Raw genomic sequence first — 72,089 nt, 5'->3', positions numbered from 1 at the left:
ACCATAAAGAATGACTATGTGGGTTATAAACTCACCCTACATCTGCTACTCCCAAACTGCAATCTAGCCAACTATGGATAAATCAAACACCTCTAAAATCCAAAATCCACTATCAATAAATCCTCCAACACATGTATAGAGCGCTCAAACTATCCATCAGTCTGAGATGAAAATCTATACTAAAGTGAAACTCCTAATCCAAAGTCTACTGTAATCACAGTCAAAACCAAGATGTGAAATCGCGGATCTCCATCCAAAACAACCCTCAGAGATACATCATCCAGTCCGGTAATTCCTCTAGAGTATAATCCTACTACTCAATCCAAAAGAATCTATCCTACAAATCAATAGCTAAGAAGCAAGTCATCACCTAATAATGATTACCCAAACCATTATATCCTCTCCATGTCCTGGGTAATCCCACAACAAAGTCCATCAAAACATGCTCCCAGCTCGGTTCTAATATCCAAATCAACGGAGACAATCCCATAACATAATAATCCTGAAAATAATCCTGATGGTCTCCGATGTTCAGCCTCGCTGATACACTAAACATCAAGCTACAAAATTCACGATGTCATTCTTCATACCGTTTCACCAATAAGAATGCTCCAAATCTCCATACATCAGGTGTCACCCGAATGTGTCGCAGATCCAGATCAATGTGTTTCCTGCAGTAACTCCTCTCGGACGAGAAGTGACTCAGAAACACACATAATCTCCCACGAAGAAAGAGAATCTAATTCTCATTACCTGAGAATTCTAACTACTAGCACAAGACTACTCTGCTCATGCTACATCGAAATTACACTAAATCTCGGTATGACACATCTGTGTAGAGTACAAATCCGTCTACACTAGAAGGTACAACTAAGACGGTGCAGTTAATAACTTTTCGTTTCAACTCTTGAAACTGATCTCGTAAGCGTCTATCCAGGAGAATTCCATACTCATCCTGAACAGTCCCGTCCACGGCATAAATGCTGGAGAAAACCCTCAACTAATCTCCAGTAATATCCATCCAGACCATGAAAGGAATAGCGAATCTCCGGTATAGACTACGCCCACTCCCAACTGATAACCACCTCTATCTCCTGTGGATCCACCGATATCCCGCTACCAGAGACAATATGTCCCAAAAATTATAAATACTCCAATGGCAACAAACATAAACATTGACTCTGACCCTGAAGGAAAACCTGTAGACCCAAAATACTATAGGAGTGCCATAGGGAGTTTACTTTATCTAACTGCAAGTCGACCTGACATACTGTTTGCAGTAGGTATGTGTGCAAGATACCAATCCTGTGCAAAAGAGTCACACCTAACATATGTTAAAAGAATACTGAGGTATATTAAAGGAACTATAAATGTAGGACTTTGGTATCTAAGAACTTGCACTTTTGACCTTTATGGCTATTCTGATTCAGACTATGCTGGGTGCAAGTTAGATAGGAAAAGTACAAGTGGTAGCTGCCAAATTCTAGATCAGTGCCTAGTAAGTTGGTCAAGCAGAAAATAACAATGTGTTGCTCTATCCACTACAGAAGCTGAATACATAGCTCTAGGAGAATGTGCATCTCAATTGTTATGGATGATGCATACACTAAAAGACTATCAACTAGACTATAAAAATACTAAAATCTTTATTGATAATATCAGCTCAATTAATCTGACCAAAAATCCTATACACCATTCTAGGACCAAACACATAGAGGTAAAACATCACTTTGTAAGGGATCATGTAGCTAAAGGTGAAATTGCACTCAACCACGTTGAGTCCAAATCAAACCTAGCTGACATTTTTACAAAACCCTTACCTGAACTTGAGTTCAGTGGACTTAGAAGGCAAATAGGAATGTGTTGGGTAGAATAGATATCTTAATATTATTACTCAGTTTTATGTGTTATATTTTATGAGCATAGGTTTTATTGTTTTTTTTCAAATTCTAGGAAAAATAGTTTTCAAAACTCCAATTTTGCTAGATTCTTAAAATTTTCTGGAATTAGCCTAGGCATTCCCCCTAGATATCATGTTCCCCTAGAATTAAGCCAGAGCATCTCACAAGCATCTAGGTTTACCTTGATTGTGATTGAAAAACATAGAACGACGTGAGATGCATAGGGTATAGCCTGGACTCAAGAATGCTTATATCTGTGCATCAATATGAGTCTGGGCGTTAAATATGCAATAAACATTAATCAAGTTAAGTTCTCCAGCTCTAGTCAAGTCTATCTGGACCAAAATAACTTAACTTGACTAACCTAGTAAAAGCTATTGTCCTATAGACAATCAGCAAGTAACTAAAGGTTAGACAGTTGGCAAAAGATACTCAATTTTTTAGTTAAGAATGTTTTGTTCTCTATGGCTCTGATACCTAATATATCAATCTAGTGAACATGACTTGTGCTTGGACTTAAGGACCAACTGAACTTAAATGAATAATCTTGTCCTAAAAACTTAAAATATTAATCCAATTAACCTTAACTTTCAAACCCTGTTGCACATTGCTAACCTTAATCATATACAATTCATTCAAACACATATTATTGCCCATTTTTGAGTTATGGCAAAGGGGGAGAGTAGCAAAAATGTAAACATAAAATTCAAGTTAAAAATTAAGGGGGAGCCAAAGTTAAGGGGGAGCATATAGGGCAATTAGGGCAAATTTGCTTTAGTTACCTTGTTCATCTATACTCAGCAGATTTTGTAAAATACCGAAAATAGGCGAATATTAATAAGGGAATTTTTTGGAATTTTAGGAAATTTTCCGGGAATTTTTCGAAGCTCGTACGGACGAGTTAACGGGGATAAAAATAGGGTCCGGGAAAAGCCTGTTTAGGCTATCCCATTTTAATGAGGAAAAGTTGAATTTTTATTTTTATTTTTCTTTTATTTTCTTTCTTTTTCTCCTTTTCCTCTCTTCCCATCGTCGTTTCTTTCCTCCCGTGGTCGTGCCCTAATCTACTCGCGCTCTTCCATCTCTTCTCACCCGGCGATTTCTCCCCTTTGTCTCTTCCTCCTAGCCTCTGCCTTAGCGCCGACGCCGTCGTTCTCTTCTCCTCTGCGCGCCGACACCAACACAGTGTGCTCTAATTCTTGGTCTCCGACTTCCCGCTCGGAGCAGCGCCGTGCCACCCGATTCATCTTCGTCGCCGGCGCAAATCCATCGCCACCTACTGCGGGAAGCCACCCTCGGATTGATGGGGGCTGACGCTAGAGTATTGGTGTTGCCCTAGCCTCTTCACTGTTGCACACCGCTGGCCAAGACCCGAGCAATGCCGATCAAGCCGACTCTCCTTCCCTCTGCTGACCATCGCTGGAGACTACCTCTTTTTCCCGATTAGCCGTGAGCCACAGTGTAGAGCCACTTCTCGCAACAAGCAGCCAAGATTGTTGTTGTGCCCCGGGTTTCCTCTTGTTGCCGGATCCAAACCAAGGCTGTAGTGACACGGCAAGTGGTGATTTTTGGGTATTTTGATTAGGGATCAGTGATCAGCGGCTGAGGGAAAATGATTGGCACCATTGTAGATATGGCAGATTTGGGTGTGTACGGTTCGTATCATATTTCATGCTTGTTTGATCATTTTAGCTTCGGACAGCACTGATTTCAGGTGATTCCCAGTTCCGATGATCTAGCTTCGACGGTGAAGCCTCGGGTCGTATTCCACCATCTGTCACTTGGTTGTGAATGGAGGTAAGGAGTAGGTAATTGGTTTTGGATGTAGATCATAATGAATTTGGATTATTTGATTAGTTGATATATGTGTTGAATTAGGACTAAATCGGATAAGATGTTATGATTAACCATATTTATTGCAAGTCCTAATTCGAATGAATTAATTAGAATTGATTGAGGAGTTAAATGATCCAATTAGGGTTTATAATTGGATTTGGATTTATGTTAGTTTCTCGAGGATTTGATTTAGCTAATTAATTGGTATTTAATTAGCTAAATCTGTATACTGTGTACTACAGGACTGTGACGCGAGATGAGCAACTCGACGTTGGATTTGGATCGGATACGACCCTTTCTATTGGAGGCGGGTACCTCTTGACTTATCTTTTATGATATTGTCTTTGGATATGCATAGTATTTTATAACTACAAGCAATGAACATGTTTGTCTTTGGTATGTCACTGTTTGATATCCATAGCATGTTAGGTTTATCGCCTGTGACGTATCCGTGCTTATATCATGTGATTTATTGCCATGAGTAGTGTATTACCATGAGTATCTTAGTGTCTAGAATAAGTGACATACCATGTTTTACTGAGGTTAGGATTAGGTTCTGGACTTTTGGTTTCAGTCATGTGTATCGAGATTATCTGATACTTAGGTTTTATGCCATGACTGGCTTGTGCACCTCTATTTGTATATCATATATGATACGTGTACCTAGACCTTGATTCTTGATATGTGCATATTGTTGGTACATATGTTATGGAAGGAGATATGTTTAGGATCTAGGTTGCTATACCATAGAGGATCTGTATGCCCTAGATCCGTGGATTGACCTACTGATACTGTGGTACCCATATTATGTATATATGGATTTTTCTATGCTGATCAGGATATTCCATACTTATTATGTTCAGGACATAGGTTTTTGATATTCTATCTGACCTGTGTATTCTAGATTTTGGTATGTGACCATCGCTTTTACAGTACCCATTTTGTATATATGGATATGGTTATGTTGATCAGTTTTTGTTATGCATAGTGACATGCATCATTATTACATGCTGTGCGATTGTCGGCTCCACTATGGTTGAGCCCATCGCCAGTTGTACTGCACACACCCCACTCATGGTTTAGTGGTATATCGTGCAGGTGCGGTTCTGCTGTTTGGCTCCGTTGGTCATATGACTCAGTGTGGCCGTCATTTAGTTCCGCTCTGTTTGGCTCGCTGGCATTTAGTGTTAGTAGCCGGCAGACGGTGGACTCTGTTGGCTCCGTTGGTCGGTGACTCAGCGTGGCCGGCAGAGATACCTCCCGTCATCGTGTACCGGGAGTTGAGAGCATTGAGCTCCCCATTTATGATTTGGGGTCACGGGACAGAGTACTCGACAAAGATCCCGTCCACTCGGTCACTCATCGAGGCGGTGGCAGAGTGCAGTTGCCATAGCCCTACCCACTCGGTCTCTCCATTTGTGTGTGAGAGGACTGACTGGTGGGGTGACCAGGACGCATCATTAGCATCATATGCATTGATGTATTTATATTATTGTGATTGTGTTTGCTGCATTTTGGTTGGATGCATACCTTTGACCTGCATATAGGATTATTGACACTTTCGGTTTGACGACCCTTTTGTCTGGATAGGAGTTCCTGGTGAGTACAGCTTCCTCAGTTACCTTTCAGTTTTGCATATTCCCTATATATGATTAGGAAGCTGTATTCCATGTTTTGTTGCTGTTAGATATATCTTACTACCCATGTCCATTGGTATTCGCTGAGTTGTTGAACTCACCCCCGTTGATACTATCTTTTTCAGGTACCAGGTTGGTTGGAGCATCCTGTCTGCTGGTCCCCACGTCACATCAGAAGACTTATCGGTTTCACGTATGTTTTGTTTGTTTTATGTATCAATTTGTTAGCTCTGTACTCTGGTTTTATCTTTGGAGTGTTGACGTTGTTATGTGGTATTTTGTATTTATGCTATTGGTTGTGTAAGTCTAGTCGGCTAGCAGTTTTGTGTTTTGGTTTTGGTACAACCGAGTGGGCTGCTTTATTTTTAACTGCGTGGTTGTGTCAGCCAGAGGCTGAATTTGATATTAACTGCATGGTGTTTGTTTTCTTTTATTGTTATTATTCCAGCCGCATGTGGCTGAGGTATATAGTGCTTGTAGAAAAGTTTCAGATTGTCCGCCGTACAGGGGAGATGCTGCCGAAATTTCTTCGGACAGAGACTCCTCCGGGGCGTGACAATTTAGTGGTATCAGAGCAGGTATACGATACTTGCTATGTGTTTTGGATTTTCGAGATTTATCTGATATCAATTTATTTGGTATCAGAGATCGGCTTACGAGTCTTATTTTCTCGGTGTTTCGGATTTTCTGTTTTGGTCTTCTCGATGTGACTTTTCGGGTTTTGGGACCTGACAGCAGCAGGACATCTCCAAGCTATAGGAGGTATGTTGGTATACTGTTGTCCTATCTTTTTGATTAGTTTATGCCCTGTTCACTATTACAGTTTATGACATGTATTGACACCCTTTACTGGTACCTTTCTAGTTGATATGGCATATGTTTTATGTATTAGGTAAACCAATGATGATGATCGACCTTAATAGAGATTAAGGATTACAGTCTCTGGTGATTTTCCATATCATATCACCAGTAGTTTTAGCTTCTGTTACTACTAGTTGATTAGAGGTTGGAGACACATACCAGTCTCTGTTGTTATTGGTTAGGTGCTAGGTAATGACTAGTAAGTACATATTTTTGTTGACTCAGCCAGTAGTGTACTGATATACTTTAGTTAGTTTCGTCAGTAAATGATTGATTTACTCTTGTTAGATTGGTCAGTAGAAGATAAATTGACGTTTGTTGACTTGGGTAGTCGTGATCGATTTACCTTAGATGAGGTTTTATTTATTTTTGATTTGTTAGTAGATGACCGATTAGTTTTGTTGATCCGATCAGTAGGAAATTGACCTACTTTACTTTTAGATGTTTGAATCTTGGGTTATTCGTGCTTAGTTGGATATCTTGAGCACATCGAGTACCAAGCTTATACTGACGTGGGAAAGGATTGAATTAGCCATATACTATTGACATGGAAAAGACTGAGTTGATCGTATATTATTGACGATTTGGTCAGTCGATAGAGGATCGATGTATCCTATTCCATGAGTACTCTAATTTTAGACTGTATGTACCTTGTGAGATAACTTAGAAGGTGACCCTACCGTTTCAGAATGTCAGGTTGATTGGGTCAAATATGTTGATTATCCCTAGCTTTGTTTCGTGTACATATGATTGTAATGAGTTGTAGGAGGTCTCTGATGGTTAGTTCATTTGCAGGAAGTGTGAGTATTCACATCTAGATATGGTTGTTGTATGTTCCTTGTGGATTATAGCTTCTTAGTTAGCTGTACGTGTCTGATTGACATATTGGAGGTATCTTATTGATTTAAATCTGTGTAGTGGTATGTGCACATGAGTGTGAATGTCATGTTGGAAATATCTTGTCGACTACATCGGTGTTGTGATATGTACATATGTGTTTGGTGTGGTATCTGAGGTATCTTGTTGATTATGTGTGATTTGTGAATGCACCTGAGTTTTAGTATGCCTTATTGGAAGTATATGTTGATTATACTCTTGGCATATGTGTATATTTGTCATGTGAGTGTTGTTTGAGGGGTATTGTTGATTTTACCTACGATGATATATGCACACGGGTTCGGTATACATTGTTGGAGGTATCACGGTGATTTGTACTTATGATGTGAGTATTTTTGGTGTGTACCAATTGGAGGATTATGTCGATCATACATATGTTGTATGTGCATGTGTGTCAGATGTATGGTTGGTAGCATCATGATGATTCTACCTATGTTAAATGTAGAATATTTAATGTCTACATTATGATATTGGTTGTTTTACCCTGTCAACTAATTCTCCCATTAGTGGGTGACCGACCCACTAGGAGGATGATAAAGTTGACTATGGATTTGATTTGCTTACTAGGTTGTTATATCCTAGGATAACCACAGCGAATTGTGGTAGAGAGATCTTGTACAGTCTCTAGCTGGATAGTTAGGTGCCTTGGGGTACTTACGTATTATTTTGTAGTGGAGCATTGCTCCCACATATCACGGATTGCTGGTAGCGGAGCATTGCTCCTATATTTATTGCAAATACATATTTCAGATTATTTGTGGTGGAGTGTTGCTCCCACATATTGAGGATTTCTTGTGGTAGAGCGTTGCTCCCACATATGTGGTGTTTCCTGTGATGGAGCGTTGCTCTCACCCTGGAGGATTTATTCTTTAGTGATTTATGTTATTGATGATCGGATTTTTCGATTTATTATTGGAGATCTTATTGTTAGGAATGTCTGTGATACGGACATTATGTGTCTTGGTTTTACCATTAGTGCTTGCGGTGCCCTAGATGTTATCATGGACTCGATGATTTGAGTATCCCTAGAATGTTTGGATCGGTTTCCATTGTCTTTGTTGACGATGTTGTGATCTATTTCGAATCCGCGGTGAGTCACGTACACCACCTTTGCTTAGATCTAGAGATGTTTCGACGAGAACATCTATATGTGATGATCAGTAGTGCTTATTTGGATTGTCTTATGTGATGATGATTAGGATACGCGGTCACCAGTAGGAGTATACCGTGGTTCCACAGGAGATCGAGGTTGTTACCGTTGGGAGTAGACGGAGTCGATATAAGAGGCTCGCAACTTCCTTTGTTTGGCTCGATATTTCCGGAGATACGTTGAGGGTTTCTCACGGATTGCTATGCTACTTACACGCCTGATCAGGAAAGGCGTGAAGTTCACTTGGACTGAGGTTTGCAAGACCAGCTTTTAGGAGCTGAAGCGGAGTTTAGTGTCGGCTCCGATTTTTTGTTTTACCTTTTGAAGAGGACGGATATGTCCTCTACACCGACGCATCTATTCAGGGTTTGAGCGCTGTTCTGATGCAGCACGATAGAGTAGTCTCCTATGCTTCTCGTCGGTTGAAGAAGCATGAGAAGAACTACCCTGTATATGATCTGGAGCTAGTCGCCATTATTTTTGCCATGAAGATTTGGCGACATTATTTATATGACGTTATATTTGAGATTTTCACTGACCATAAGAGTCTCAAATATCTGTTTACTTAGAAGAACTTAATCTCCGACAGAAGAGATGGATGGAGTTCCTGAAGGATTTTGATTGTACCATTAGCTATCAACCAGGAAAAGCTAATGTGGTTGTCGACGCACTTAGCCAGAAGTCTAGAGTGACTTTGGCTTGCCACCGAGTTGTGGCTACAGACAGAGCAAGGTATTCTTGTTACCATGGCTGCTTAGTTGTCGATCAAGACGAGGATCCGAGAGCCCTAGGCTGCTAATCAGTATTTGCAGTTTTTTTGCAGCTAGATAGTTTCCGGGCAGCAGACCGAGTTCACACGAGACGAGGAGGGTGTTATACACTTTCGAGACAGATTTTGTGTATTTCAGTCTCATCCGGTCTTATAGAAGTTACTTCCGGAGGCTCATCGCTCATGATTTGCTGTCCACCCTGGCGGTACCCGTATGTACCCAGAATTTGAGGTGTTTCTATTGGTGGAACGACATGAAGGGAGACATCGCGTATTTAGTAGTTAGATGTCTTGTCTGTCAGCAGGTGATGGTAGAGCACCAGATAGCTGTCGGATTATTTTAGCGGATTCCTATTCCTAAGTGGAAATGGCAATACCGAATACATTACCATGGACTTGTGGTGGGTTTGCCGAGAAATCATCAGAGTTGTGCAGTGGAAGCGTGGTGGCCCATTGAGTGTTATTTCGGATAGAGACTCTCGGTTCACGTCTCATTTCTGGCAGAGTCTGCGGCAGGCCTTGGGCATCCAGTTCTGTTTTAGTACAGCTTTCCATCCGCAGACAGACGGACAGTCAGAGCGTCAGTTGCGGAACAAGACTATCCGACTGGTTAAAGTCGGATGACAATATCATTTGGACGAGGAGGTTACTTGGGAGCTCGAGGATACTATCCGAGCTCGATACCCCATTTTTCATTTGAGATATGTGATTTTATTTACCGTTCAGTATTTATACTCGTTACCTGTTGTTAGTATTTGCTGATGGTAGATAACGAAATTTGGGGACCAAATTTTTATTAGTGGGGGAGAATGTAAAATACCGAAAATAGGCGAATATTAATAAGGGAATTTTTTGGAATTTTAGGAAATTTTCCGGGAATTTTTCGAAGCTCGTACGGACGAGTTAACGGGGATAAAAATAGGGTCCGGGAAAAGCCTGTTTAGGCTATCCCATTTTAATGAGGAAAAGTTGAATTTTTATTTTTATTTTTCTTTTATTTTCTTTCTTTTTCTCCTTTTCCTCTCTTCCCATCGTCGTTTCTTTCCTCCCGTGGTCGTGCCCTAATCTACTCGCGCTCTTCCATCTCTTCTCACCCGGCGATTTCTCCCCTTTGTCTCTTCCTCCTAGCCTCTGCCTTAGCGCCGACGCCGTCGTTCTCTTCTCCTCTGCGCGCCGACACCAACACAGAGTGCTCTAATTCTTGGTCTCCGGCTTCCCGCTCGGAGCAGCGCCGTGCCACCCGATTCATCTTCGTCGCCGGCGCAAATCCATCGCCACCTACTGCGGGAAGCCACCCTCGGATTGATGGGGGCTGACGCTAGAGTATTGGTGTTTCCCTAGCCTCTTCACTGTTGCACACCGCTGGCCAAGACCCGAGCAATGCCGATCAAGCCGACTCTCCTTCCCTCTGCTGACCATCGCTGGAGACTACCTCTTATTCCCGATTAGCTATGAGCCACAGTGTAGAGCCACTTCTCGCAACAAGCAGCCAAGATTGTTGTTGTGCCCCGGGTTTCCTCTTGTTGCCGGATCCAAACCAAGGCTGTAGTGACACGGCAAGTGGTGATTTTTGGGTATTTTGATTAGGGATCAGTGATCAGCGGCTGAGGGAAAATGATTGGCACCATTGTAGATACGGCAGATTTGGGTGTGTACGGTTCGTATCATATTTCATGCTTGTTTGATCATTTTAGCTTCGGAAAGCACTGATTTCAGGTGATTCCCAGTTCCGATGATCTAGCTTCGACGGTGAAGCCTCGGGTCGTATTCCACCATCTGTCACTTGGTTGTGAATGAAGGTAAGGAGTAGGTAATTGGTTTTGGATGTAGATCATAATGAATTTGGATTATTTGATTAGTTGATATATGTGTTGAATTAGGACTAAATCGGATAAGATGTTATGATTAACCATATTTATTGCAAGTCCTAATTCGAATGAATTAATTAGAATTGATTGAGGAGTTAAATGATCCAATTAGGGTTTATAATTGGATTTGGATTTATGTTAGTTTCTCGAGGATTTGATTTAGCTAATTAATTGGTATTTAATTAGCTAAATCTGTATATTATGTGACTATGACGCGAGATGAGCAACTCGACGTTGGATTTGGATCGGATACGACCCTTTCTATTGGAGGCGGGTACCTCTTGACTTATCTTTTATGATATTGTTTTTGGATATGCATAGTATTTTATAACTACAAGCAATGAACATGTTTGTCTTTGGTATGTCACTGTTTGATATCCATAGCATGTTAGGTTTATCGCTTGTGACGTATCCGTGCTTATATCATGTGATTTATTGCCATGAGTAGTGTATTACCATGAGTATCTTAGTGTCTAGAATAAGTGACATACCATGTTTTACTGAGGTTAGGATTAGGTTCTGGACTTTTGGTTTCAGTCATGTGTATCGAGATTATCTGATACTTAGGTTTTATGCCATGACTGGCTTGTGCACCTCTATTTGTATATCATATATGATACGTGTACCTAGACCTTGATTTTTGATATGTGCATATTGTTGGTACATATGTTATGGAAGGAGATATGTTTAGGATCTAGGTTGCTATACCATAGAGGATCTGTATGCCCTAGATCCGTGGATTGACCTACTGATACTGTGGTACCCATATTATGTATATATGGATTTTTCTATGCTGATCAGGATATTCCATACTTATTATGTTCAGGACATAGGTTTTTGATATTCTATCTGACCTGTGTATTCTAGATTTTGGTATGTGACCATCGCTTTTACAGTACCCATTTTGTGTATATGGATATGGTTATGTTGATCAGTTTTTGTTATGCATAGTGACATGCATCATGTTTGCATGCTGTGCGATTGTCGGCTCCACTATGGTTGAGCCCATCGCCAGTTACATGTACTGCACACACCCCCACTCATGGTTTAGTGGTATATCAGGCAGGTGTGTGGCGGTTCTGCTGTTTGGCTCCGTTGGTCATATGACTCAGCGTGGTAGCCGTCATTTAGTTCCGCTCTGTTTGGCTCCGCTGGCATTTAGTGTAGCAGCGTAGTAGCCGGCAGACGGTGGACTCTGTTTGGCTCCGTTGGTCAGGTGACTCAGCGTGGTAGCCGGCAGAGATACCTCCCCGTCATCGTGTACCGGGAGTTGAGAGCATTGAGCTCCCCCATTTATGATTTGGGGTCACAGGACAGGAGTACTCCGACAGCATCCCGTCCACTCGGTCACTCATCAGGAGCAGTGACGACAGAGTGCATAGCCCTACCCACTCGGTCTCGCCATTTGTGTGAGAGGACTGACTGGCGTCAGGGGTGACCAGGACGCATCATTAGCATCATATGCATTGATGTATTTATATTATTGTGATTGTGTTTGCTGCATTTGGTTGCTGCATTTTGGTTGGATGCATACCTTTGACCTGCATACAGTATTATTGACACTTTCGGTTTGACGACCCTTTTGTCTGGATAGGAGTTCCTAGTGAGTACAACTTCCTCAGTTACCTTTCAGTTTTGCATATTCCCTATATATGATTAGGAAGTTTTATTCCATGTTTTGTTGCTGTTAGATATATCTTACTACCCATGTCCATTGGTATTCGCTGAGTTGTTGAACTCACCCCCGTTGACACTATCTTTTTCAGGTACCAGGTTATTTATGGTGTCGCTTGGAGCATCCTGTCTGCTGGTCCCCACGTCACATCAGAAGACTTATCGGTTCCACGTATGTTTTGTTTGTTTTATGTATCAGTTTGTTAGCTCTGTACTCTGGTTTTATCTTTGGAGTGTTGACGTTGTTATGTGGTATTTTGTATTTATGTTATTGGTTGTGTAAGTCTAGCCGGCTAGAAGTTTTGTGTTTTGGTTTTGGTACAGCCGAGTGGGCTGCTTTATTTTTAACTGCGTGGTGTTTATTTTTAACTGCGTGGTGTTTGTTTTCTTTTATTGTTATTATTCCAGCCGCATGTGGCTGAGGTATATAGTGCTTGTAGAAGAGTTTCAGATTGTCCGCCGTACAGGGGAGATGCTGCCGAAATTTCTTCGGACAGAGACTCCTCCGGGGCGTGACAGATTTGCCTGTGTTAAAAATGTCTATCTATTCGTTTGTTTACTTAACTTTGAATTTGTGTTGCCATAATAAAAAAGGGGGAGATTGTTTGTGCAGGAAGCATCCGACGATCGAACTCGTATTTTGATAACGGCAAAGAATTCAAAGTTAAGATGTTTTGTAGTCTAACAAGTCTACTTGAGGATTTCAGGAAAGTCCTAACTGCGGTTAGGCAAAGGGAAAACCCTAGGGGGTGGTAACCCTAGGTCATAGGGGGTGGTAACCCTATGCGGAAAGTCTTGGCAGGTCGATGGCTTCAGGCAAAAGTCCTAGGGGGTGGTAACCCTAGGTGAAAAGTCCTGGTGCCGCGAACCAGGTGAAAGACTGGACTAGCCGGGGAAGCGGATGTCCAGCAGAAAGTCCGGAAGCATCGAGTGTTGAGCAAAAGTCCAGTCGATCTGGAGGATCGACTGGCAACAAGTAAATCTCCTGAGTGGAGTAGGTGAGGACGCGTTCCCCATAGAGGGAACAGTAGGCGTCGGGTCGACCTAGGGTTTCCGGTTGGAAACCCGAAGTCAGACTCGGACAGTCCGGAGACTGTCTATACTTCTTTTATAATGTTTATTGTGCTAACTTTATGTTGCAGGATAGTGTTTGGGACTAACGCATCTTGCAGGAGCAAAGGAGCAACCTAAAGCCTCGGATGAACAGTGTCTGAGGCGCCTCCATGGAGCTTGGAGGCGCCTCGGGTGCAAAGGCTGAGCTGGCTGCGAAGCACCATTGGAGGCACCTTGGAGAAGGCAGAAGACACCTTGGAAGGAGCCTTGTGAGGGATATAAGGCGCCTTGAATGGATGAAATTCAACCTGGTCAGTTTTGATCCACGTGGAAGACCAGGCAGCATGGAGGCGCCTTGAACAACCTTCAAGGCGCCTTGAACACCCTTTATAAGGGGGTTTCAACCAGCACTTCAGACCAACGCATTCTAAGTCTTCTCTCTTCAACGTGCTGCTCTGAAAGACGCCCAGAAGTGCTGCCACAAGTCTCCGACGACCCGAAGCTTCAAAATTCTACTCTTGTCGTCGGTATAACTAGTTTTTCCATTTACTTGTACTTCATCTTGTAATCATTTTATCGAGCTTATAGTTGTTTCCCACCGGAAGCGATCAAGGATCGCGGGCCTTCGAGTAGGAGTTGATCAAGGCTCCGAACGAAGTAAAAATCCTCCTGTCTCTGTGTGCTTGTTTTGTTTTATTCCGCTGCTTAATTACTCCGATAATTCTTACGATTCCGATAATCGAACAAAATAGCCACGAGCGCTATTCACCCCCCCCTCTAGCGCGTCTCGATCCAACATAGATCCCATCTACATCACTCACATCCCTCTGCATAATTCGTTACATACCCAGTAATCGCCTTTATAGTCCACCCAGTTACGGGTGACGTTTGTCGAAACCAAAGTACATAACTCTTTATGTAGGGATCCATGGTGACTTCAGGTCTAAGGACTAGTAGTCATACTAATAGCCACATGAGAAAGTATATGACACTCATATAACGATTCATGATACATTCTCATGGCGGATCATTCAGTATACATTCTCCAATGCATACCCATGTGTCAACTTGATATCTCTATATCCATGACTTGTGAGATCAAGTCATCGAGTTGACCTACATGCTAGTCTTATTGCATTAACATTGTGCCTGAATGTTAATACTCGACTAGGAATGATTAAGAGTAGTATTCCCTATATCATCTCACTATCGGTTCAACTAACCGATTGATATAGGTGAGAACCTTCTACTTAAGGATGCTATTATACTTAGTTTATTTGACACTAATACAAGTAAGTATAATAACCAAAAACAAATGCCTTTATTTATATAAGAATATGATACAATAAGTCCATAATACAATCATCAAATGATTGGCTCTAGGGCTCTAACTAACAATCACCAAGATGTTCAGTTTAATGGTTACCCTTTGTCACCTAGGGACTCCTGGTCATACAATCTCGAGTATTCCCATTACGTGATGACTAATCCACATCCATTCAATAAAAGAACATACATTAGCAATAAGGATTCACACATGCATTTAATCAAATAAGAAACAAGCATAAACATGTCATTAGAACAAGGAAAGGGCATATCCATAGAGTTTTATATCAAATCACATTAGAACTTCTCCCTTAGTCTTAGAACTAGGGAAATCTACTCCATAATCAAAGGGATCAGAATCAAAGATATTGAAGGAAGCATTCTATAATCAAATCAAGAAGAAAGGAAGAGAAACACTTAGCCAAGATGTGAACTAAGTCTTCAAGATCCAATCATTCGCTAAAGAGAAGAGAAGATGGTAGAAATGACTTCGGATCATCCAAAATCTCCTCAAAATGATGACGGTTGCCCAAGATGATTTTCTCCCAAAGGAGAAATTTTCTCCCCAAGAAAAGGGGAGGAGTTCCCCTTATATAAGGTCGGGGCAGTGTGCCTTGACCCCTTGAAGCACATGGATGTGTCAAATGACACAGCCTGGCCATGGACACGACATGAGATGTGGCACAACAGTGCCTAGTAGGCACGACCAAGCCATGTGGATGGCTAAGCTAGGTGGCACAGCCTCTCCGTGTATCCTTCTGAGAGGGAAGGCATAGTCATACCATTTGGTACGACCAGGCCATGTGGGTCTTTGGAATGATTGGCACAACCATGCCTCATGGCATGACCTACCCATTACTGAGTTCTAGAAGAGTGTCACCTCGTGTTCTTTGTCCAATTTCACTCCTTATCACACCCTGTCATTAGAAACACATAAAGGAGAAGATCTCTGAACAAAACAAATAACATGCTAATAAAATGATGTAAAGGAGTGTGATAGCATAAATCAAATATAAGAAATACAAGTGAATGTATGTTAATAATGGTCTAAATGCATATATAATCTACGCACATTATGAATCTATAAATGATATATATTATGATGTTGTAGGTGGAAGTAAAAAAGAACACCCTCTACGATCTTGGCTCTCATGCACGAGTTGCTTATGATCGTGAGATGGCTTCTAGGGTCTATGGTTGAGCCATTTCTTCATCCATTAGTATGCAAAAGTTACGCCTAGAAAATCAAGCATTGAGGGATCGGGTCATAGTAATATATGAGTCGATAGATGATCGAGTCAGGTCTGTAGTAGAGTAGTTAGAGCGAGGGATAGATGATCAGGTCAAGCTTGTAGTAAAGTAGTCTGAGCAATCATATGGATGATCGGGCTAGGTTGATGGTAGAGCAATCTGAGCGATCGATGGATGATCAGTTTAGGGCGGTAGCTGAGTGACAAATGCAAGAATTCTTTGATCATATTCAGTAATGAGTCTTTCTACTTTTCCAATGGTGCCACATCGTTTTGATTCACAAGAGACTCAAGACCCAAGCCCTCTTGATAAGTAGAAATTATGAAGTGTGTTGACTTCAACTTTGTTTTTCTATTTATCATTCATTAAACATTAAAATTTGTTCAGTTATTTTTGATAGTATATATCATTCTGAGAATATTGTTGTATAATGTAAAAATATATTATAAAACTTATTGATGTTTTAACAAGAAATTGAACAGTAAAACTTTAATCAAGTTAACATAATCCAAATGGTTTATATAGTTTCACAAACAAGTTACAACACAACATGAAATTTATGTATAGCAAATATTTAGAAGCAAATTTTGACTTTTCTCATTTATCCTGTGGTCTTTTATTCTTCACTTAGAAAGGTTTTTCACATAAATCTCAATGATTTATTTTATTATTACTCTCTATATTTTTATTATTGTTGTTGTTGTTGTTTCATGTTTCCTTTTAATCTTCCTATGATAATATATTATGTTTATACTATGGTACTATATCATGTTTATTGGTTCTATTTACTGTTTGTGCATTATTCTAAAATCCTATCATATGCTATTTGAAACAGGATTGACTTATGCACTTTATTGTGATTTTATATGATCATGATATGATTTGATATTGTAAATCCCTTGCGGCCGACAAGAGGGGTGTAACTTATCCTACACAAAATAAAATAGTAAATACCTTTCTCAAATAATTGGGCCTTATGAATTACACACTTAATAAAAATATAATAGAATTAAAAGAGTACAAGACACATAAATTTTTACTTGGTTTGCAATCAGAGGATTGCTACACTAAGGAAAGTTGACTCAGTAAGAAGATCTCCTTCTCGAATAAAACGTCAGAAGCGGAGAAGCCTTGTACACAAAAATGACGCTCGAAAATGAAAAATAGAAAAAAAACCTCAAAGTACAAAGTGTGTTGCTAAAAAAAAAGATCAGGGCTCTATTTATAGCCCACTGGTCAAAATTGATCGTTTGCTGATGTGGCACGGTCCGGGTCCCTGGACCCTCTCCGGGCATACCCAGTGTGGTAAATCTTATATTCTCGCAAACGGCTATGTAATGGACAAGGGATAAAATTTTATCCTCTTTCGAGAGCCCGGACCTACTCCGGGCACCCAAACTATTGCCTAGGTGGACATGACGATGATCCACTCAACGAGGCACGAGGCACCTAGACCAAAGTGGTCCAGGTGCTCGGAATAGCTCTTGGCACCTGAACAGTAGTCAACTTAGAGTTGACTTTTTATCCGAGTATGCCGCTCCGACTTCACTCGCTTAGGTAATCTCGGTCATCCAGAATAGGGTTCACCCAAACCTATTTTCTAACCTTCTCCTCTAGCAAGCTTTTGTTCCGGCTTCACATCCCTTTTAAAATGTCGTACGCTTCATTCTCGTCCTCCAATGTACTCTTCCGCAGCATCTCATCCCTCAAACGCATTGAGCCCGTCGACTCTCTCCCGTTCCATCCTTCTCATTAGCTGCATCTTCGCTTGACTTCTTGTGCTCCTAAGTTCCTGCACACTTGGACACAAGGATCAAAATACAATAGGACCTAACTTGACTTGGTTGACTATATCAAAACTACGATGGGATACTTATAATATTCATTTTGATATGAGTAATCCAAGTTAAGTTAGGGTAAAAAAAAAAAAAGAATAGTAAAATAGCAAGCACATAATTTACAATTAATAATATTTGTAAAATAAGGCACCTAAATGATAATTAAATAATAAGGTTATTGGAGAAATAGCCTTATTGGATTTTTCTAGAATTTTTAGAAATTTTTCTAGATTTAAATGGAGGACGTATGAGACGTTTGAAGGGGATGAATCGGTGGGGCTTGGAAAAGCCTGTTTAGAATACCCAAATTAAATGGGAGTTAATTAAGGAGTGAACTTTGGGTTTAATTAAACTAACCCTAACTATTTAATTATTTTTCCTCTATTTCCTTCTTCTTAATCCCGATTCCCTCCTCCCTCCACCGATCCTCTCCTCCTCCGCCTCTCACAACACCACCGTCGCCCCCTCTTGGCGTCGCCGGCGCAGTGCAACCCTTGAGCGTTGAGGAGCAAAGCTACCAACTCTTCTTCCTCCATTTATTTCTCTTTCGCGCGAACGCCCAATATCGACGGAGAACAACTTCCTCCACTACGATCGCATCCTTGCCAAGTCGCTGGAGGAAGTGTTGCTGGATCTCGTTGGTACCTGTCATCTCCGGCTGAGCGATTGCATCTTCAGTGGTTTCTTGCTCGCGATCGACTGTTTCTCGACTTCCAGGGAACGACAGAGCTAGGGCATGGCAGGGGGGAGTTGATTCGCATCTTTCTCGGTAGATTGAGCCCTCTCAGTCTTCTCTTTGAACTATTCACTGGAGAGAGTTATGGATCGTCACCAGTTGAGATGGATCGCGCGACACCAACTGGAGACGATCGGTTGAGGTAAGGTCGTGTCGGGAAATGCTTTGGATTCAAGAATTACTGAGGAATTGGTTTCTGTTTATGGTGTTCTTCCTGATCTGGATTAGAGGATGTATCAGATCAACATAGGGGTGGACTTCTCTTGAGCCGAACACCACTGGCGACCCCATCTTTCCACCACTAACCTGCTGTCGCTAGGAATTCACTACTGCTAGCAATAGTGAGCTGCTACCAGAGAAGAAGGAAGTTAATCGGAGGCTTCATTTGCTTTCAGTCACCACATCACCGTTAGCTAGTCGCTAGCTCCATCTGATTTGAGTCATTATTAGCTGCTGAAGAAGAAGAGGTAAAGAGAATGGGGAGGTAAGCAATTGGTTCATTAAAATTTAGAAATTAATAGATTTGTTTGGTTTCTTTATCTGGTTAGTTGGATGCTTAGCTAGTTGTTAACTAGTAGAAGTAAGTAAGTGGATTGATTTGTATTGGTAGAATAATCAATTATGGTGATAAGAGTTAATGGATTAATTGGATTGTTGGTTTATGCTCTTGTTGGATAATTGAGGTAGGTTAACAAGAAGAGTTAATTAATTTAATTGGATTAATTCATAAGGAGATTTGATGTAAAAGAAATGTGGATTATTAAAAAGAATTAAAGGTAATTAAGGATCTAATGGGATTTAGTTCTTGGATGGGTTAAGCTAGGTTGAACCTAAATCTAGTCTTTCCAATGGAGGGGAGTAGTAACCATGGTTAGTTGTTACTTTAGTATTAGTTATCTATTTGTAGGTGATTTACCTATTGGTAGTGTATATATATAATTACATAAAATTTTATATGTGACATAGGATTTTGATCGTTTGTGAGTTGCGTGATGGTTCTGTTAGATAGAGACTTGTTTTGAGGTAGGTATTTCTTCCTTGGCCTTTATGTAGTTTTCTTTTGAGCTTAGCGCATGGTTATTATTCCATGGATTAGGCTGCTTTACCTTATATAGTGTACGTTTGTTGCTTTCCTGCTTGATACTTATGCTTGATCTTTGAGGTTTCTAGTTATATCATATACAGTCTCAACTCTTGATTTCTACTCTGCTGCATATAGACGTGTAGAGTATGCATTGTAGGGAGTGTCTGGTTAATTGAATTACCTTGTTGATTGTGCATATGATGTGGATTATACGTAGGTTGGTATGTGTTATAGAAGCAATCATGTTGAACGTACATTTGCATGTTGAATATATACACGTATTTGTTATGTACTTTTGGAGGAGTTGTGTTGATTGTATATTTGTTATATATACAAGTGTCTGGTGTGTTTATACTGGAGGATACATGTTGATTGTACTTATGTTCTGTGTACATGTGTTTGGTGGGATTATTGGAGATTTTTGGTTGATTATACATGTGTAGTTGTGTACATATGTTTGGTTGGATATGTGGAGGTATCATGATGATTATGTTCATGTTGTGGGGTACTAATATTGATTTGGAGGTTGTAATGATGATGACAGTGTCTGTATCATTCATTGCATGCTGTCGACCGTTGTCTCCCTTGTGTGAGAGAGTCGTCAATTATTTTGGTTTAGTGATGTACACTCGACCACTCATGGGTAGTGGTAGCTGGAGCAGTTGCCACTCGTCCTGTCGTGCCACCCAGTCACGAGGTTTGTGAGATCCAGCATTGTGAGCAGTTAGGGACCCTGATGCTATGTAGTTAGATAACTACTGGCGGACTGTCGGCCTCGACCACTCTATAGTGGCTGGAGGGTAGTACAGTCTTCACAGACCCAAGCTTCTCTTCCATACAGGGGTCGTGGAGTCTGGAGAGGTGGCGGGGGTGACCATGGAGCATGCATGCACATTTACATATGATGCGCGGTGCATCTATGGAGATATATTTACATATATGCCTAGTAGATACTAGTTGCATGTGATTGTGATATGTTGCACTCGTTTGAGATATGATTGTTGCATATGGTTGCCATGCTGCATACATGTCATTTATTTTGCATGTATATGCAGTCGTATTTAAATTGCACAGGTGTCACAAGTAGGTCTGTTGCAGATCCGGTGAGTTTACTGATCATTGTACCATGTGTTGATTCCAGATTGGATATGTATTTATCATTATGTCAGTTGTGGTTTATGCAGTTTGTATGTCAGTTATGATTATGTATGGTCGGTGAGTCAGATATATATAAGTGCATTAATTATGATAGTATGATCATGTTCTTTATTCCCTACTGAGACTGTATACCTTTGATCTCCATGTTGATTGATGTACCATGCACTATTCTGTCTATTACCCGCTGAGTTACCTATACTCACCACCGCATTTATACCTTTATGTTTTCAAATAGCAGTTAGATGGTTGGTGTGTCACTTGGAGTATCCTGTCTGCCGATCCTACGTCACATTTGAAGATCGTTTTGGGTTTCATTTATGCTTTACTTGTATTTGGTATTTGGTGTATTTGGTGTTGTTGTTGTATTTGTGTTGTTGTGGTTGTTGTATAAAGTCTAGCCGGCTAGCTATGTGTTGATTTGATTTGTATGGGCTTTTCTTTATCGTTTTTCCGTTGTGTTGGTTTTTAATACAACCGAGTGGGTTGTTTATTGTATATATATATAAGTGCGTGGTTATGTTTTATTATGTTCCAGCAGAATGGGCTGAATATAAACTGCGTGATTGTGTATATATTCCAGCCGTATGTGGTTGATGTATTTTGTATGTATGTATGCTTCAGATTGTCAACGGTATAGGGGAGATGTTGCCGGATTTTTGTCTGGCAGAGACTCCTCTGGGGGCGTGACAATTTAGTTGTATCAGAGCAGGGTTTACGATGCCTATTTTTCATGTTTTGGGATTTCATGTTTCAGTTTTCTTGACGTGACTTTTCGGGTTTTGGGACCAGGCAGTAGCGGGACATCTCCAGGCTATAGGAGGTATGCTTGCATATTGTTATCATACATTTCTGTTGGTATATGTATTGTTGTCCATAATAGTTAGTTATGACATGTGTTAGTACCTTTTGATAGTGTTTGTCTAGTTGAATGTAGCATGCATCCCATGGGTTGGTTCAATCATGTTGGAATGCATACTAAAAGCCTAGTTTTTTTGTATAAACATAAGAATCACATTGGTCAAATGTCTGCATTTGTGTTAAATGCAGTTGTCCATTTAATTTTTATTGTAGATAACATGGTGTGTGGTGTCACACAGAAGATCATGTTATTAGTTCCTTATAAATTATAAATAGTAGCTCACAACCAAGATGGATTGGGACAAATCATTGAAATGGGTGTAGTGTAATTTGGTATTAGTTTATCTTGACTATAAAGTTACACTAGTACACTATGTGTGTATTGAGCAGGTCCATTTGAGGTTGCTTCTTTTTATACTGACTGCATAAAAGAATAAAATCTCTATTATTATGGATGTGCGTACTCTTAATCCCGATATAATAATAAGCACATATACTTAGTATTTATTTCTTTAATTTAACAATGGGTGAGATTTAGTTCGTTAAATCAATAGGCTCGATAAGTTGGGAAATGATATTATTTATATGGTGTGTTGTTGATTATAGAAGAAAACTGTATCCTAGTAATCTAGGTTGATGATGCCACCTTGAGGAGCTCATAAGGATTGTCATGTAAACCCTGCAGGTGGACTTAGTCCGGCATGACAATGAAGTTGAGTGGTACTACACTAGGAGCTAGATATTATATAAATGAGTTGTCAGTAACACATTTAATTTGTGGACATTCGATATCTTAAACGCAGGAAGACTAACGCACTCATGATAGGAAGGAGCCCATAATGTAATTTGGGATTGGTGTGGTAGTTCAATAATAGCTCTTTAGTGGTATGAGTTATTTTTGATGAACTTGAGTTGGGTGCAAGCTCATATGGAGACCAAAACCAATTTCTCCTCTAGGTCCCTGTTGTAGCCTCTATAAAGCCTTGTATCCACCCTAAACCCATCTTCTAGTCCATGTTGTGGCTGGCCAAGCACATCTTGGTGTCCAATATGTGGCTGACCAAGTCCTTCATGGAGCCCAAGTAGGGGTCGGCCAAGCCATGCTTGGTGACCAAGCATGGGGCCGACCAAAGTAAATGGAAAAGGAAGTTTTTGATTAAAAATAAAATTTTGTTAAAATCTTTCCTTATTTGTAGTTATCTACAATGGTTAAAAGAGAGATTTTATTTTTGTTAACATCTTTACTTTTTTATAGTTATCTACAATGGTTAAAAGAAAGATTTTAATTTTGTTTAAAACTTTTCCTTTTATAGCCATCTACTAAGGGAATTTAAAAGAGAGATTTTAATCTTTCCTTTTATAGCCATCCACATGGTTTTAAAAGAGAGTTTTAAATTTTAAAATCTTTCCTTAAAAGAGAGATTTTAATTTTTGATAAAACTTTCCTTTTTGGTGATCATGATTTAAAAGAAAAGTTTTAATTTTAATCTTTTCTTTTTTGTAGATGTCTACATGATTTAAAAGAGAGAAATTAATTTTAAAACTTTCCTTTATTGCCATGTACAATAGGAAATTTAGAAAAGAGAAATGTTAATTGTTGTTAAAATTTCCTTTTTTTAAAGGGAGGCCACAAATAAGGAAGTTTTAATTATGTTTAAAACTTTCCTTTTTTGCCATGAGCAATGATTATAAAAGAAGAGGAGGTGATGCCTTATCGTGTAACACATATTATTATTCTCCTCTTCTCCTTGCTTGTGGCCGGCCCTATCCTTCTCTCTTCCCTTAAGGCCGGCGGCATCTATATTCCCTTCTTTCTCCTTTTCTTCCTTCTAAGGCCGGAGCTTGAAGAAGAAGAAGGAGAAGACAAGAAGTACCTAGGTGGCCGGTTGCTTGGAGGGGAAGAAGAAGAGAAGGAGTTTCCTATTTTGGCATCCCTTGGTGGCTCGAGAGTCTTGGAGGAGAAGAAGTGGTTTGGGTGGATTCCATCTTGGTAGATCGTTGCCCACACAACGTCCAAGAGGAGGAGAGGAATACAACAGAAGATCAAGAGGTCTTTAGCTACAACGAAAGGTATAACTAATTAATGATTTTTGCTTCGAATTAATTAGTTAGTTTTCTTTGCATGGATTCTGAAACACCAACACAAGAGGCTAGTGATTTTATATTTCGATTTCGTGCTATCGATTTTGTATTCCAATTTTCCGTTTTGATCTTGTGTTTCTATTGTGGTCTCTATAGTTAAACCTAGAGTTACTATAAGAAGTTAAATATCCAATTTCTTTGAAAGACTTTGTCTAGGAAGTGGTGGATGATCCCATAACCAGGAAGGTCTAGTGTCTCGCCATATTTAACCTAGAAGCCAATCTTTGAAATAGATATTTAATCAACTTCTGTAATATGGTTTAACTTAGGAAGATCACATCGGTTAAACTTGGAGTAAAAATATTAAGTATCGTTTCCAATCCAAGTTAAATTTCTGAAGAGCAACTTGAATTAATAATGTTAAGCATCGTTTGCAATCCAAGTTTAACTTCAGTAGAGCACATGGGTAGCTAGGTTAAGTTCTATGCTTGTACAAATGTTTGTACAGGGGAAACAGAATGGTGTTTCGAGTAGCAACCAACAATTGGTATCAGAGCTAGGTTTTCACCTCTTTGTGTTTGGTTTTCAGTTAATTATGCACTTTTCATACATAAGTTTAGGCAGGATAATAGTAGGATGTGAAAATAGATTAACTCTATGGTTGCAGGCTCCAACTATTATGGCCTATTGTGATTGTGTGTGATTTGACCCTTGGACATATCGAGGGCATTTTATATGTGTGCATGATTGTAATTATTAAATACAGCAGGAGCTGTATTAGTTTTAGGATTTTACATTTTGTTTGATTTAGATTACATGTACATTCCTTCGTGGAATATAGGATCGATAAATGTAAAATTTTATTTTTTTATCGCGGATTGTACCCTTGCGAGGTGTGGTGCTATTTGAGGACCAGAGGCACAACGAAAAAAGGAAGCATGATGGACGCGACGACGTAAACCCTTTGGCGACGACTACGGTTGGTGGCATACGGATGATAGCATTGGATGAGGCCATAATAGTTGAAAATTTATTTTTCTTATTTATTGCCTTTTATGCTGTGTGCTTGTGTTTGTGTGCTTGTGTGCATGTTAAAATTTCTCGTCTCTAAATAACTAAGTGGGAGAGGAATTTTATTTAAATTCCACGATCTCCATTACTAGTTTGTAAGTGATGCATTCAAACTTGTGTGTTGTCTCTGAGTGCCTTCTTCCACAACGGATGAGTTTGTTTGCGGATCACTAGATCAAACGTCCTTACAGGATGGTTATAGAAAATTATTTAGGAGTGTGATCTTCTCCAACTGAAGGGGCACAATCCTATTTAATGAACTAAGTATCAAGTAATGGTATACACTTAGGCACATTTAATAGTATCCTCCCCATCGGAGTCACTGCTATTATTTGTGTGACCGAAGAAAAACCAACTATTAATTTGTCATAAAGTTAGGTTGACAAGATAATAAAATTAATGGGTAAAACCCCCTCTTATAAATGTTTGAATTTGTATACGTCCATACTAACGTGGCATACAAAATTCACGGTGTTTGAGATAATTTTATTTGTCATAAAGTTAGGTTGACAAGATAATTAATGGGTAAAATCCTCCTCTTACGAGTGTTTGATTTTGTATACGTCCACACTAATGTGGCATACAAAATTCACGGTGTTTGACGTGTTGGTGAATTTAAATGATATTGTTTGAGGAATCAATATTATTTTAAATTCTAAAGTCTTGACCAAATGTTTTGTGATTCTTAGGATGACCTTCAATCCCCTTGCTGTTATATTGAAAGAGAACAATCTTACTGATCCCAATTACATTGATTGGAAACGTAACTTGGACATTGTCTTAACTGCTGAAGGCTATAAATTCATACTTTTTGAAATCTGTCCAAGCTTGTCTAATAGTGATTCTAGTGAAGAGGAGATTGAGTGTCATAAGAAATGGGTCAGGGCAGATGAGATGGCGCGGTGTTACTGATGTGGGTAGATCTTATGATTATTTATACATGTTTTGACGCACATTCACTTACTTTATTCACGTATATTCTATGCATATTCACCTCTCTTAGCATATATTCAGTATAAATACTCTTTTATTTGGAGATCTGCTCTTTTATGTGTTTTCTTGTTGACAGGACATTATTTGGAGCGAAAATGGAGCAAAAGCGCTTGGACTGTGTAGGCCACACGGTCGTGTGGCCATAGCATGTTCTGACCATGTCAAATGGCATGTCCATGATTGTGATCTAGATTTGAAGAAGGCCTTGGCCGTGCCGAATGGTACGTCCGTGCCAATCATCCCGTGGCCAAGCAACACACGGTCGTGCCAAATGGCACGGTCGTGCCAACATTCCAGAGGAAGAGAAGGTCACGACCGTGTGAATCCACACGGCCGTGTGACCTTGGCAGAGAAGTAGAAGGCCACGGTCGTGCAACCTTGCATGGCCGTGTGGCTCAATCCCTAAGGAAGCCGTGTGAGGTCGTGTGGATTCCACACGACCGTGTGACGAAGAACACGGGCTGTGCCACGCCAAAACAGAGTTGCGCTGAATTCTGGGCAGATTGCAGATCGATCGTAATTCGGCCATAACTTTGTGCTCTATTTGAGTTTTGGGCTGTTCTTTATACCGAAACGTAGCTGGCTTCAATATCTACAACTTTTCTTCAGATATAACAGAGAGAAAACAATGTTTTCCCATGCTAAATGACACGACTGTGCCTCCCAACTGTGGGTTCAACTGGACCTCCGCCCCGACCGCAGACCAAACTTCAAACCACCATAACTTTCGGCTTGGTTTGAGCCATGGATCGATCCAAGTATCAGATTGAAGATAATTTCAAGATATACAACTTTGGTTCAGGGTGAATCACGAGAAGACCTGATTTAATGGGTGAAAAACTCGGTTTACCGGACCCCTATAATCCTGGTTTACGTGGACAGCTTGGAGGAGGTATAAAAGGGTCAAGAACCTTATTCTTGGCATCTTTGGTTTGGGGATTTCGCCCCCTCTCCTTGGGAAAGGGTTCTCCCCTTTGGGGTAAACCCTAGAGCTTCATCCTCCCCATCTCCTGACGTTCCGTCCATCTCTAGAACAAGGAGGCATCACCAAGACATCGGAAACCTCGGCAAGCATCTCTTCTTCCCCTTCCTCTCACATCAAGGGTTGTAAGTGTGCTTTACTTTATGTTTTTGGGTTGTTCCTCTCTCGCAATGGAGTAGATCTCATCTTCTGGGATTAGGGAGTATTTGTAACGTGATGGAGATGAACTATGTAGATTCACCACATTTCTATTTAATGACATGTTATTGCCTTGTTCGTGCATTGTGTGCGTGACGTATTTATATTTCTTTGCATGATTTGTTAATTGATGTGAAGGATTATTAATCATGCAAAGGGGATGCCCTAGAGCGTATTGACCAAGGTACCCTAGTGACAAGGGTAACCCTTTCCGGACACCTAGGGCATTCCCTTAAAAGGAGAAACAATCCCTTAGGATTTGCCGCTCTTGTAGAGAGAGTACTCTAGATCGTACACCCGAGGGGCCCTAGCAAGGGTAACCCATTCACGGACGTCTAGGACATTCTCTTGAAAGGAGAGTCAATTCCTCCATAAGGAAGTAGGAAATCGTACCAAATCTCTACCTTTATCCTTATTGTTATTTACTAGACATGTACCCCTATGATCTACCGAGGCACCCTCATGACAGGGGTTAACCGTTACAGGATTTCACAGGAATCATCTCTATTCGATACTTAGGGGTATTGACCAATTCAACTTCCTGCAAGAGTATGTGCATAGAGGGTAGAAACTAAGCAATTTATGTAATATCTCCTAGCATTATAATGAAACTGAAATCCTAGAATTCATCTCCCGAAGTTCATTCCTTCCAAGATCTATTCTCTCTCTTCCCTCTTCTCGTTCCTTTACTTTTACGTTCGTCTAGATAATTCGCCGTGCGAAGTTAACTAGTGCTTGATCAATAGTCCCTGTGGTTCGACATTCTTTTATATTACTTACGATGAATCTGTGCTCTTGTGAAATCGTAACAGTTACATTTTGGCTTCTATGTCAAATGTGCTGCAACATCAGCATCAGGCCATGCCTAATGCTTATGACATGATGTGCAATCTCAAGGAACTCTTCGGACACCAAAATCGGGCTGCTAGGCAAGAGGCTATGAGAAACTTGATGATGACCATTATGACTGAGAGGACACCCGTAAGGGATCATATCCTCAAGATGATGTCTCATTTAAATGAGATATAAATCCTTGGAACTGAAATTGATGGGGAAACCCAGGTTGATATTATTCTCCAAATATTATCTAAAAGTTTTGAGCAGTTCCGCCTGAACTACAATATGAACAAGAGGGTTTATACGTTGGTGGAACTTCTGACAGAACTTCAAGAAGCAGAAGGGTTATTTCGTCAAAGTTCTCAAATTCACATTGCTGAGAACATTTCTCCTTCTAAACCGAAAGGCATGAAGAAGAAGAAACAAGCAAAGAAGGTGAATCGATCTCTAGGGATTGGACCGAAAGCAGGTGTGAAGAAGTCGAAGGGCAAGTGCTTCACATGCAAGTAGTCTGGACATTGAAAGGTGGACTGCCCCCTTAGAAAGGAGAACAATAAAGTTATATATCTTATTCTCTAGTAGTTAAAACATGTTTAGTGGTGTTATTTACCGGTACTTGGTGTGTAGATACGGGAGCCACTGATCATGTCTGAAATTCATTGCAGGGGTTCCAGGAACCTCGACGACTACATGAAGAGGAGATTATGGTCAACATGGGCAAAGCTACGAAAGTGACGGCTATTGCAGTGAGAGATGTTTATCTATCTTTAGATAGGAATAAAATATTGATTTTGAGAAATTATCTTTATGTACCAAGTTTTACAAAGAATTTGATTTTAGTTAGTAAAATTATGGATGGATATTCTATTTCTTTTGGTAAAGAAAATAGAGTAGTTACCTGTTTTGGTACGTTGGCTGACAATTTTTATACTTTAAATCCTATAACTCCCACAATACAACAAAATTCGTTTTAGGGAAATTCTCTGGAAACAACAATGTACATTCAGAACTTTACATTCTAAGTCAGTACCCTTTACTCCCACAGAATTGTGGAATGGGCGTAAGCCTAGTCTGAAACATATTCGGATCTAGGGTAATCCAACGCATGTGCTGAAGGGAGACACTGATAAGTTAGAATCACGTACAGAAGTTCGTCTATTTGTGGGTTATTCTAAAGGAACGAAAGAAGGATTATTTTATAGTCCTAAAAAAATCAGAAGGTCATTGTTAGCACCAATGCCTGATTTTTAGAAGAGGACTATGTAATAAACCATGAGCCCATGAGTAAAATTGTTCTTGATGAAATTAGAGAAGACACGTCTATTTTAGTGCCAATGGTACAAGAAACTGCAACACGTGTCACAAATAATGCACAATTACAAGTAATGCCTCATTGTAGTGGGAGGGTTGTTTTTGGGAGAGTCTTTGGACTTGATCCCTAGTGATCATGAACCTGATCCCTGGACATGTGATGAAGCAAGAGATCTTGGAACATCCGATTTAATGAAGTGACCTAGTCTTATGGATTTATTCAGTGACCGGATGAGTCTTGTGTATACAAAAGGATTGAGGAAAACGTGGTGGTATTTCTTGTACTATACATAGATCACATTTTGCTCATTGGCAACAATGTCAAAGTGTTGTCAGTCGTAAGGGTATGATTGTCTAAGTGTTTTGATATGAAGGACTTGGGAGAATGTGGGCATATTCTTGGGATCAAAGTAATAAGGGATCACAAGAAAAGGATATTGTCCTTATCCCAAGCTTCATACATCAATACTATCCTAGCTCATTTTAGCATGCAAAACTCCAAGAAAGGTTTTCTACCTTTTCGGTATAGAGTACCCTTATCTAAAGAAATGTCTCCTCAGACATCAAAAGAGATAGAGGACATGAAGGTAGTTCCTTATGCCTCGCCTGTAGGAAGCCTAATGTATGCGATGCTATGTATGAGACCGAATATTTTTTTTGTCGTGGGCATGGTTAGCATATATCAAAGTAACCCAGAATCGGGACATTGGACTGCCGTAGAAGCATATAAGGACTAAAGATTATATGCTAGTTTACAAGGCAAATAATTTGCTCCCTATGGGTTAGACGAATTCAGACTGAATGGGACAATAGTAAGTTGGCCTCGAGGTTTTGTGTTTACTTTAGGAGGTGGACCCATAACAATGGAGGAGTGTTCAGCAGAAATGTGTTCCAGACTCCACCATGGAAGTTGAGTATGTAGCAGCCTTTGTGGCAGCCATAGAAGCTGTATGGCTCAGAAACTTCATAATGGACTTAGATGTGATTCTTAGTTTGCCCAAAATTATTACAATTGTGATAATAGTGGTGCAGTAGCAAACTCGAAGGAACCATGAGTCCATAAGGCAAGTAAACACATAGAGCGCAAGTACCACCTAATACGAGGAGAGGTTATTGTCGCCAAGATTACATCAGTAGATGGTTGCAGATCCTTTCTCTAAGGCCTTTCCAGCGAGAGCTTTTGATGGGCATGTTGAGAGGATGGAAATCAGATGTATGGCAGTATATATGGCAACATAGTCTTTTAGTATAAGTGGGAGATTGTTAGGATGCATACTAAAAGCCTAGTTTTTTGTATGAACATAAGAATCACATTGGTTAAATGTCTGCATTTATGTTAAATGCAGTTGTCTATTTAATTTATATTGTAGATAACATGGTATGTGGTGCCACACAGAAGATCATGTTATCAGCTCCTTATAAATTATAAATAGTAGCTCACAACCAAGATGGATTGGGACAAACCATTGGAATGGTTGTAGTGTAATTTGGTATTAGTTTATCTTGACTATAAAGTTACACTAGTACACTATGTGCGTATTGAGCAGGACCATTTGAGGTTGCTTCTTTTTATACGGACTGCATAAAAGAACAAAACCTCTGTTATTATAGATGTGCGTACTCTTAATCTTGATATAATAACAAGCACATATACTAAGTATTTATTTCTTTAATTTAACAATGGGTGAGATTTAGTTCGTTAAATCAATAGGCCTGATAAGTTGGGAAATGATATTATTTATATGGTGTGTTGTTGATTATAGAAGGAAACTGTGTCCTAGTAATCTAGGTTGATAATATCCCCTTGAGGAGATCATAAGGATTGTCATGTAAACACTGCAGGTGGACTTAGTCCGGCATGACAATGAAGTTGAGTGGTACTACTCTTAGAGCTAGATATTAATTAAATGAGTTGTCAGTAACACATTTAATTAGTGGACATTCGATATCTTAAACACAGGGAGACTAACACACTCATGATAAGAAGGAGCCCATAATGTAATTTGGGATTGGTGCGGTAGTTCAATAATAACTCTTTAGCGGTATGAGTTAAAATTGATGAGCTTGAGTTGGGTGTTCGGGGCGAACACCCTAAGCCTAAGCCCATCGGGAGACCAAAATCAATTTCTCCTCTAGGTCCCTGTTGTAGTCTCTATAAAGCCTTGTATCCACCCTAAGCCCATCTTCTAGTCCATGTTGTGGCCGGCGAAGCACATCTTGGTGTCCAAGATTTGGCCGACCATGTCCTTCATGGAGCCCAAGTAGGGGCCGACCAAGCCATGCTTGGTGACCAAGCATGGGGCCGACCAAAGTAAAAGTAAAAGGAAGTTTTTGATTAAAAACAAAATTTTGTTAAAATATTTCCTTATTTGTAGTTATCTACAATGGTTAAAAGAGAGATTTTATTTTTGTTAAAATCTTTTCTTTTTGTAGATATCTACAATGGTTAAAAGAAAAATTTTAATTTTGTTTAAAACTTTTCCTTTTATAGCCATCTACTAAGGGAATTTCAAAGAGAGATTTTAGTCTTTCCTTTTATATCCATCCACATGGTTTTAAAAGAGAGTTTTAAATTTTCAAATCTTTCCTTAAAAGAGAGATTTTAATTTTTGATAAAACTTTCCTTTTGGATAATCATGATTTAAAAGAAAAGTTTTAATTTTAATCTTTCCTTTTTTGTAGATGTCTACATGATTTAAAAGAGAGATTAAATTTAAAACTTTCCTTTATTGCCATGTACAATAGGAAATTTAGAAAAGAGAGATTTTAATTATTGTTAAAATTTTCTTTTTTAAAGGGAGACCACAAATAAGGAAGTTTTAATTATGTTTAAAACTTTTCTTTTTTGCCATGAGCAAGGATTATAAAAGAAGAGGAGGTGATGCCTTATGGTGTAACACATATTATTATTCTCCTCTTCTCCTTGCTTGTGGTCGACCCTCTCCTTCTCTCTTCCCTTAAGGCCGGCGACATCTATATTCCCTTCTTCCTCCTTTTCTTCCTTCTAAGGCCGGAGTTTGAAGAAGAAGAAGGATATATAGGACAAGAAGTACCTAGGTGGTCGGTTGCTTGGAGGGGAAGAAGAAGAGAAGGAGTTTCCTATTTTGGCATCCCTTAGTGGCTCGAGAGTCTTGGAGGAGAAGAAGTGGTTCGGGTGGATTCCATCTTGGTAGATCGTTGCCCACACAACGTCCAAGAGGAGGAGAGGAATACAATAGAATATCAGGAGGTCTTTAGCTACAAAGAAAGTTATAACTAATTAATGGTTTCTGCTTCGAATTAATTAGTTAGTTTTCTTTGCATGGATTCTGAAACACCAACACAAGAGGCTAGTGATTTTATGTTTCATTTCGTGCTATCGATTTTGTATTTCAATTTCACATTTCGATCTTGTGTTTCTATTATGGTCTCTGTAAGTTAAACATAGGGTTACTGTAAGAAGTTAAATATCCAATTTCTTTGAAAGACTTTGTCTAAGAAGTGGTGGATGATCCCATAACCAAGAAGACCTAGTGCCTCATCATGTTTAACCTGGAAGCCAATATTTGAAATAGATATTTAATCAACTTCTGTAATATGGTTTAACTTAGGAAGATCACATCAGTTAAACTTGGAGTAAAATGTTAAGTATCATTTTCAATTCAAGTTTAACTTCTGAAGAGCAACTTGGATTAATAATGTTAAGCATCGTTTGCAATCCAAGTTTAACTTCAGTAGAGCACATGGGTAGCTAGGTTAAGTTCTGTTCTTGTACAAATTTTTGTACAGAGGAAATAGAACGGTGTTCCGAGTAGCAAACAACAAATCACTGATCACGATTGACCCTTCTGGAGATCAAGGATTACAGTCTCAGGGGATTCGTCATATCATACTAACCGTAACTTTAGCTTCTATTACTACTAGTTGGTTGAGAGTTAGAGTCACATACTAGTCTCAGTAGGAACTTTCAAGCCGCAAAAACTGCTTTTTGCGTTGCGGAAACCCCGAAGTTCTTAGCCACTGGATCCGTGCGAAGACAAAAATTTCATGTACATAGTTTTCTACTCTAGATCTACTTTAGATCTACATGATAAGGAGTATACCTTTGAAGCGAAGCCCTTTGCAAATCCCGCTCGTCCAAGGTCCTTCGGATCTCAAGTGTGTTCAAGCGTACACGCCTCTAGTAGTATCCACACGAACAAGAAGTGATTCTCAAACCACTCTAGATGGAGAAAAGAGCACCACAAGTGTGCTAGCACTCCCAAGGGCTCGCGGATGGGATTGGAAGAAGAAAGGAGAAAAGAAGAAGAGAGAATAAATCTCATACACTTCTCTAAAGCCCTCTATATGACTTTCACTTACCCTTTCTTCTTTGAATTAAACTCACTCACCTTTACTTTTCTTGCTTGGAACTCTTGGCCAAGAGAAGATGGGGAACAAGAAAGAGCTAAGGAGGAAGAAGATATTCATCACACCCAAATCAATGGCAATGAATCTCTTATTCATTTTGGTCGGCCACACATGGAATGCCAAGGGTCTTTGGGTCTTGGCATTCCATGCCTCTTGCTCTCCCTTGATGATGTGGAGATGATGTGGCAAGGATGTATTGGTTAGTCATGCCATGTAGAATGAGTCATCCTTCATCAAGTGGCATTTGGTCAAGTCAAACTTGATGTTTCAACTTCCCATTTGGTCAAGTCAAAATTGACCACTTCTCTTCCTTGTTGAGTTAAATCCAACCTTTGATTCAAGTCAATTTCAATTTAATGAATCTTAATTCATTAATATAAATTGACTCAATGAATCAACTTTAAATTAGACTCATTCAACAATTGAATCTAATTGAGTCACTACAACAAAAACCCTCATACACATCAGTGGAACAACAACGGTTTTAAGAAAAAACCGATGTCTTTGAGTATTTTACACCGGTTTTTTTCAAAAACCGGTGTATATGAGCGCAAATTTTGGCTCATAGACATCGGTTTTTTTAGCCGATGTCTATGAGCATCCATTTTTCATTAATAGACACCGGTTTTAACAGCGGTTTTTAAAACCGATGTCTATGATAATTTTCTTGTTCTATCTACGAAATCGGATAGTAAAAAACTGTTGTTAAAAGTGATGTTAATGAACCAAAATAAAATAATTTAATTTTTCCACCAATACTTAGCTAAAATTTTCAACTCTTCCCTCTAACCTAAACCTATATTGCAGCAAAGGCGAAACCCAAAAAGTGAGTGGTTGTAACCTATATGACACGCCGTCCACGGGAGGGAGAGAGAGAGAGCCGTCTTCGGGCGACTCACCTTCTCCGCCTCTATCTTCTCCTCCCCTCCCATCGCCGACCCAATCTCGACCTCCTTTATTCTCCCAATTCGAAGCAGATAGAAACAGAGATCGGAGATCTGTGCTTCCGATTCACCGCTCGATCCGCCAAGATGCAGATAGGTTCCGAGAAGGCGTCGTCCCTCGATATCTTGTCGGTCGTCGTCGCCTCCCTCTCCAACAGATATGGGCTCGATTCCGGCACTGGGGATGCGTTCGTGGAGAACTGGCTGCTGATTGCCATCCTGAGCATCGTCATCGCCGTGCTTGTCGGTTGCGTGGCAATCTTCTTCATCTGGCGATCGAGTGGAAGGAAGCCCGCCGAGCCGCCAAAGCCGCTAGTGGTGAAGACCTAGATGGATACAAAGGAGGACCAAGGGAAGAAGAAGGTCACCGTCTTCTTCGGGACGCAGACCAGGACGGCTGAGGGGTTCGCGAAGGTTAGGGTTTTTATCTCAGTAGTTCATTTTTTGAATTTTTCTCCCATGATCTTAGATTTTCCCCCCTTCTAGGCGCTGGATGAGGAGGCAAAAGCACGGTACCGTAATGCCATATTTAAAGTCATGGATATCGTAAGATTATCTTCCTTCTATTTCAGATAATTGGAAATACTATTGATTAATTGACTGATCTGTAGTTAGTTTCCTCAATTATAGGACGAATATGCTACTGAGGATGATGAGTACGGGTTGAACCTGAAAAAGGAGAGCTTGTCTTTGTTCTTCTTGGCTACGTAAGTTGAAAGCCAGGAATTTTTTGTTTTTATAAACGATCAGTTTCCTCAAAGTTTGAGCTGATCCCTTTGTTTTCTTTAGGTATGGAGATGGCGAGCCTACTGATAATGCTGCCCGGTTCTACAAATGGTTTACAGAGGTTCTGGAAACATGCACATTTAGTTAATCTATTCTACCAATAATCCTTTTGCCTTTATCGATTGCTGATTATTAGTTTTTATAGGGGAAAGAGAGAGGAACCTGGTTGGAAAATCTTCAATTTGGTGTGTTTAGTTTGGGCAATCAGCAATATGAACATTTTAATAAGGTTTGGCATGATGAAATTGTCAGTATTCTTTTTGTGGGAATTGCTTGGCTGATATATTTGTGTATTGTGTCCTTGCAAAGGTTGCTGTGGTGGTCGATGAACTGCTTCATGAGCAAGGTATATAGTTGATTTATTTAGTTTGTGATTTGACTAAGTCACATATGCTCCTAAAGCTGATTTTAAATCCTATCTTCAGTTGCAAGCTCAAAGTTCATGCATTTTATTTATCTAGAGAATTTAACTTGTTTTGTAGACTAATTGATACTCTAAAAACTTGTAAAGTCAACATGGTATGAGGAGTTACTAAGAAACAGTTGAGTAGTCATGTTATCTGTGAGTTTCATACATACAACTGTAATGTAGTAGTCATGTGCAAGTTTGTAGATGTGTTTAATGAATTTAAGCATCATTCGTACTTGGATATTCTTCTATATTTTTTTTCCTCTGCATAGGCGCCAAGCACATTGTCCAAGTGGGGTTGGGAGATGATGATCAGGGTATTGAGGATGACTTCTCTGCATGGTAGTAGTATCAGCAAACTTTTATGCATGCCATCCAAATTTCAATGTCAGCTACTGCTATTTTTTAGTTTTCTATTTTTTTTTCTCTTTTGCACATCATTATCTCATTACTCCTTTGTGGAATATGAAATATCAACTATACTTTCAGGAGGGAGCTTCTTTGGCCGGAGTTGGATAAGTTACTTCAGGATGAAAATGAGACAGGTGCATCTACTCCTTATACAGCTGCCATTCCTGAATACCGGGTTGTATTTGTCAAGCTTGAAGAAGTTCCATATCTGGAAAAAATTTTGAGTTTTGCAAATGGCCATGCTATTCATGACATACAACATCCATGCAGGTAGAGATGCTCTTACAAAGACAAATCTGTTGGGTTACTCTACAAGCCTTTGTTGTCATTGCTAGTCTTTTGACATCCTTTGGTATTCATGCTAGCCTCTTGGTTCATCTTCAAGTCAGATGTATATGAATGCTTACTCTGTGATGCCAAAATTTGACTGTCTTGGTAATAATGCTAAAAGAATATAGCTTTGCTGAACTCCATTTTGCTTCATCATGCTTTAGTTATTCAGATGGTATAGCTAATTTACTCCTTCAGCACATAGTTTTATGGAAGGTGGCTGGAAAACAAATCATGCCAAAACCAAAGGGCTTAACATCTGAGATTAAAAAAGCTCCGTCATCTGGACTTAAGTGGTCCTTTTCTCCTCGGACTAACCTGCTATCAGGTGGTGTTGCAAAACTTGAAAAAGAGTCTAGGCAAAAACTAAATGAGTTTTCCAAGGAACTTAGAACATTCAGAAGTGTTGACTTGTCAGGTTAGCACACTAAACTATTTAGAATGTATCTACAACAAGTGATTACAGTTGTTCACTCTATAACTAATTATTTCTAAATCTAATATCTGGTAATGAATATGCTGAGATAACTTTTTCAGGGGATTAAACTTACATTTACTTTACCAAGGTAATGGAATACTTGTAGATATTTAACAAATTCATGATTCTATTAGGTCGTAACTTTGGTGATGATGGTCTGTTTTTTCTTGCTGAAAGCCTTGGTTACAACAGGTTAGTTCTTTTCCTTCCTTTTCCATAACCTTACTTTTTTTCTTGTTCCTACTTGTAAACTATTACTGAACCAGACTCTTAAAGGTATGACATTACTAAAGCAAGACATTTAAGCATAACTTTTTGTAGTGTCATTTAGCATCTCATTAGTTTTTTTCCAAGTCTCAGGCAGCAGAGGAAGTTGATTTTTCTGGCAATGGGATTACAGTAGTTGGCCTAAAGGCACTTGATGGTGTTCTTCAGACGAATACCATGCTTAAAACTGCAGTTTCTGTGAGATAATCAAGACTCTTTCACATGCCCACAGTTTTCCCTTTTGTTTTTGGGGAAAGGAAAGCAAATTAGAATACTAATTCTGATCACATTCTTTTTGCAGTTCAACTTTGGGCTTCTTCCTCCACCGGCAGCCAGTGACAAAGCCCTCACAGAACCTTGCTTGTCAATATGCCCGAGTGCTACCCGCCGCAAAGATCTTGGTACCAACAAATTTAAACAATGTCCTACAGTTTAAATGTTCAGATGTATATTTTACCTTCTCTTCCCCCCCCCCCCACCAAATGTAACTTTCATGTTCCAGGAATGCATCCATGGTTTTTGAAAGCGCTTGAACTAGCAGTGGATCAAATATATTTATGGTAACTGGTTCTTCAGCCAATTATCTACACTCAGTGATTCCTTAAAATTGTTTGGTATTAACGCACAGCAAATAAAATTGTAATTTAGCACGAAAAGATGATTGTAATTTAGTTTTCATTTCTTATGAAATTTGCATCAAGTTACCTTGTTTATTTTTTTGAATTTGTTTACCAGTTTAGGTGTTGGACTGAGGCACAGAATTTCGATATTCAGTTTCTTATTTCTTTTGGCGAATTTGAATCAGGATAGGATACAAATTGCTAGTTCTTTAATACTCATGAAATTCAATACATGGCTACATTGTTTATTGTTGAATCTCACTGTCCCAGAATTATCACTTAGTATTAGTCACTTTGTTAAGATTAAGAGAATTATACTTTTCAAGTAACATTTATTTCTTCTTTGTCATCTATTACCAGCATATTTTTTGTTTTTATAACTTTTGTCAAAATGAGTAATTTAACATTTTTTGGGTATTGATTTTATTTTCTTTATGTGCTTATTTCTTAATAATTTTTCTCATTGACCAAGAAGTTTTTGGACATGTTATTTTACTTTACATTATTCCTATTTCTTTTCATTAGATGTTGAGATTGTGGAAATTTCCTATGCAGTGTCTTTCAGATATTTTGAAGGTGAATGGATGTATTCAGAAACTCCAGCTAAACAGTTCAGGTATTGGAGATGAGGTTGTATAATTTTACTTGTTGCAAGTTCCGGTTGTTTGTTTCTTGAGGAAGAAAATGATTCTTGATTCTGGTAAAGTTTCAATGCTAAATATGTTATGTAGGGTGCAAGGGTTATTGTAGATATGCTGAAAGAAAATCAAACTTTACGTGTACTGGAACTTAACAATAATATGATTGAATATTCTGTATGACCTTATTCTTGGGCAATCTTTCATGTTTTTTATGAAATTCCTAGATCTTTTACACTTTGTTTCTGGTGTCCTTACTCCTTACACCTTATTTCCATGTGAAATTTTATAGGGTTTTGTAAGTCTTGCTGGAGCACTAGTTGAGAATAAGGCAATTCGATCTATACATCTCAAGCTAATAAGACTTACACACACTTAGATTTTCTATCCATGTAGTTCTTTCTTGCAGATTTAATTTCTTCATCAGATCTGTTGGCTTTCCAATATTTATTGATTGTACTACTTCTCAGCAATTATGTAAAACTATATTTCTTCTTGTTTAGGAAAAATAACACTTCTAGATATTGGCAACAATGAGATTGGTCCCAAAGGCACCTTTAGCATCGCTGAGTTTGTTAAGAAAACTAAGTCCTTGCTATGGTTGAATCTTTACATGAATGACATTGGCGATGAGGTGTGGTTATTGACTATTGTTGCTTTATGCTCTGTTGCTTCACTTCTGAAACATAAATTATCATCTAAGGTGCATATATATATCTCATTGGAAATCATATTAATGAATTGATGTTACTCATCTTTATTGGTATTGAGGAATTATTTACTTTCCATGTACTCTTAGTGATAAAAGTGAATTTATTATTTGCAAACTAAAAGTGAATTTATTTACTTTCCATGTACTCTTAGTGGTAAACAGTTATGCCATTTGGGTCGACTACTAATGAATTGAATTTGAAAGATTAAATTGCTGTTTATGTAGTTAGATTAAAATTTTTGGTTTGGATTATATTAAGTTCCTAGGAATGATAGATCTATCACTATATGATGTGGTTGAGATAAATGATGAATATTTTTCTTTTTAAGCATTCCAATTAGTCATCTTGTTACTTGGTGCTCTTATTACTTTTTCAACTATGATTTTTAGTCTTGGTTTACTAATATATTATTTATGTGTTTTTACAGTTTAAAAATCTCAAGTACTCCAGAGTTGAAATTGATGAAGTGCGGTTCGAGTGGATTGAATGCATGCAAGATTACATTTGAGTAGATTATTTATGTATTTTAAATACATAAAAAAACCACATGAAGATTATTTATGGATACTGTTGTAAGAAAATTATTTATGTAATTTGTGAATATTTGTGTATTTTATGGATACTGTTGAATGAAGAATATTTGTGTAATTTTTGAATATTTGTGTATATTTTTGGTTACTGTCGGTTTTTCATTATTTCGAAAATCAAATTTGTGCTGTTAAAAAATACTGATATTACATCGATTTTCCACCGCTGCAAAACTGGTGTTATTAATTAATATTACATTGGTCATTTACCGCTGCCAAAATTGGTGTTATTAACATACAATATTACATCGGTTTTACACCGTTGATGAATCGGTGTCGTTAAGTGATACTACACCGGTTAATAACCGATTCGAAGACCGGTGTCGTTAAGTGATACTACACCGGTTTTAACCCGATGTCTAAACTGGTAGACTTTTTACATCGTCTACATAGACATCGGCGAAAATGAAATAGACATCGGTGGAAAACCGATGTCTATGAGGGTTTTTGTTGTAGTGAGTCTAACTCAATAAGTCTAATTTGAATTAATCCTAATCCAATCTTTGGTGCATCACATGAACCTAATCTAATTGGTTCATCATATGAACCTAATCTCCATCCACTTGTTCTTTGTGTGTGACCCAATAGGTTCTTGAAAAGTTGGCAATGTTTCTAATCCTATTTAGAAACATAAGCAATGAGCGGCATCTAGCAATACATCATTGCTACCCAAGTTACAAGAATGTTGAGATCCAACATAACCTTTGTGACTACTAATTGTGACTCTCACAATATGAGAAAATGTCCTTCTATCCATGACATCTAGATCGATCAATTGAGGCATAGACTGTGTCATCTTCTAATCAATCTATATCTTGAACTCCAAGTAGACTCACTCCAATCAAATGAGCTCAATATCTCATATTGACTCATTTGGGCATGACCATACACTTAGTGGTCTCACTCTATCAAGAATCATGATGTCACTTCTGTCATATATGAGGGATAGATCTCATCTACATCACTCACATCCCTCCGCATAATTTGTTACATACCCAGTAATCACCTCACCCAATTACAGGTGACGTTTGACTAAGCCAAATTATGCAACTCCTTATGTAGGGAACCATGGTGACTTCAGGTCCAAGGACTGATAGTCATACTAATAGTCACATGAGAAAGTATATGACACTCATATAACGATCCATGATACTTTTTCATGGCGGGTCATTCAGTATACATTTTCCAATGCATACCCATGTGTCAACTTGATATCTCTATATCCATGACTTGTGAGATCAAGTCATCGAGTTGACGTATATGCTAGTCTCATCGCATTAACATTGTCCCTGAATGTTAATACTTGACTAGAAATGATTAAGAGTAGTGTTATCTATATCATCTCACTATCGATTCAACCAATTGATTGATATAGATAAGAACCTTCTACTCAAGGACGCTATTATACTTAGTTATTTGGCACCAATACAGGTAAGTATAATAACTCTAAATAAATGCCTTTATAAATATATAGGAATATGATACATCGAGTCTATACAACAATCATCATATGATTGTCTCTAGGGCTCTAACTAACAATCTCCCACTTACACTAGTGCCAATCATTATAGGGTCTAATACCCAATGACCTAGTGTGACCATCATGCTTTCTCTGTGCCAAAGCCTTGGTCAAGGGATCATCGATGTTAGCCTCTGTGGGTACTCTTCCAACTCACAGCACCACCATTCAAGCAAAACACGAACCCAGACTGCGATCTATAATCATCCTGGTCAGTTTGGAAGTTGGCATCACTGTAACCCTTCACAGCTAGCTCGCTATCGTCTCCAAATATCAAGAAATATTATTTAGTCCTTCTTATGTACTTAAGAATATTCTTGACAGCTATCCAATGACACTCACCTGGATCTGACTGGTATCTGCTCATCATGCTCAAAGCATACGAAACATCAGGACGAGTACATAGCATGGCGTATATGATAGACCCTATGGCTGAGGTATAAGGGATCTTATCCATGCGGTCTCTCTCCTCTCTAGAAGAGGGACTTTGAGTCTTCGAAAGACTCACACCATGTGACATCGGCAGAAATCCTTTTTGGAATTCTGCATGGCAAACCGCAGTAATACCGTGTCAATATATGTACTTTGACTTAGGCCAAGCAATCTCTTAGATCTATCTCTATAGATCTTTATGCCTAGAATACAAGCTGCTTCACCTAAGTCCTTCATTGAGAAACAATTCCTCAGTCAAGTGTTTACAGAATGCAGCAAAGGGATGTCATTTCCAATGAGTAGTATGTCATCCACATACAATACAAGGAAGACAACTGTGTTCCCAACAACCTTCTTGTAGACACAGGGTTCATCTTCATTCTTGATGAAACCAAACTGTTTGATCGCATCATCGAATCGAAGATTCCAGCTCCGAGAAGCTTGCTTTAGTCCATAAATGGACTTATGCAGCTTGCATACTCTGCCAGTATGCTATGGATCTACAAAACCCTCAGGTTGTGTCATGTACACATCCTCAAGCAACTTTCCATTCAGAAACGTGATTTTGACATCCATCTGCCAGATCTCATAATCGTGGTATGCTGCAATAGCAAGCATGATCCGAATGGACTTAAACATCGCTACTGGAGAAAAAGTTTCATCATAGTCAATACCATGAATTTGCTTGAAACCTTTAGCTACCAAGCGACCCTTATAGGTAATAAGTCCATCCATGTCGGTCTTTCTCTTAAAGACCCACTTACACCCAATGAGTTTGACACCTTCAGGTGGATCAACCAAAGTCCATACTTGGTTGGTGTACATGGATTCCATCTATGATCTCATGGCCTCTAGCCATGACTCAGAATCTGGTCTCATCACAGCTTCCTGATAGGAGATAGGCTCATTCTTAATGAGCACAACGTCATCATGGTCAGATAAGAGAAATGAGTATCTCTCAGGCTGACAACGTACCCTATCAGGCCTGCGAAGAGGTAGGTCTACTTGAACTGGTTGTTGTTCCTCAACTCCTTATGTAACAACCTCATCATCCACAACATTTTGTGGTTCTAGTTCAACTTCCATCAAGGCTTCAGTGCTATGGTCCATATCTTGAACTTCTTCAAGATCGAACGTACTCCCACTAGTTTTTCTAGAAACAAAGTCCCTTTCTAGAAATACCCCAATTTTAGCCACAAACACTTTGTATTGACTGGGAATGTAGAAGTAATATCCCTTCGTTTCCTTGGGATATCCAATAAAATAGCACTTATCGGATTTTAGTCCCAATTTGTCCGAGACTTGACGTCGAACGTAAGCCTCACAACCCTAAATCCTCATAAAAGACACCTGGGCATCTCTCCTAGTCCATATCCTATATGGTGTCTTTATCACAGTCTTAGATGGAACACGGTTAAGTGTGAAGGTTGTTGTGTCTAGAGCATATCCCCAAAAAGATATAGGAAGATCTGTGTGACTCATCATAGACCGTACCATATCTAATAGGGTACGATTTCTCCTTTCAGACACACCATTCCATTGTGGTGTCCAAGGAGGAGTGAGTTGGGAAAGAATCCCACACTCAGCTAGATAGTCACGAAACTCATGGCTAAGATATTCTCCACCTCGATCTGATCGAAGTATCTTAATACTCTTGCCTAGCTGGTTTTGTACTTCATTCTTGAATTCTTTAAACTTTTCAAAGGATTATGACTTATGTGTCATTAGATACACATAACCATATTTACTGAAGTCATCAGTAAATGTAATGAAGTACCTATAACCACCTCTGGCAGCGACATTGAAAGGGCCACAAACATCACTATGTATAAGTCCTAACAAGTCAGTCGCTCTTTCGCTGTGTCCACTAAAGGGAGTCTTGGTCATCTTGTCCAGTAGGCATGACTCGCATGTCTCATATGATTCAAAATCAAATGAGTCCAGCAAACCATCTTTATGGAGATGGGATAAGCGATTTTCATTTATATGACCTAAGCGACAATGTCATACATAGGTTTGGTTCATATCATTTGACCTGAACCTTTTGGTACTTATGTTATAGATGAGGTTCTCTAAGTCTAGAATATAGAATCCGTTCATCAGGGGTGCACTATAATAGAACATATCGTTTAAGTAAATAGAACAACATTTGTTCTTTATTATAAACGAAAAGCCTTTCTTGTCTAAACAAGAAACTGAAATGATGTTCTTAGTGAGAGCAGGCACATAACAACATTCATCTAATTCTAATACAAGCCCAAATGACAGAGATAGATAGTAAGTTCCTACAGCAACAGCAGTAACCCATGCTCCATTGCCTACTCATAGGTCCACCTTGCTCTTCATCAATGCCCTGCTATTTTTCAGCGCCTGCACATTAGTACAAATGTGAGAAACACATCCGGTATCTAATACCCATGATACAGAAATAGATAGATTGATTTCTATAACATATATACCTGAAGTAGAAGTCTCACTTCTCTTCTTCTTAAGAACTTCCAGATATAATTTGCAGTTCCTCTTCCAGTGCCCGGTCTGACCGCAGTGGAAGCAGGTAGCATTCTTGGCAACCCCTCCTTTAGGTTTTTTTATCTTTCCTTTGTCGTTGGCTTGGGAATTTCCCTTACCTTTAGGCTTGCCCTTGCCTTTATGCCTTTGCACCATTAAAATGGAGTTGGGCTTTACCTTCTTAAGGTTGAGCTCAGCAATTCTTAACATGCTAAGCAGCTCAGGCAGTGGCTTGTCAATTTCGTTCATGTTGTAATTCATGACAAATTGACTGTAGCTCTTTGGTAAGGATTGCAAGATCAAGTCTGTGGCCAGCTCTTGGCTGAGTGGGAATCCCAACCTCCTTAGGTTTTCTATGTACCCAATCATCTTGAGGACATATGGACCTACGGGAGTCCCATCTTGCATCTTGCACTGAAACAGTTCTTTGGAGATCTCGAATCTCTCATGCCTCGCTTGTCCTTGATATAGTTAACGAAGATGTTCAACCATATCATAAGCAGTCATCAACTCATGTTGCTTCTGAAGCTCAGAGTTCATGGTTGCGAGCATGAGGCATGACACATCTAATGCATCATCTTGATGATTCATATAAGCATCTCGGTCAGCTCGCGTGGCAGTGACAGGAGGTGCCTCGGGAATGGGCTACTCCAGGATGTACAGTTTTCTTTCTTGAGTGAGAACGATTCTCAGATTCCTATACCAGTCAAGGACAGAACGCAGGGAGAAGGTGTTCGTGTTTGTCGACATGGCAATCTACAACAGAAATAATGCAGAAAGTAAATATCATATTCCATTTATCATTTAATTAGGCCTTTAACTAAATGATGCTCCCACTGAATTATAGAGCTTTTGTAGAATCAAGTCATGGATATGGTCAAACCACACTACTAGATTCATACTAATTTGCTATAATTTTCGTGGGACAAGATCCACATCATACTATGACTTGAGTTAGCTTTGGCTAAATCACCCAAGACTTAGTATGATCGGTAGATAACAAATTATCAATTACATCTCTATGCAACTCTTGTTTATAGGATCAAAAATCTCATTTATATTAAAACTTGAGTTAGCTTTGGCTAAATCACCCAAGATTTAGTATAAATGTGATTTTTTTTATCCTATCGTCCAACCCTTGGAAAATGCCTATAGTTTTACCCGATCCAATTGAGTTAACTAGTTATGCTGAATCTAATTGAGTTTGTACTCACCCAAGCTTTGATAGGCGGGACCAAGGTTGTCCCTCCGCACCCTACCAAGATAATATGCGTTGCTCTGCTTTGGCAGATTCAACAACAACAAATGATCGAGGTAGTGATGGGTATCAAAACTTGGTAGACATATCGAGTTGACTTGATTAAGATCTAATCTAATCATGGATCGTATCTTATACGCATCAAGGCACTAATTACCCTACATTATCATGCATCACATACACAAGCAATGATAGATAATTAATTATTTTGTGATGAGGTCATGGCCCTACTACGATCTTTTCAAGCCAATGAAAAGATCGGATGGTCAACCTAGGGTCAATGACTTCTTCAAGCGCCTCCCTTTGACTGCCATGTGTTGAAATCACCCTCCTCGTAACTCCTTCTTGAGTGGATCTTCCACCGCTTCATTTTGTACATTACAAATGTGAAACTCGAGTTACATTCAAGTCTAAAATCTATTTATAACAAGAATATAAAAGAGAGGCACGACGCGCAGGTCACATATAACATATACAACACACACAACACAAAAATGGCGCGCATGCCATATTATGAATTACAACACATTTGAACCAATCATATTGGGGTTTTTGGGCCATGATCATCACAAAATCACACATAATTCTAAATTATGTATTTTACATAAATTTATATCATTTTAATACTGATTTTACCAATTTTATGAGTCACAACTTCCCGGCGGTCCCGTTTAGCAGTTTTCGGGCGCGATTGTGGGACAATGCCCCTTGCGGGGTTAGGGGCAGCGCCCCTTCTCGTAAAATGAATATCGCGAGTGCCCCAACTTGATCTAACATCGCCTTAAGCCGCTGTCCCAAAATAATTTGGGCGAGACCTTGCCATTTCGGAAGGTTTTTCTCGGTAGTCGAAGCCTACAAGTGTCCAAGCACATGTTGCTTCGCTTCTATGAGAAAAATACTCACAAAATCTATAAAAATAGAAAACTTATAGAAACTTATAGATTTGAAATATTTTTATAAAATTAAAATACAAACTTGTATATGCTTCGCACGTGGCTCTGATACCACTGTAGGAACTTTCGAGCCGCAAAAACCACTTTTTGCATTGCGAAAACCCCGAAGTTCCTAGCCACTGGATCTGTGCGAAGACAAAAATTTCAAGAACATAGTTTTCTACTCTAGATCTACTTTAGATCTACATGATAAGGAGTATACCTTTGAAGCGAAGCCCATTGCAAATCCCACTCGTCCAAGGTCCTTCGGATCTCAAGTGTGTTCAAGCGTACACACCTCTAGTAGTATCCACACGAACAAGAAGTGATTCTCAAACCACTCTAGATGGAGAAAAGAGCACCACAAGTGTGCTAGCAGTCCCAATGGCTCTCGGATGGGATTGGAAGAAGAAAGGAGAAAAGAAGAAGAGAGAATAAATCTCATACACTTCTTTAAAGCCCTCTATATGACTATCACTTAACCTTTCTTCTTTGAATTAAACTTACTCACCTTCACTTTTCTTGCTTGGAACGCTCGGCCAAGAGAAGATGGGGAACAAGAAAGAGCTAAGGAGGAAGAAGATATTCATCACACCCAAATCAATGCCAATGAATCTCTTATTCATTTTGGCCGGCCACACATGGAATGCCAAGGGTCTTTGGCTCTTGGCATTCCATGCCTCTTGCTCTCCCTTGATGATGTGGAGATGATGTGGCAAGGATGTATTGGTTAGTCATGTCATGTAGAATGAGTCAACCTTCATCAAGTGGCATTTGGTCAAGTCAAACTTGATGTTTCAACTTCCCATTTGGTCAAGTCAAAATTGACCACTTCTCTTCCTTGTTGAGTTAAATCCAACCTTTGATTTAATTCAATTTCAATTTAATGAATCTTAATTCATTAATATAAATTGACTCAATGAATCAACTTTAAATTAGACTCATTCAACAATTGAATCTAATTGAGTCTAACACAATAAGTCTAATTTGAATTAATCCTAATCCAATCTTTGGTGCATCACATGAACCTAATCTAATTGGTTCATCATATGAACCTAATCTCCATCCACTTATTCTTTGTGTGTGACCCAATAGGTTCTTGGAACGTTGGCAATGTTTCTAATCCTATTTAGAAATATAAGAAATGAGCGGTATCTAGCAATACATCATTGCTACCCAAGTTACAAGAATGTTGATATCCAACAAAACCTTTGTGACTACTAATTATGACTCTCACAATATGTGACAATGTCCTTCTATCCATGACATCTAGATCGATCAATTGAGGCATAGACCGTGTCATCCTCTATTCAATCTATATCTTGAACTCCAAGTAGACTCACTCCAATCAAATGAGCTCAATATCTCATATTGACTCATTTGGGCATGGCCATACACTTAGTGGTCTCACTCTATCAAGAATCATGATGTCACTCCTGTCATATATGAGGGATAGATCCCATCTACATCATTCACATCCCTCCGCATAATTTGTTACATACCCAGTAATCGCCTTTATAGTCCACCCAGTTACGGGTGACGTTTGATGAAGCCAAAGTATGCAACTCCTTATGTTGGAAACCATGGTGACTTCAGGTCCAAGGACTGATAGTCATACTAATAGTCACATAAGAAAGTATATGACACTCATATAACGATCCATGATACTTTCTCATGACGGGTCATTTAGTATACATTCTCCAATGTATACCCATGTGCCAACTTGATATCTCTATATCCATGACTTGTGAGATCATGTCATCGAGTTGACATACATGCTAGTCTCATCGTATTAATATTGTCCCTGAATGTTAATACTTGACTAGGAATGATTCAGAGTAGTGTTATCTATATCATCTCACTATTGATTTAACCAATCGATTGATATAGATAAGAACCTTCTACTCAAGGACGCTATTATACTTAGTTATTTGGCACCAATACATGTATAATAACCATAAAGAAATGCCTTTATAAATATATAAGAATATGTTACATCAAGTCCATACAACAATCATCATATGATTGGCTTTAGGGCTCTAACTAACAGTCTCTGTTATTATTAGTTGGGTAGTTGATGGTGTCTGTATACTCATGTTGACTCAATTTGTAGAATATCGGTTTACATCTGTTAGTTCGGTCAGTTTAGGATTGATTTACCTGGTTGACTTGTGTAGTTGTGGTTTGACTTACCTTAGTTGGTTTCGTGCTCCTATTAGTTCGGTCAATAGAGTCTTAATTTAGATTCTTTTTGGTTCTATCTATAGAAGACCGATTTACCCTTGTTGACTTAGGTAGTTGTGTATCAATTTACCTTAGTTAGTTTCATTAGTGGATGATTGATGTATTCTTATTGGATTAGATAGTAGATGACTAGTTTATTTTTATTGGTTCGACCAGTAGGGGGCCAACAAACTCTATATTATAGGGATTCTGATCCTTGGGTTACTCATGCTTAGTTAGATATCTTGAGCACGTTTGGGTACATAACTTGTATCGACGTAGAAAGGACTGTATTAGCCGTATACCATTGTTGGCTTAGTGAGTCTATAGAGGATCGATGTATCTTATTCTATGGGGACTTTGACCATGGATTGTCAGTACTTGGTTGGATGACTTGGAAGGTATGTTCGGATAGGATATCTCACGGTGTGGAAAAGTGTAAAGCTACCTACTTAACACTTATGAGATATAGCCGTTACTTGGGTGTATAACTTGGAGAGCACATTTGGATATATGATTTGTACTGATGTGAGAAAGTTGAAGTTAGTTGCTTAACCTTTACGTGACCCAGTACCACGTGAAGGAAGAAGCAGAGAATGCTTTTGGAGATCAAGTCATCACTTAGTGATTTCTTTGAGGTTTTGGAGAGAGAGTACTTCTTTACCTCTTTTGGTAGCATGATGGTTTATAAGGCGACGATCAGTCGACTCGTCTAACGTTGTTCCATGGGAGATCCTGACTCTTGGAACTATTGGATATGGTTAGATATTCTTGATGTACTTAGTGATATATATATCCTGCAATGGTCCGGAGAAATGGTGTTAGTTGAGTAATACCTAGGAGGTCCGACCGTAATTAGGTATAATTTTAGATGATGATCTTTGAGGGGTAGAGCATCGACTGATAGATATTTTTACCAGCTATTTACTACTTGTGTTCCTCTATCATTATTTAGGAGACTATCTGGTATGATTGATTAATGTCGAGGATGATTTTGATTGGTGGATATTGGGAGATCAGGTGTGGTGATAGGTTGTCTTTTGATGATTTATTAGTGGATATTTGACTTAATGATCTATTATTTGGTGTTTGATGTTGATAGTGACATGGAGTGTAATATGTTTATGATATATATTGATTTGGTGATTTGTAGTTGGTGATCCGATCATAGGCTTGTTGTTGGGGATCTTACGGTTGAGTGAGCCTATTGTACATACATTATGAGTCCTTGGTGTTACCATTTAGGCATACCGTGCCCTAGATGTTTTTATGGACTCGATGAATTTGGTACTCCTAGGGTATTTGAATCAGTTTTCATTGTCTTCATTAACGATATTGTGATCTATTCCTGATCCAAGGTGGATCACGTATACTATCTTCGCATAGTTCTAGAGATGTTTCGACGGGAACATGTATATGTGAAGTTTAGTAGTGCGTATTTTAATTGTCTTTTGTGAGATTTCTAGAAAACATGGTCACTAGTAGGGGTACACCAGTGGATTCACAAGGGATAGAGGCTAATTCCAGTTGGGAGTAGTCGCAGTCTATACCGGAGACTCGCAGGTTTCTTGGTCTGGCTAGATATTACCGGAGATTTGTTGAGAGCTTCTTTAGCATTGGTATGTCGTTGACTGGACTATTTAGGATGAGTATGGAATTTTTGTGGATAGATGCTTACGAGATCAGTTTCAGGAGTTGAAACGAGAAGCTGATAACTGCACCCGTCTTAGTATTACTTTCTAGTGTAGACAGATTTGTAATCTACACAGATGTATCGTACCTGGAATTAGGTGTATTTTTGATGTAGCATGTGCGGAGTAGTCTCGTGTCAGTAGTTAGAAATTCTCGTGTAATGAGAATTAGATTCTTTGTTTCTGTGGGAGATTATGTGTATTTCTGAGTCACTTTTTATTCGGGAGGAGTTACTGCAGGAAACACATCGATCTAGATTGGTGATACATTAGGATGATATATGTTGAATAGAGACTTGGAGCGTTCCTATTGGTAGAATGACATGAAGAAAGACATCATGGATTTTTATAGCTTGATGTCTAGTGTGTCAGCAAGTGGAGGCTGAATATCAGAGACTAGCCATAATGAATCTGTTGTTTCAGATACAATAGTGGATTAGGGAGCATGTTTTGATGAACTTTGTTGAGGGATTACCCAGGACATGGAGAGGATATGATGCTTTGGTTAATCATTATTGGGTTGACGAATTGGCTCCTTTGCTATCGATTCGTAGGACGGATTCTTTAGATTGAGTAGCAGAATTATATTCTAAAGAGATTACCGGACCTCATAGTATATCTCTGAGTATTATATTGGATGGAGATCCACGATTTTTCATCTTGGTTTTGGCTGAGATTACAGTAGACTTTGGGTTCGGAATTTCGCTTTGGTACAACCTTTCACCCTCAGACTGACGAATAGTTTAAACACCCTATATAGATGATGGAGGATTTATTGATAATGGATTATGGATTTCAGAGGTAGTTGATTTATTCATATTTGGCTAGATGGTAGTATGAGAGTAGCAGAAGCAAGGTGAGCTCATAACTTACAGAGTCATCATTATTTTCTTGGAGGTGGATTGTCATGTTTGGAGATACGTTTATGATGCTAGTGTTGGGTTTTTCGGGCCGCGAAAACCGCTTTTCGCGTCACGGAAACCCCGAATTACCCAAAGCCGTAGATCCGTGCAAGGAAACCCGAAAGTAAATTATGAGTACGAGTTTAAAAACCTCTAGATCTACACTAGATGAGAGTTATACCTTCGAAGCATGCCCTCGCAAATCCCGCTCGTCCAACGGTACGCCGGATCTCGAGACCGTCAAGTGTCGGTCCTCTAGAAGTATCCACACGAACAATTCTTGATGGAGAAAAACCTAAGCAAAGGTGTGCTAGCACCTTGATAGGTCACGGCAAGGAAGAGGAGGGAGAGCAAGGAGAGAGCACAAGGAAGAAGAAGGAGTAAATGAGGAGTTGAATGAAAAATGAATTTCATTCCCACCTCTAAAGTGGCCGGCCACATTTTAGTGTGTAACCCCCATTTCCACTTAATTAAAATTAAGTGGAGGCCATTAAGAGGTGTTGTGTAACTCCTATGATGTGGCACATCATGAAGATGTGGACCATTACCATTGGTCCACATCTTGCCACCTCACAATGATGTGGCAAATGAGTAACCTCCACTCATTTAATGTGGCCAACCCACATTAAATGCAATGGAGGCTTGTAACCTCCATGAGGTGGCAAAACAAGATGATGTGGAACAACACTATTGGTCCACATCTTGCCACCTCACTCATGATGTGGCAAAGAGTCAAGTCAAACTTGACTCTTCCTCTTCCTCTCTAGTCAAGTCAAACTTGACTCAATCTCTCTCATGGTTGATCTAATCAAACCATTTGATTCAAGCCAACTTAATATAATGAATCTAATTCATTAAATTAAATTGATCTAATGAGTCATAATCTAAATTAGACTCATTAAATACATGAATCAATTTGAGTCTAACTCAATTAGCCCAATTTGGATTACTCTTAATCCAATTTGATTCATCAAATGAATCTAATCCTCTTGGTTCATCGTATGAACCAAATCTCCATCTAATTGTCCTAAGTGTGTGACCCTATAGGTTCTTGTAACGTTGGCAATGCCCTAAACCCATTTAGGAGCATAAGTAATGAGCGGTATCTAGCAACACATCATTACTACCCAAGTTACAAGAAATGTCGAGATCCAACATCACCTTGTGACTACTAATTGTGACTCCTCACAATATATGACATTGTCCTTCTATCCTAGACATCTAGATTGATCAATGTGAGGCATAGACCGTGTCATCCTCTAACCAATCTAAATCTTGAACTCCAAGTAGACTCACTCGATAAATGAGCTCAACATCTAATGTTGACTCATTTGGGCATGGCCATGCCCTTCGTGGTCTAACTCTGTCAAGAATATTGATGTCGCTCCCGTCATATGGGAGGGATAGATCCCATCTACATCACTCACATCCCTCTGCAAAATTTGTTACATACCTAGTAATCGCCTTTATAGTCCACCCTGTTACGGGTGACGTTTGACGAAACTAAAGTACATAACTCCTTATGTAGGGATCCATGGTGACTTCAGGTCAAAGGACTAATAGTCATACTAATAGCCACATGAGAAAGTATATGACACTCATATAACGATCCATGATACTTTCTCACGGTGGGTCATTCAGTATACATTCTCTAATGCATACCCATGTGTCAGCTTGATATCTCTATATCCATGACTTGTGAGATCAAGTCATCGAGCTGACCTACATGCTAGTCTTATTGTATTAACATTGTCCCTGAATGTTAATACTCGACTAGGAATGATTTAGAGTAGTGTTCCCTATATCATCTCACTATCGATTCAACTAATCGATTGATATATGTATGAACCTTCTACTCAAGGACGCTATTATACTTAGTCTATTTGGCACTAATACAAATAAGTATAAAAACCAAACAAATGCCTTTATTAATATACAAGAATATGATACAATGAGTCCATACAATCATCAAATGATTGGCTCTAGGGCTATAACTAACAGCTAGGGTGGAGTGATGTATGAGGATGTTGGTTGGTTGATACTTTTGGATGAGGATCCCTGATTGGAGCATAAAATTTGGAGACCAAATTTTTATTAGTTGGGGAGAATTTAAAATACAACACCCAAATGATAATTAAATAATAAGGTTATTGGAGAAATAGCCTTATTGGATTTTTCTAGAATTTTTAGAAATTTTTTTGGATTTAAATGGAGGACATATGAGACGTTTGAAGGGGATGAATTGGTGGCGTTTGGAAAAGCCTGTTTGGAATACCCAAATTAAATGGGAGTTAATTATGGAGTGAACTTTGGGTTTAATTAAACTAACCCTAAGTATTTAATTATTTTCCTCTATTCCCTTCTTCTTAATCCCGATTCTCTCCTCCCTCCACCGATCCTCTCCTCCTCCGCCCTCGCAGCACCAACGTCGCCCCCTCTTGGCGTCGCCGGCGCAGTGCAACCCTTGAGCGTTGAGGAGGGAAGCTATCGACTCTTCTTCCTCCATTTCTTTCTCTCTTGCGCGAACGCCCGATACCGACGGAGAACAACTTCCTCCACTGCGATCGCGTCCTTGCCAAGTCGCCGGAGGAAGTGTCGTTGGATCTCGATGATACCTATCATCTCAGGCTAAGCGATTGCATCTTCAGCGGTTTCTTGCTCGCGATCGACTATTGCTCGGCTTCTAGGGAACGACAGAGCTAGGGCACGGCAGGTGGGGAGTTGATTTGCATCTTTCTCGACGGATCAAGCCCTCTCAGTCTTCTCTTTGATCTATTCACTAGAGAGAGTTACGGATCGTCACTAGGTGAGATGGATCATGTGACACCAACTGGAGACGATCATTTGAGGTAAGGCAGTGTCGGGAAATGTTGTGGATTCAAGAATTATTGAGGTCGCCGGGAATTCACTACTGCTAGCAATAGTGAGCTGCTACTAGAAAAGAAGGAAGTTAATCGGAGGCTTCGTTTACTTTCAACCACCACATCACCGATAGCTAGTCGCTAGCTCCTAGCTCCATCTGATTTGAGTCATTATTAGCTGCTGAAGAAGAAGAGGTAAGGAGAATGGGGAGGTATGCAATTGGTTGATTAGAATTTAGAAATTAATAGATTTGTTTGGTTTCTTTATCTGGTTAGTTGGATGCTTAGCTAGTTGCTAACTAGTAGAAGTAAGTAAGTGGATTGATTTGTATTGGTAGGATAATCAATTATGGTGATAAGAATTAATGGATTAATTGGATTGTTGGTTTATGCTCTTGTTGGATAATTGAGGTAGGTTAACAAGAAGAGTTAATTAATTTAATTGGATTAATTCATAAGGAGATTTGATGTAAAAGAAATGTGGATTATTAAAAAGAATTAAAGGTAATTAAGGATCTAATGGGATTTAGTTCTTGGATGGGTTAAGCTAGGTTGAACCAAAATCTAGTCTTTCCAATGGAGGGGAGTAGTAACCATGGTTAGTTGTTACTTTAGTATTAGTTATCTATTTGCAGGTGATTTACCTATTGGTAGTTGATCCTGTATGAGAAACTTGACAAAATGGAAAGCTGGGGGAAAACCTACTGCTGATGAAGAGTAATACCTGACTAGATATCGATCAGAGAAATCCAAAGTGGATCGGGGAGAATGAAATCACAGAATGATCTCCTCGTGCGAAGCTTCACTGACGAGAGAGAAATCTGACTAAAGAAAACTGATATCCGGAGCTCCCAAGGCTTCCTGCACACAAGAGACCAGCCAACACTATCGTCAGTGACCTAAGACCGGGGTGGGAATCCCTGGCTAGGCCCTCCGACGCTCAAGTCAGTGATCTCTCTTGATGTGGACAAAGGAAGAAGAAGATGAACAGTAGTTCCCCAAACTAGGGTTGTGAATGTGAACAGTAATGTCAACTTACCTAGCTAACAGAGAGGATTCCCCTTTTTATACCACTTCATATAACCTCCATAGTCATGAAGTGGACCCCGGTTTGTTAGAGTTTGTTATGAGATGACGTAAGCTGCGTACTTGTGGTAAATGACTTTTAAGGAATCTTTTTTGTACCCCAGATATACCTTCTTTGTCGTCTAGTACCTGCAGAAAAGTCTAGAAACACACTTCCCGCCAAATAGGTAAACCTGTTATTCAATCACATACAAATATCTTTATTAAATTAATTATGAGTCTACTTGTTTGTCCTGTCTTTATTATATTATAGACAGTTTGGTATCATACTATATTTTGTATTGATCAAATATTAAACACAGACCTTGCTCAGTCAGTTTATCATTATCATTCAACTAATCGTTCAGTAATATATTATTAATTCTATAAAGCTTTGGATCTTTTCATTCTCGGGTGATCATGTATACTTAATTAATTTTAGATATGTCACCTTAAATAATCCTGGCTTTTTATCTTAAATGTGTAAACCCGGCCGATATTGATTTACCCTTCCTAAGATGTATCCCGGCCGATATTGGCCTATTCTTCTCAAGGTATTTCTCGATCGGTGTTAGCGTACTTTCCTCAAGGTATATATCGATTGATATTAACCTGCCTTCCCCTAAGGTATATCTCAGCCGATATTGGCCTACTTTCCTTGAGGTATGTATCTATCGATATCGGTCTACCTCCTTTGAGGTATATATCGGTCGATATTGGCTTACTTCTTTTAAGGTATATCTTGGTCAATATTGGCTTACTCTAATTAAGGTATATATTGGTCGATATTGACATGCCTTCCCCAAGGTATATCTCGATCGATATCGACCTACCTCTCTTAAGGTATATCTTGGTCGATATTAACTTCCCTCCCGTGATGCATATCTCGATCGGTATTGGTCTTCCTTCATCAAGGTATATCTCGATCGAGACCTATTTTCTCAATTCTACTATCTCCTTTCCCCTTTTTCACCAGGGACCTACTAAACCTAACCCATATCAGTAGTGTATATATATAATTACATGAAATTATATATATGACACAGGATTTTGATTGTTTTGCGAACTGCGTGACGTGAGGTGGTTCTGTTAGATACAAGACTTGTTTTGAGGCGGGTATTTCTTCCTTGGCCTTTATGTAGTTTTCTTTTGAGCTTAGTTCATGGTTATTATTCAATGGATTAGGCTACTTTACCATATATCATGTTCGTTTATTGCTTTTCTGCTTGATACTTATGCTTGATCTTTGAGGTTTCTAGTTATATCATATACAGTCTCAACTCTAGATTTCTACTCTGCTGCGTATACACGTGTAGAGTATGTATTGTAGGGAGTGTCTAGTTGTTTGAATTACCATGTTGATTGTGCATATGATGTGGATTATACGTAGGATGGTATGTGTTATAGGAGTCATCATGTTGACCGTACATTTGCATGTTGTATGTATACACGTATTTGTTATGTACTTTTGGAGGAGTTGTGTTGATTGTATATTTGTTATATATACACGTGTCTGGTGTGTTTATATTGGAGGATACATGTTGATTGTACTTATGTTCTGTATACATGTGTTTGGTGGGATTATTGGAGATTTTTAGTTGATTATACATATGTAGTTGTGTACATATGTTTGATGGGATATGTGGAGGTATCATGACGATTATGTTCATGTTGTGGGGTACTTATGTGGATTTGGAGGTTGTATTGATGATGACGATGTCTGTATCATGATTTTATATATATATATATATATATATATATATATATATATATATATATATATATATATATATATATATATTTATATCATATTTATCATTCATTGCATGCTTTCGACCGTTGTCTCCCTTGTGTGAGAGAGTTGTCAGTCATTTTGATTTAGCGTCGTACACTCGGCCACTCATGGGTAGTGGTAGATGGACACTACAACAAAAACCTTCATAGACATCGATGGAACAACAACGGTTTTAAGCAAAAACCGATGTCTTTGAGTATTTTACACCGATTTTTCCAAAAACTGGTGTCTATGAGCGCAGATTTTCGCTCATAGATATCGGTTTTTTAGGCGATCTCTATGAGCGCCTTTTTTCGTTAATAGACACCGATTTTAACATCGGTTTTTAAGATCCGATGTCAATGATAAAATAAAATAATTAAATTTTTCCACCCATACTTAGCCAAAATTTGCAACACTTCACTCTTCCCTCCAAACCTAAACCTATATCGCATCGTCCACCCATACTTAGCCTTGTAACGCCCGAAAATTCTCAAAATAATTATTAGAAATATCCTAGTAATTTTCTGGAATTTTAGGATATTTTTATGGAATTTTTAGAATAGCGGAAGTAGCAAAAATAAATGGAAACGTAAAATAGACTACGCGGGTATTGAACCCGAGACCTATTGGATCCTACGACTTATAGCACACTCCAGTAACCAAGTGAACCCAGCAGGGCCGTGCTGAAAGGAAAGGGAAACAATTAAATTTATATTCAAGTTGGGCTGAAATTACCACTTAATATAAATAGGAAATTATTAAGTGGGGTTTTATCTTTGATCGGGATTTCTTCTCCTCAAACCCTCACCGACGCCACCTCTCCCTTTTCTTCTTCTCTCGGCGCCAACCACAAGGAAGCTAGGGTTTCGTTCCAAGGGACCATAGGAGCACCTTCCGGCGACGACTCCAGCAAGAGAACGTCCCCTCCACAAGAGGAACACATAGACGCAAGGAGATCGTCGAAGGGATCTTCTCCGCCGAGAAACTAGCGATTAGAATCGTAAGACAATTAGCATAGGAGGTAAGAAACCCCTCACCTGCGGTATAAGTAGCTATTCGTGTGATTTTTATGCATTAGTTTAGTCGCATGCAAATTTCAGCACAAAAGGTGTGCACTAGCATACACCAAGTGCTCGATAGAATGTTTAGCACAGTCAAATGCAAATTAGGCATTTTATTAGCTTGGATAAATGTACTAGAAGCATTTACATAGCCTACTTAGTCTTGCTCCAGCTTTTACAGGACCAGATGTCCAATGGGTGGGCTCCCACAGTCGCCTCTAGGTTCAGATAACCTATTTCTGGGTTTAGACAACCTAGTAGAAGCAAGACAATAGTTATTAGCTTATGTTCAGTATTTTACTTTCTCAGTGGCACTGTACTGGATTAGATATCCATTGGGTTGGACTCCCATAGTCGTCCCTAGGTTCAGCTAACCTAGTAAACCCTACAAGATTCAGAATTTACAACCCCGGGTTTAGTTAGGGATGCGCGCACAGCAAGTACAGTCGCCGGGCCCAAACAGCAGCATGATTATGTATTTTCACTTATTATGTAATTAGTTTTCAGAACCTCACAAAATAGCTATGTGAAAGTAGTACAACTCTAGCATTAGTTTAGCATCAGCTTAGTTCAGATCATGCTCTGTTTAGTTTTCTTATAGAGGCATGTGATAGTCTTATGATCAGTTTTGATTTCCATATCTTATGAACCTGTATGCCATGTTTTAGTATTCACGTGTAGTGATTTCAGTATGCCATGTTTCTCAAGTTCAGCACATGATTTTAATAGCATCCTTTGAAAAGCATATTGCATCGAATGCATGTTTTAGTGAGGTAGATGGTTTCTTACTAAGCTCTCAAGCTTACATATACTATTTTCCGTATACTGCAGATAAAGGTAAAGGGAAGATGGATTAGCGGAGGCTGGAGGTCAATGCAACGATGAGGATGTGTGTGAGCTGGGGTTTGGAACAAAGATCTTAGGGATTTAGCAAGTTTAATTATTAGAACTTTGTTACTTTTAGTTTCTGCAGTTCAGTTTTCTTAAATGTCATGAATTAGTAGATTATGCACTATACCATGTTAAAAATGCTAGATAATTGATGTTAGGAGACATTTCTATTAGTTTAGAATTGATATAAGTGATTTTGGCACGAAACAGTGCTGAAATCAGACTTCTGTACGAAATCAGAAACCCCAATCGATCGGTCGATCGATTGGAAGCTTCTCGATCGGTCGATCGATTGGAAGCTTCTCAATCGATCAGCCGATCGATTGGGGAGTTCGTACCACGAACAGTAGGCTTCTGGATCAATCAGCTGATCGATCCAGCAAATTCTGTCGTGAACAGAAGGCTCTGGGATCGATCACAGGATCAATTGGCCAGTCTGGATCGATCAGCCGATCGATCCAGAATATTGCCCCGAGCACAGTAGCGTGCTGGATCGATCACTGGATCGATCCAACCTAAGTCCCACATATAGTAGTCTGCTGAATCGATCACCGGATCGATTCGACCTTTCCAATCGATATATGGATCGATTGGGAGGGCTGAAATCAGAAGGGAAACCTTCAGTCCAGCTCCTTGACCATGAGGGATGTAAAATATATTGTGAATAGCTTAGATTACACCCTCTAGCACATATAGAATAGAGAAATGATAATAGTTAGCAAAATTCTAAATAGTACAGTTCCGCAACTAGGTTTAATGATGGTCAGGGAATAGTTTAGCACAGCATAATGTGACGGTCCGGCCTTACAGCCTAGTTAGTAGAAGGCGGGTCGTTACAGAGTGGTATCAGAGCAGTTTCCATACTTCCTACACACACATCAGCATTGAACCTGCAGCTTCCAAGTAAGAATACCTATCACTTTGTATGTTAGTACTTTCGCGTTTGTAGATAACTGAAGCATGCTTGTTTATGATAGTAGTTAACATGATAACGATAGTTACTCCATTATGATTGTATTGGTCATGTATGTCCTTTGTCGCTTTAGAAATGGCATGAGGACGCCCAGCTAGAAGGGCACCAGCTAATGAACCCCAGCATGAGGCAGGCAGTTCAGTGCCTCCCCCAGACCTGACAGCATTAGTGGCTCAGTTACAGCAGCAGTTAGCTGAACAGCAGCAGGAGATAGCCACCTTAAAGGCTAATCAGTAGAATACTCCCACAGTCACCCCGGAACCAAACTTAGCAACGCCGGTAGTCTTAGAGGTTCCACCAGTCCAGCCTACAGCACCAGTAGCCCCAGCAGCAGTAGAGGCAAAGAGAGAAGCCTATCTGATCCAGTGGCAGAGAGTCAAGCCGAGAACTTCTCAGGCACCAGTGAACCATGGGATGCACAAGCTTGGTTCAAAACACTGGAGAGTACGATGGAGCTTCTGGACTGGCCAGAACATGAGAAGGTGAAGTGTGCCTCCTTCTGCTTGACAGGAAATGCACGTATGTGGTGGGAGAGAGTCAGAGCGAAGCACCCAGTGAACCAGATGACATGGGCTGACTTCGAGAAAGAATTCTTCGAGGAGTTCTTTCACATGCGGGTCACCAACCGCCACTACGACGAGTTCACTGAGTTTCGTCAGGGCAACCTATCAGTTGAGGAAGCCGTGAAGAAATTCAATAGATTGGCTCGTCTATGCCCTGAACTAGTCAGTACAGAGAAAGAACGAGTCCGGTTGATGCTCAAGATGCTGAGGCTGGAAATAGCAATGAACGTGGCTGGCGGCGTTCACAGGCCGCAAACCACTGAAGAACTAGTCAGCAGTGCTCTGACCACCGAGCACTACCAAAATAGTATCAAACAGCAGAAGCAAGTCCTCTCAGAGTCCAAAGGGCAAGGAGGCTCAAGTACTCAGAAGCAACAAGGCCACAGTTCTAACTGGAAAGGGAACTCCAGCAACAAGCGCAAAACCAGGGAGTTACCCAAAGGGAGGACCAGCCAGCAAACAGCCTAGCTTTCCCAAATGTGCTACTTGTGGGAAATTTCACCCAGGAGTTTGTCGCAAGGGCACACGAGGATGCTTTGAATGTGGTCAGGAAGGGCATATAGCTAAGCAGTGCCCAAACAAGACTAGTCTTCCTCAACCGCAGCCGATTTAGTACGGAGGTCAGCCAGCTCAGTTACATCAGATGCAGGCCGCACTAGAAGGTCCCCACATCAGCCAAGGCAGATTAGAAGCCCCTCCAACTACGATGAATTCGAGGATCTACTCACTCACCAGGGAGGACGTAGCAAATGCCTCGACAGTTGTTACAGGTCAGATTAGTATTTTACAGCAAAATGCAACTGTCTTATTCGATACTGGGGTAACCCATTCATATATATCCAGGGCATTTGCCGAGAAGTTAGCAATACCTCCAGAGGTACTCAGTAGTCAGTTTCTGACGACGCTACCTTCAGGAGAAATTATGGCATCCACGCACTGGCTCAGAGCAGTGCCAGTCGTTATAGTAGACAAAGAGCTCTTTTGTGATCTGATAGTGCTAAATATGACTGACTACGATGTCATCTTCGGAATGGACTTCTTGATCAGATACGGTGCCTCCATCGAGTGCCGTAAGCAGAAAGTCGTATTCCAACCTGAAGCAGAAGCATAGTTCGAGTTCATTGGAGAACCCAAGAGGAAGGCCAAGAAGTTTCTCTCAGCTATGAAGGCACAGAGATTAATGGATTCAGGATGTACGGGATTTTTAGCACACGTAGTCAGTACCAGTCAGGACAAGGACCAACAGCTAGTAGAGGTCTGAGTCGTATGTGACTATCCAGCAGTCTTCCCTGAAGAGTTACCAGGCTTAGCACCAGACAGGGAGATCGAATTTGAGATAGAGCTCATTTCGGGTACAAATCCTATCTCCAAGGAACCTTATCGCATGGCTCCAGCAGAACTGAAGGAACTTCATGAGCAACTACAGGAGCTGCTTGACAAGGGCTTCATACGCCCTAGTCACTCACCATGGGGAGCACCTGTATTATTCGTGAAGAAGAAGGACAGGAGCATGCGCCTGTGTATAGATTACCGGGCATTGAACCAAGTCACGATTAAGAACAGGTATCCTCTTCCCAGAATAGATGACCTGTTCGATCAGCTAAAGGGAGTAGCAGTGTTCTCTGAGATAGACCTCAGGTCAGGTTATCATCAGGTGAAAGTAAAAGAAGGGGATATACCCAAGACAACATTCAGTACTAGATACGGACATTACGAGTTCATAGTCATGCCCTTTGGCGTGACAAATGCTCCATCTACTTTCATAGACCTCATGAACAGAGTATTCAGGGAATACTTAGATAAGTTCGTTATCGTATTCATCGATGACATTCTTATCTATTCAGGAACTCAGGAAGAACACGCAGAGCACCTGAGAATAGTACTGCAGACCCTCCAGTAGAACCAGTTGTACGCCAAGTTCACAACATGTGAATTTTGGTTGGATCAGGTGTCCTTCTTGGGTCACATCATCTCAAAGGATGGTATCATGGTAGATCCCAGTAAGATAGAAGCTGTGAGTAACTGGAAGAGACCCAAGAATGCCAGTGAGATCAGAAGCTTTCTGGGATTAGCAAGCTATTACAGAAAATTCGTAGAGGACTTCTCCAGGATAGTCTCCCCACTGACAGCTCTTACCAGAAAGAACAGAAAATTTCAGTGGACAGAGGACTGCGAGAACAGCTTCAGCGAGCTAAAGAGGAGATTGACCAGTGCACCTATTCTGGCTCTACTAGAAAACACAGACAGCTTTGACATTTATAGTGATGCCTCTAAGTTGGGACTAGGAGCAGTGCTGATGCAAAATGGCAAGGTGATCGCCTATGCCTCTAGACAACTCAAGGAATATGATAAGAATTACCCTACTCATGACCTTGAGCTTGCAGCAGTGGTGTTCGCTCTCAAGATTTGGAGACATTACTTGTATGGAGCTCAGTGCAGAGTGTATACAGATCATCAGAGTCTGAAGAACTTCTTCACTCAGAAGGATCTGAATATGCGACAGCGTAGATGGCTCGAGCTGGTCAAAGATTATGACATAGACATCCTCTACCACCCAGGAAAAGCCAATAAGGTGGAAGACGCACTTAGCAGAAAGTCCAGTGCTACCTTAATATCGCTAGCAGCCATGTCACCACCCCTACAGAAAGAGATCACAGATTTCGGTATCGAACTCATAGTTGGACAACTCTCTACTATGACATTAGAGTCTACCTTGCTTGGTGACGTCCAGACAGCTCAGGAGCAGGACCCTGAAATTCAGAAAATCAAGCAGGGGTTAGCAGAATCAGAAAGTAGAGAATTCAGAGTGTCCGATAGTGGGGTACTATACTTCGGTGACAGACTCTGTGTTCCAGATCAGGAGGAACTAAAGAGGAAGATTTTAGACGAGGCTCACAGGACTCCTTATGCGATGCATCCAGGTTCCACCAAGATGTACCAAGATCTGAAGAAACGTTTTTGGTGGCCCGGGATGAAAAGAGACATCGCTAGATATGTTAGCACCTGTCTGACCTGTCAGAGGTTCAAGACCAGGAGGAGTTCTACAGCCTATCCAGATTCCAGAATGGAAGTGGGAAGACATTTCTATGGATTTCATAGTGGGACTACCCAGAACCACGAGTGGTTTTGATACCATCTGGGTAATAGTTGACAGATTAACTAAATCAACCCACTTCTTAGCTATCAGGATATCCTACTCCATGGAACAGCTAGCTCAGTTGTATCTCAAGGAGATCGTTAGACTACATGGAGTCCCACGAACAATTATTTCAGACAGAGATAGTAGATTCACGTCATACTTCTGGGAGTGTGTACAGTCAGCTTTGGGCACGAAATTAAAGTTCAAGACCATTCCATCCTCAGACGGATGACAGCAGATAAATCGGTACTCGAAGATATGCTCCGAGCATGTGCCCTAGATTTCAAAGGAAGTTGGTGCAAATATCTGAGTCTAGCAGAATTTGCATACAACAACAGCTATCAGGCCACTATCGGCATGGCACCTTACGAGGCTCTCTATGGGCGGAGGTGTAGATCTCCAATCTGCTGGTATAAGAGTGGTGAACAGAAAGACTAGAACTTCAGACAGATCTAGTAGCAGACACCACAGCAGCTATACAGCAGATCCGCCAGAGGATAGAGACAGCTGAGAGCCGCCAGAAAAGCTATGCAGATACACGGCGCAGACCCTTAGAATTTTTAGTTGGGGATTCAGTATTCCTCAGAGTGGCTCCCATGAAGGGAGTAATGCGTTTTGGGAAGAAGGGCAAGCTAAGTACCAGATATGTGGGACCATACCTTATCAGCAGAAGAGTTGGCAAGGTAGCATATGAGCTAGAGCTACCTCAGGAAATGTCAGCTGTTCACAATGTATTTCATGTCTCTATGCTAAAGAAGCATATACTAGATGCCACCCAGGTGATTGAGCCCCAGCAGGTACAAGTCCGCGAAGACCTCAGCTATGACAGTCGGCCTACTCAGATAGTAGATCGAGCAGTTAAAAAATTACGGAACAAGGAGGTACCATTAGTAAAAGTCATTTGGCGAAATCACACAGCTGAAGAGGCAACGTGGGAGAAAGAAGCCAGTATGAGGCATAAGTACCCAGAGTTATTCTAAGTTCAAGGACAAACTTTTTATAAGGTATGGGGGATTATAACGCCCGAAAATTCTCAAAATAATTATTAGAAATATTCTAGTAATTTTCTGGAATTTTAGGATATTTTTATGGAATTTTTAGTATAGCGGAAGTAGCAAAAATAAATGAAACCGTAAAATAGCCTATGCGGGTATTGAACCCGAGACCTATTGGATCCTACGACTTATAACAGACTCCAGTAACCAAGTGAACCCAGCAGGGCCGTGTTGAAAGGAAAGGGAAATAATTAAATTTATATTCAAGTTGGGCCAAAATTACCACTTAATATAAATAGGAAATTATTAAGTGGGGTTTTATTTTTGATCGGGATTTCTTCTCCTCAAACCCTCACCGACGCCACCTCTCCCTTTTCTTCTTCTCTCGGCGCCAACCACAAGGAAGCTAGGGTTTCGTTCCAAGGGACCATAGGAGCACCTTCCGGCGACGACTCCAGCACGAGAACGTTCCCCTCCGCAAGAGGAACACGTAGACGCAAGGAGATCGTCGAAGGGATCTTCTCCGCTAGGAAACTAGCGATTAGAATCGTAAGACAATTAGCACAGGAGGTAAGAAACCCCTCACCTGCGGTATAAGTAGCTATTCGTGTGATTTTTATGCATTAGTTTAGTCGTATGCAAATTTCAGCACATAAGGTGTGCACTAGCGTACACCAAGTGCTCGATAGAATGTTTAGCACAGTCAAATTCAAATTAGGCATTTTATTATCTTGGATAAATGCACTAGAAGCATTTACATAGCCTACTTAGTCTTGCTCCAGCTTTTACAGGACCAGATGTCCAATGGGTGGGCTCCCACAGTCGCCTCTAGGTTCAGATAACCTAGTTATGGGTTTAGACAACCTAGTAGAAGCAAGACAATAGTTATTATCTTATGTTCAGTATTTTACTTTCTCAGTGGCACTGTACTGGATTAGATATCCATTGGGTTGGACTCCCATAGTCGTTCCTAGGTTGAGCTAACCAAGTAAACCCTACTAGATTAGGAATTTGCAACCCCGGGTTTAGTTAGGGATGCGCGCACAGCAAGTACAGTCGCCGGGCCCAAACAACAGCATGATTATGTATTTTCACTTATTATGTAATTAGTTTTCAGAACCTCACAAAATAGCTATGTGAAAGTAGTACAACTCTAGCATTAGTTTAGCATCAGCTTAGTTCAGACCATGCTCTGTTTAGTTTTCTTATAGAGGCATGTGATAGTCTTATGATCAGTTTTGATTTCCATATCTTATGAACCTGTATGCCATGTTTTAGTATTCACGTGTAGTGATTTCAGAATGCCATGTTTCTCAAGTTCAGCACATGATTTTAATAGCATCTTTTCAAAAGCATATTGCATCGAATGCATGTTTTAGTGAGGTAGATGGTTTCTTACTAAGCTCTCAAGCTTACAGATACTATTTTCCTTATACTGCAGATAAAGGTAAAGGGAAGATAGATTAGCGGAGGCTAGAGGTCAATGCAATGATGAGGATGTGTGTGAGCTGGGGTTTGGAACAAAGATCTTAGGGATTTAGCAAGTTTAATTATTAGAACTTTGTTACTTTTAGTTTCTGCAGTTCAGTTTGCTTAAATGTCATGAATTAGTGGATTATGCACCATACCATGTTAAAAATGCTAGATAATTGATGTTAGGAGACATTTCTATTAGTTTAGAATTGATATAAATGATTTTGGCACAAAACAGTGCTGAAATCAGACTTCTGTACGAAATCAGAAACCCCAATCGATCGGTCGATCGATTGGAAGCTTCTCAATCGATCAGCCGATCGATTGGGGAGTTCGTACCGCGAACAGTAGGCTTCTGGATCGATCAGCCGATCGATCCAGCAAATTCTGTCGTGAACAGAAGGCTCTGGGATCGATCACAGGATCGATTGGCCAGTCTGGATCGATCAGCCGATCGATCCAGAATATTGCCCTGAGCACAGTAGCGTGCTGGATCGATCCAACCTAAGTCCCACATACAGTAGTCTGCTGAATCGATCACCGGATCGATTCGACTTTTCCAATCGATCTATGGATCGATTGGGAGGGCTGAAATCAGAAGGGAAACCTTCAGTCCAGCTCCTTGACCATGAGGGATGTAAAATATATTGTGAATAGCTTAGATTACACCCTCTAGCACATATAGAATAGAGAAATGATAATAGTTAGCAAAATTCTAAATAGTACAGTTCTGCAACTAGGTTTAATGATGGTCAGGGAATAGTTTAGCACAGCATAATGTGACGGTCCGGCCTTACAGCCTAGTTAGTAGAAGGCGGGTCGTTATAGCCCTAAACCTATATCGTCGCTACGGCACCACCACTTTCCTCCGGCCATCTCTCTTAGCCCTTCATCTCCCTCTTCTCCTTCTAGCGTACCTGCCTCTCCCGATCAGGATCAAAACCACCTGCTTCAGTCCTAAGCAAAACCGCAGCATAAATGATAGATGCAATTCCCCCCTTCGAAGAGCACACCGACCTTCCCGTCGGTGACCCTCTGCACGATCCCATTGTACATGTGGAAAGGGTTCTTGGGGTTCTTCACAATCACGATCATCCCGGGCAGGAAAAGGGGAAGCTCGAGGAGCTTTGGCTTCGCCCGCGCCAGCAACACTGTGATGCTCTCCTCGCCACCTGCCCTTGCCTTTGCCTCGGAAGGAGAGGGGTTCCGCTGGATGAAGTCTTTGAGGCCCTTTTCACCGCTTGGGAAGATTGAGGGTGAAGATTGAGGCCCCGTGGAAATGTGAAAACCCTAATCCCCTCCTTCATCTACACTCTTACCTGTTGCAGTTCTTTGATCTGATGTTGGTTGTGTTTGCCTTTTCACTATTGTGGTCGTCTCTGGGAGATTTGAGTGGATCGGTTGATATGTGTAGGGTTTACTCGATCGATTTGTTTTCTTTGCAAATCTACGCCCGTAGATCGGTTTGGTTCCTGCCTTTTAGTGGCTGTCTGCGAGACCACCTTCGAACTCCGATTATATCAATCTCCTGGGTCTACAAAATCTGCACTATGCCAAAATTGAACCTTTCCTCTCTGAGATACCATCGTTGTACCGATCTCCGGGTTCTACACTTTCAATTTGTTAGGAGGAGGCAACAAATCGCAAACAGAGTCGAAGAGAAATGAGAGGAGGGTTACTGGAAATCGAGCCTAAGGAGCTCAAGTTCGTCTGTAAGTCTACATTTCCCTTTTCTCCTCCTCGATCAATCGATCCATGTTTTATGTGTTTTTCGTGGTTTGCTTTCTTTCTGGACGGTGTGAGGTTGGAGTCGTGTACGATCTTAAACTTGCTTAATGGTTCGCATTTGGTCTTCGAAACATTCTAAGTCCTACATTTCCCTTTTTTTATGATCATGCATGATGGTTGTGGATTGTTTTGTTTGGCTTCTTGGGTGGACTGTTTGATCGCAAGGAATTCAGTTAGATTTCTAACAATTTTTTTGCTGGTTGTAGATCGAGCAGTTGAGTTGAAGAAGCAGAGTGTTCCCTGGAGCTAATTAACAAGACAGATCAGTACCTTGCCTTTAAGGTATTTCTTTTCTCCTTTTTATTGCATTATTACTTACATATGTGTCATTTAACATCAAAATAGTGTTGTAAATACATAAATTGATTTTCATCATTATTATTCTTCTCTGAACTTGGGATAAAAGCTACTGAGGTTCCTACACAATTGGGAGACTTTGCAAAACCAAAGTAGCTAATTTATTAGGTTAAAATGATAGATAGATGAGTGATCTCAGTCTTGGCATGGCTAACATTTTTTATTTTTATTTTTTTATGTTCGAAACCTTTCATTTTGTTTTGTATGGTTCTCTCTAAGAGCATGGACCTAGTTATCTTTTGACAGCTGAATATGATTCTTTTACTTCATTTGTAACTGCAAATTCAACTTTCTGATACCTTGTGAACCACTGAAGATCCTTATTGCAAGCATCGAAGTAAGCATGCCTTGTTTACTTGTGCTACTTGAAAAACTATCAACATGATCACTAACCGAAGGTAACAAATTGTTTGATTTTTTTCAATTATCAGGTGATTGAAGAGTTTGCTAAGAGTCCATGTTCGGAGCACTACAAGAACCTTGGAGCAACTTAACGTTTCGAATAAGATGTAGTAGGAGCATATAGAGCCTACATTATGTTCTCTCTATAGAAAAACGTTCTACTCTTAATTTCCCTTAATACTGGATATATGATGTAGTAAACTAAATTCTTGAGTAAATAAAAAAAAAATTTAAGTACTAATGAAGTGCATCTGGTTTTTAAATAACAATAACTATAATGATTGATTTCTCTAGCATGCGTGCAAAGTATTTACACAGACTGGTCCCTTATTTAACCTTTGTTAAGTCATCCTCTACATTTTCATTTATTGATTTAAGTTACTGGTTTGATCAAATCTGGATTTATTATATAGTTGTTTGGGTTTTGTAATCTAACTAATCAAGCTACCTGTCATTGCTTGAAGCTTTCTGACAATCAATTATGCTCTTATCTTTTTTTTATTTCATCTATAGATTATCTGATTCATGTATCTATTATGATTATAAATGTTCTTAATAATCACTTTTCTACTTGTAAATGCTGAAATGTTATAACAGTATTTTTCTCTTGTAAATATTCAATGTTTTTATGAGCTCACATTGATGGTTCTAATTGGAGTGGATCATAGTTCCTGTAATTTGATTCAACATATGCTAGTTCCATGTCTCGTTTATGCATGAGTGACTGGTTTCACTCATTTGGTTTATGTTAGCTACATCTATCTTGTTTGGTTCAGTCTTGGTCAGTTCCTAATCGTTTCTTCCATAAGTAATCTCATGAATTTATGCATACCAGTGCATTTCAACTCTATGTTAGGGTTTTGATTTACTGAAACCACATGAAAATTTATTCTAGCTTGTTATAGCAAGACTTATTGAGGCTGGAGTTGTCTGATACTCGTGATTTGTTTTCTTTCATACTTTTTCTAATTCTTTTGATTTAAAATTTAACATTTTTGCAGCTTATTTTATGGAAGCATATCATCTTGTTAGAAAAGGGGATCTTTTCCTTGTCAGGAGTGGGATGAGGAGTGTTGAGTTTAAGGTTATAGAAACTGATCCTGTAGAGTACTGCATTGTTGCTCCTGATACAGAGATTTTCTGTGAGGGAGAGCCGGTAAAAAGAGAAGACGAGGACAGGCTTGATGAGGTAGGTTATGATGATGTTGGAGGAGTTAGGAAACAAATGGCTCAGATAAGGGAGCTAGTAGAGCTTCCTCTAAGACATCCTCAACTATGTAAATCTATTGGTGTCAAGCCGCCAAAAGGTATTTTGTTGTATGGTCCACCTGGTTCAGGTAAGACATTAATAGCTAGAGGAATTGCAAATGAGACAGGAGCTTTTTTCTTTTGCATCAATGGTCCAAAGATCATGTCAAAGCTAGCCGGTGAGAGTGAGGGTAATTTGAGGAAGGCTTTTGAGGAAGCAGAGAAAAATGCACCCTCAATTATCTTCATTGATGAGATTGATTCCATTGCTCCTAAGAGAGAGAACACTCATAGGGAAGTTGAAAGGCGCATAGTGTCTCAACTGTTGACACTGATGGATGGGTTAAAGTCTCGTGCGCATGTAATTGTCATTGGGGCTATGAACATGCCAAACACTATCGATCCAGCTCTTAGACGATTCGGTAGGTTTGACAGAGAAATTGACATTGGTGTTCCTGATGAGGTTGGCCAATTGGAGGTTCTTCGCATCCATACTAAGAACATGAAGCTATCTGATGATGTATGTGAACATTACCAATTGTTGTTACCTTGTTAATAGATATCTTGCAGTGAATGTCCAAGTTATGAAATTTGATTTATTCAATGCAGGTTGATTTGGAAAGGATTGCTAAGGATACTCATGGCTATGTTGGGGCTGACCTTGCTGCTTTATGCACTGAAGCTGCTCTCCAGTGTATCCATGAAAAGATGGACATAATTGATCTAGAAGATTAATCAATTGATGCTGAGATTCTCAATTCTATGTCTGTTACAAATGAACACTTTAAGACTGCTTTGGGATCTAGTAACCCATCTGCCCTCCGTGAAACTGTAAGTCTTTGCTTTGGTAATTGTAATAATTTTCAGTTAGTTTTTTTCCTTCTAAATATGATTATCTACATGAATTTTTAAAATAAATTGTTGCTGGAAGAATTGAAAATGAGAAATTTGACATTGGTGTTCTTTCTAAATTAAACTTACCTTTTTCAACTCAAGAAATTCTATAGCCTCATGTGCCTGGTTGGTAACTTGTGTTTACTGTCATATGTTGATGAATGGCCTAAAAACCACTTCTATTTCTACCTTGAGATATGCTGATAGTTTGTTGGGTTTTGATCAGGTTGTTGAAGTACCAAATGTCAGCTGGGATGATATTGGTGGGCTGGAAAATGTCAAGAGGGAACTGCAAGAGGTAGTTTGCTGGATATGTTTGAGGTTTTATGTCCACCAAGTATGATTTTTTCTTTCTGATGGTGATATTCTAGGACTTCTACAGCATGTATATTTCTTCTATTTTTGTTCTTTGTTGTAGTTAAGTAAACCAAATGATACTTTTGTTTGACAGATTAGAACAGTGGATGTTTTAACTCAGAAAACTAGGCATTTGAAGGTGAAAAGTGGTAAGATTAGGGAAATGAAAGGCGCAAGAAGAATGGAGCAGTATAGCAAGTTGAACAGATTCTGATTCTCATAATTTAATGTAGCCTCAGCTTGATTTTTGACTCACGATGTTCTACCTTGATGTGTACAATATCTATTAGTTTTTGATGTAAAAAGAATATTTGTGTATTTTATGGATACTGTTGTAAGAAGAATATTTATGTAATTTGTGAATATTTGTGTATTTTATGGATACTGTTGGAAGAAGAATATTTGTTTAATTTATGAATATTTGTGTATTTTCTTGGATACTGTCGGTTTTTCACTGTTTCAGAAATCGAATTTGTGTCATTAAACAATACTGATATTACATTATTTTCCATCGCTGTAAAACCGGTGTCATTAACTAATATTACATCGGTTGTATACCGCTGCCAAAACTGGTGTTATTAACATATAATATTATATTGGTTTTACACCCGATGTCGTTAAGTGATACTACACCGGTTTTAACCCGATGTCTAAAATGACATACCTTTTGCATCGCCTTCATAGACATCGGTCGAAAATGTAATAGACACCGGTGGAAAACCGATGTCTATGAGGGTTTTTGTTGTAGTGGGAACAGTTGTCTCTCGTCCTGTCGTGCCACTCGGTCATGAGGTTTGTGAGATCCGACGTTGTGAGCAGTCAGAGACCCTGATGCTA

The 72,089-nt window shown here is 39.6% G+C and overlaps 1 protein-coding gene and 1 pseudogene across 1 annotated transcript; both read left to right on the top strand.

Moving 5' to 3' along the window:
• Positions 1–35,369: 35,369 nt before the first annotated feature.
• LOC122017782 lies at positions 35,370–36,575 on the top strand. Its single transcript, XM_042575472.1, has 6 exons — positions 35,370–35,411; positions 35,494–35,551; positions 35,636–35,719; positions 35,800–35,836; positions 36,172–36,241; positions 36,389–36,575. Exons 2-6 carry the CDS (start codon positions 35,496–35,498, stop codon positions 36,532–36,534), a joined length of 393 nt encoding a protein of 130 aa, XP_042431406.1. The 5' UTR covers positions 35,370–35,411; positions 35,494–35,495; the 3' UTR covers positions 36,535–36,575.
• A 30,616-nt stretch (positions 36,576–67,191) lies between these two features.
• The window catches only part of LOC122013952, a 5,243-nt pseudogene continuing 345 nt past the window's right edge, over positions 67,192–72,089 (top strand).

Source organism: Zingiber officinale, chromosome 8B, assembly GCF_018446385.1.
Source record: "Zingiber officinale cultivar Zhangliang chromosome 8B, Zo_v1.1, whole genome shotgun sequence".
Classification (NCBI taxonomy): Eukaryota; Viridiplantae; Streptophyta; class Magnoliopsida; order Zingiberales; family Zingiberaceae; genus Zingiber; species Zingiber officinale.
This window is presented reverse-complemented; position numbering and strand designations above follow the sequence as displayed.

What these genes read in the sequence shown, in the direction of transcription:
- LOC122017782 (XM_042575472.1), top strand. Translation starts at nt 35,496, where the DNA reads ATGGAGATGGCGAGCCTACTGATAATGCTGCCCGGTTCTACAAATGGT. An exon ending in TCTACAAATGGTTTACAGAG is followed by an intron (nt 35,552 to 35,635) that starts GTTCTGGAAACA and finishes TAGTTTTTATAG; the next exon opens with GGGAAAGAGAGAGGAACCTG. An exon ending in GAGGATGACTTCTCTGCATG is followed by an intron (nt 36,242 to 36,388) that starts GTAGTAGTATCA and finishes CTATACTTTCAG; the next exon opens with GAGGGAGCTTCTTTGGCCGG.